Raw genomic sequence first — 72,089 nt, 5'->3', positions numbered from 1 at the left:
TTTCAAATGGTGCGTTGAATTCTTCTTCTATAGAACCACTTGATTGCAGTGGCTACCCACCGGTCTTGGTTCAAAGTTCTTATGACAATGCGCCAACCATAGTCGACATGCAAAATCTTTGGGACCAATCCGCTAGAGGTGATGTCGCTGCTCCTGTTGATGTTGAATTGAGCTCGGAAAGTGTGGACAAATTTATAGAACAATCCATAGGGGTGCCTCATGATGATGCTGCTACTAAAGATTTTCATTTTTGTCAGAGTTGCAAGACAACAATATCTTCTCCTTTTGAGGTTGAATGGAGCTCGGAGAGTATGGACAGATTTATAAACAATATTGTATGGGGGTGTCTCAAGATGATGATGCAGAAGATCCGAGAACCCAACTCAACGTCCAAACTGGTTCGAATCATTACATGGTGGACGTATGTCACGACGATACTACTGATCAGCCAATCCCCCAGCCTCTTGATGATGCTGATAAATGGATCTTGAATACCGTTTCATTTGATTTTTGAAGAATCCATTTAATGTAGTCCCTCCCACTAAACTTGATATCAGCTAGTCAATTTCATACATTATAAGATGTAAGTATTGTTTAATATTCGATATCTCATAGTAGATGTAAATAAAAGTATCAAAATAGTAACATGTTAATTCCTCAATTGTTTAACTAAAGTGAAGTAGTTTTCTGGTTAATTAGGATTCCTTCTATTATTCAACAAGTTATAAGAGACTAACAGTAATTTCTTGTTGGTGTTGCTATGAGAATGATAATTAAATATAGCATCTAATATGGTGATCAACCTTCAATAAGAGAAAACCAAAAACGTTCTTGTCATTGTTGAGATTTGGGTGTAATATTTACAATTCCGTATGGAATGGTTATGGGCGAATTTTCATTAAACTCGGTCTAGTGGTTCATCTAATGTCCAAAACCTGCTATACATTATGTTTTAAAAGTTTGTGATACTACCAGATACTTGTACTAGGCTAGCAATTCTTGAAAGCTATATATTTACAAATAAAGTAACTAATCATTAAAAAGAATGAACTGATCCCTAATTACAAAATAAAATAATTAACCATAACACGAAAAAAAATATAGATTAATAATTACAAACATAAAAAAGCATTGCACATATAAAAAAGGTTAACCAGTATCAGGGTCGGCTAGGCCATAGGCGAGCTTGGCCATCACCCAGGGCACAACATGCAAAGACATAAATTTTAGCACAACTTTATGCCAAATATCACTAAAGATCCGGATGAGAATGGTGATGTCAAAGGTGTTTGGCGACAACCTAAATTCAAGGTGGTGATACTACAAGCAAAAAGGTCATTACCGACAACAAAAGTCGTCGGTAATACTAATAGCGGCGAAGCGTCGCCGGTATTGAGTCGCAGCTACTATTTCGTCGTTATTGATCACTTTTCGCCGCTAATGAGAAAAGTCGCCGCTATTGACCCTGTCGCCGTTAATGAGTTGTGTCGCCACTAATAACTATGTCGTCGGTAATGAGTCTTGTCGCCGGTAATAGCGTCGCCGGTAATAACAGTTTTCATTTTTTTAATTTTTTTTAATTAATGATTTTGGTTGCCGGTAATAATGTCGTCGGTAATTACATAACAATATTCGATTAAATATCAAAAATAATAGTGTCTACTTTAATTACAAAACAAACATCCGATTAAATATCAAAAATAATAGTGTCAACGCTAATTACAAAACAAACATCCGATTACAATTAAATATCAAAAGTCATAATATCCGATTAAATATAAAAAGTAATAATGTCGCCCGGTAATTACAAAAAAACAACCAAAGTTTTACAATCTACCAAGATAGCAATTAAAGCGTGACAACATATGCAAATAAAACGCATCCTTGCATACCAACATCTTCGTTCCCATCGTTTCCTTGATTATTTTGGGATTGAAAAAACAAATAAAGCTCATTCCTACATTCTGGGTCGCTGAGCATGGCACATAGATTTTCCAACTACATAATTAATAATAACATATATAAACTTATAAGTTAGATTCTCAAACATAAACAACAACTATCAAAATACATTGCTATTTTTAAACAAAGGTAGAAAACCAAAGTACATTGCTATTTCTTGCATTTAAAGCAAAAACCCAATTACCAAACTTTTTAACAAATAATCACCACAAAACCCAAATAACCAAATCAACCTGCATTTTATGATTCTAAAGTAGATTGCTATTTTTAAACAAAGATAGAAAACCAAAGTACATTGCTATTTCTTGCACTTGGGACAAAAACCAAAGTAGAAATTTTTACCTGTGATGGTTGTGATGGCTGCGAAGGCTATGGAATCGGCGGGAGAGCAGAAGGTTTATGGCCAACACCTCTAATATGGCCACGTCGCTCTCCTAATACTTTCTCGAATGCAGCTCTTTCTTGAGCGGGTGTTAACTCACTTTCACCTTGAGTTTGGCTAACAGCTTTTCAACTAACCGATTCTATAACTCCCAAAAGTGAGTAACAATTAAGTATAAATACATTTAATTATATGATAAAATTATAATTAAATACTTACATATTGTTGTTCCGCCTCAGCAGTAACAAATACACCATTCTTATCGGTATGAGCTTTGCGAAACGTTTCCATTCTCTTAAGGTTCAATTTAACTTTAAAAATTAGATTATATTTTAAATAGATAACTACATGTATCGTACGATAGCTTCTTATATCAAGTACTGCTATACGAGCTCGAACCTCCACGATTCACGTTTGTTTGCATTGCATGGACTTTTTTGTTCCTTTCTAAAGCAATTCTATGTTCGTCCATTTGGAAATACTCAACTTCCTTCGCCCAGTTATCAACTAGCATACCCTCCGGAAGATTGGCTAATGCACTCGGGATATCATCATACCCTCCAACTAACATAAAATATTCTTTTGCGTCAGCTTTACGTTCTCGATAACCTTTTAACAAAGCTGCTTGAAAACCCCCTGTCAACATATTAGCTTGTGCATCCTGGTACATCTGATCCAAATCAAACTTTGTCTGCACAAAAAAATTTAACCAAGTAAAAAAAAATTAAATTTAACCATATAAAATATATTTAAATTAATAATTACCGCTAAATGTTGTAGTACGGTGTCCTGTATTGAAGGGGAAAATCTTTTCCAAGTCCATTTGTCAAAAGGGACCATCTGCCACATTGTTTTTCTGTTTTCAAATGGTGCGTTGAATTCTTCTTCTATAGAACCACTTGATTGCAGTGGCTACCCACCGGTCTTGGTTCAAAGTTCTTATGACAATGCGCCAACCATAGTCGACATGCAAAATCTTTGGGACCAATCCGCTAGAGGTGATGTCGCTGCTCCTGTTGATGTTGAATTGAGCTCGGAAAGTGTGGACAAATTTATAGAACAATCCATAGGGGTGCCTCATGATGATGCTGCTACTAAAGATTTTCATTTTTGTCAGAGTTGCAAGACAACAATATCTTCTCCTTTTGAGGTTGAATGGAGCTCGGAGAGTATGGACAGATTTATAAACAATATTGTATGGGGGTGTCTCAAGATGATGATGCAGAAGATCCGAGAACCCAACTCAACGTCCAAACTGGTTCGAATCATTACATGGTGGACGTATGTCACGACGATACTACTGATCAGCCAATCCCCCAGCCTCTTGATGATGCTGATAAATGGATCTTGAATACCGTTTCATTTGATTTTTGAAGAATCCATTTAATGTAGTCCCTCCCACTAAACTTGATATCAGGTAGTCAATTTCATACATTATAAGATGTAAGTATTGTTTAATATTCGATATCTCATAGTAGATGTAAATAAAAGTATCAAAATAGTAACATGTTAATTCCTCAATTGTTTAACTAAAGTGAAGTAGTTTTCTGGTTAATTAGGATTCCTTCTATTATTCAACAAGTTATAAGAGACTAACAGTAATTTCTTGTTGGTGTTGCTATGAGAATGATAATTAAATATAGCATCTAATATGGTGATCAACCTTCAATAAGAGAAAACCAAAAACGTTCTTGTCATTGTTGAGATTTGGGTGTAATATTTACAATTCCGTATGGAATGGTTATGGGCGAATTTTCATTAAACTCGGTCTAGTGGTTCATCTAATGTCCAAAACCTGCTATACATTATGTTTTAAAAGTTTGTGATACTACCAGATACTTGTACTAGGCTAGCAATTCTTGAAAGCTATATATTTACAAATAAAGTAACTAATCATTAAAAAGAATGAACTGATCCCTAATTACAAAATAAAATAATTAACCATAACACGAAAAAAAATATAGATTAATAATTACAAACATAAAAAAGCATTGCACATATAAAAAAGGTTAACCAGTATCAGGGTCGGCTAGGCCATAGGCGAGCTTGGCCATCACCCAGGGCACAACATGCAAAGACATAAATTTTAGCACAACTTTATGCCAAATATCACTAAAGATCCGGATGAGAATGGTGATGTCAAAGGTGTTTGGCGACAACCTAAATTCAAGGTGGTGATACTACAAGCAAAAAGGTCATTACCGACAACAAAAGTCGTCGGTAATACTAATAGCGGCGAAGCGTCGCCGGTATTGAGTCGCAGCTACTATTTCGTCGTTATTGATCACTTTTCGCCGCTAATGAGAAAAGTCGCCGCTATTGACCCTGTCGCCGTTAATGAGTTGTGTCGCCACTAATAACTATGTCGTCGGTAATGAGTCTTGTCGCCGGTAATAGCGTCGCCGGTAATAACAGTTTTCATTTTTTTAATTTTTTTTAATTAATGATTTTGGTTGCCGGTAATAATGTCGTCGGTAATTACATAACAATATTCGATTAAATATCAAAAATAATAGTGTCTACTTTAATTACAAAACAAACATCCGATTAAATATCAAAAATAATAGTGTCAACGCTAATTACAAAACAAACATCCGATTACAATTAAATATCAAAAGTCATAATATCCGATTAAATATAAAAAGTAATAATGTCGCCCGGTAATTACAAAAAAACAACCAAAGTTTTACAATCTACCAAGATAGCAATTAAAGCGTGACAACATATGCAAATAAAACGCATCCTTGCATACCAACATCTTCGTTCCCATCGTTTCCTTGATTATTTTGGGATTGAAAAAACAAATAAAGCTCATTCCTACATTCTGGGTCGCTGAGCATGGCACATAGATTTTCCAACTACATAATTAATAATAACATATATAAACTTATAAGTTAGATTCTCAAACATAAACAACAACTATCAAAATACATTGCTATTTTTAAACAAAGGTAGAAAACCAAAGTACATTGCTATTTCTTGCATTTAAAGCAAAAACCCAATTACCAAACTTTTTAACAAATAATCACCACAAAACCCAAATAACCAAATCAACCTGCATTTTATGATTCTAAAGTAGATTGCTATTTTTAAACAAAGATAGAAAACCAAAGTACATTGCTATTTCTTGCACTTGGGACAAAAACCAAAGTAGAAATTTTTACCTGTGATGGTTGTGATGGCTGCGAAGGCTATGGAATCGGCGGGAGAGCAGAAGGTTTATGGCCAACACCTCTAATATGGCCACGTCGCTCTCCTAATACTTTCTCGAATGCAGCTCTTTCTTGAGCGGGTGTTAACTCACTTTCACCTTGAGTTTGGCTAACAGCTCTTCAACTAACCGATTCTATAACTCCCAAAAGTGAGTAACAATTAAGTATAAATACATTTAATTATATGATAAAATTATAATTAAATACTTACATATTGTTGTTCCGCCTCAGCAGTAACAAATACACCATTCTTATCAGTATGAGCTTTGTGAAACGTTTCCACTCTCTTAAGGTTCAGTTTAACTTTAAAAATTAGATTATATTTTAAATAGATAACTACATGTATCGTACGATAGCTTCTTATATCAAGTACTGCTATACGAGCTCGAACCTCCACGATTCACGTTTGTTTGCATTGCATGGACTTTTTTGTTCCTTTCTAAAGCAATTCTATGTTCGTCCATTTGGAAATACTCAACTTCCTTCGCCCAGTTATCAACTAGCATACCCTCCGGAAGATTGGCTAATGCACTCGGGATATCATCATACCCTCCAACTAACATAAAATATTCTTTTGCGTCAGCTTTACGTTCTCGATAACCTTTTAACAAAGCTGCTTGAAAACCCTCTGTCAACATATTAGCTTGTGCATCCTGGTACATCTGATCCAAATCAAACTTTGTCTGCACAAAAAAATTTAACCAAGTAAAAAAAAATTAAATTTAACCATATAAAATATATTTAAATTAATAATTACCGCTAAATGTTGTAGTACGGTGTCCTGTATTGAAGGGGAAAATCTTTTCCAAGTCCATTTGTCAAAAGGGACCATCTGCCACATTGTTTTTCTGTTTTCAAATGGTGCGTTGAATTCTTCTTCTATAGAACCACTTGATTGCAGTGGCTACCCACCGGTCTTGGTTCAAAGTTCTTATGACAATGCGCCAACCATAGTCGACATGCAAAATCTTTGGGACCAATCCGCTAGAGGTGATGTCGCTGCTCCTGTTGATGTTGAATTGAGCTCGGAAAGTGTGGACAAATTTATAGAACAATCCATAGGGGTGCCTCATGATGATGCTGCTACTAAAGATTTTCATTTTTGTCAGAGTTGCAAGACAACAATATCTTCTCCTTTTGAGGTTGAATGGAGCTCGGAGAGTATGGACAGATTTATAAACAATATTGTATGGGGGTGTCTCAAGATGATGATGCAGAAGATCCGAGAACCCAACTCAACGTCCAAACTGGTTCGAATCATTACATGGTGGACGTATGTCACGACGATACTACTGATCAGCCAATCCCCCAGCCTCTTGATGATGCTGATAAATGGATCTTGAATACCGTTTCATTTGATTTTTGAAGAATCCATTTAATGTAGTCCCTCCCACTAAACTTGATATCAGCTAGTCAATTTCATACATTATAAGATGTAAGTATTGTTTAATATTCGATATCTCATAGTAGATGTAAATAAAAGTATCAAAATAGTAACATGTTAATTCCTCAATTGTTTAACTAAAGTGAAGTAGTTTTCTGGTTAATTAGGATTCCTTCTATTATTCAACAAGTTATAAGAGACTAACAGTAATTTCTTGTTGGTGTTGCTATGAGAATGATAATTAAATATAGCATCTAATATGGTGATCAACCTTCAATAAGAGAAAACCAAAAACGTTCTTGTCATTGTTGAGATTTGGGTGTAATATTTACAATTCCGTATGGAATGGTTATGGGCGAATTTTCATTAAACTCGGTCTAGTGGTTCATCTAATGTCCAAAACCTGCTATACATTATGTTTTAAAAGTTTGTGATACTACCAGATACTTGTACTAGGCTAGCAATTCTTGAAAGCTATATATTTACAAATAAAGTAACTAATCATTAAAAAGAATGAACTGATCCCTAATTACAAAATAAAATAATTAACCATAACACGAACAAAAATATAGATTAATAATTACAAACATAAAAAAGCATTGCACATATAAAAAAGGTTAACCAGTATCAGGGTCGGCTAGGCCATAGGCGAGCTTGGCCATCACCCAGGGCACAACATGCAAAGACATAAATTTTAGCACAACTTTATGCCAAATATCACTAAAGATCCGGATGAGAATGGTGATGTCAAAGGTGTTTGGCGACAACCTAAATTCAAGGTGGTGATACTACAAGCAAAAAGGTCATTACCGACAACAAAAGTCGTCGGTAATACTAATAGCGGCGAAGCGTCGCCGGTATTGAGTCGCAGCTACTATTTCGTCGTTATTGATCACTTTTCGCCGCTAATGAGAAAAGTCGCCGCTATTGACCCTGTCGCCGTTAATGAGTTGTGTCGCCACTAATAACTATGTCGTCGGTAATGAGTCTTGTCGCCGGTAATAGCGTCGCCGGTAATAACAGTTTTCATTTTTTTAATTTTTTTTAATTAATGATTTTGGTTGCCGGTAATAATGTCGTCGGTAATTACATAACAATATTCGATTAAATATCAAAAATAATAGTGTCTACTTTAATTACAAAACAAACATCCGATTAAATATCAAAAATAATAGTGTCAACGCTAATTACAAAACAAACATCCGATTACAATTAAATATCAAAAGTCATAATATCCGATTAAATATAAAAAGTAATAATGTCGCCCGGTAATTACAAAAAAACAACCAAAGTTTTACAATCTACCAAGATAGCAATTAAAGCGTGACAACATATGCAAATAAAACGCATCCTTGCATACCAACATCTTCGTTCCCATCGTTTCCTTGATTATTTTGGGATTGAAAAAACAAATAAAGCTCATTCCTACATTCTGGGTCGCTGAGCATGGCACATAGATTTTCCAACTACATAATTAATAATAACATATATAAACTTATAAGTTAGATTCTCAAACATAAACAACAACTATCAAAATACATTGCTATTTTTAAACAAAGGTAGAAAACCAAAGTACATTGCTATTTCTTGCATTTAAAGCAAAAACCCAATTACCAAACTTTTTAACAAATAATCACCACAAAACCCAAATAACCAAATCAACCTGCATTTTATGATTCTAAAGTAGATTGCTATTTTTAAACAAAGATAGAAAACCAAAGTACATTGCTATTTCTTGCACTTGGGACAAAAACCAAAGTAGAAATTTTTACCTGTGATGGTTGTGATGGCTGCGAAGGCTATGGAATCGGCGGGAGAGCAGAAGGTTTATGGCCAACACCTCTAATATGGCCACGTCGCTCTCCTAATACTTTCTCGAATGCAGCTCTTTCTTGAGCGGGTGTTAACTCACTTTCACCTTGAGTTTGGCTAACAGCTCTTCAACTAACCGATTCTATAACTCCCAAAAGTGAGTAACAATTAAGTATAAATACATTTAATTATATGATAAAATTATAATTAAATACTTACATATTGTTGTTCCGCCTCAGCAGTAACAAATACACCATTCTTATCAGTATGAGCTTTGTGAAACGTTTCCACTCTCTTAAGGTTCAGTTTAACTTTAAAAATTAGATTATATTTTAAATAGATAACTACATGTATCGTACGATAGCTTCTTATATCAAGTACTGCTATACGAGCTCGAACCTCCACGATTCACGTTTGTTTGCATTGCATGGACTTTTTTGTTCCTTTCTAAAGCAATTCTATGTTCGTCCATTTGGAAATACTCAACTTCCTTCGCCCAGTTATCAACTAGCATACCCTCCGGAAGATTGGCTAATGCACTCGGGATATCATCATACCCTCCAACTAACATAAAATATTCTTTTGCGTCAGCTTTACGTTCTCGATAACCTTTTAACAAAGCTGCTTGAAAACCCTCTGTCAACATATTAGCTTGTGCATCCTGGTACATCTGATCCAAATCAAACTTTGTCTGCACAAAAAAATTTAACCAAGTAAAAAAAAATTAAATTTAACCATATAAAATATATTTAAATTAATAATTACCGCTAAATGTTGTAGTACGGTGTCCTGTATTGAAGGGGAAAATCTTTTCCAAGTCCATTTGTCAAAAGGGACCATCTGCCACATTGTTTTTCTGTTTTCAAATGGTGCGTTGAATTCTTCTTCTATAGAACCACTTGATTGCAGTGGCTACCCACCGGTCTTGGTTCAAAGTTCTTATGACAATGCGCCAACCATAGTCGACATGCAAAATCTTTGGGACCAATCCGCTAGAGGTGATGTCGCTGCTCCTGTTGATGTTGAATTGAGCTCGGAAAGTGTGGACAAATTTATAGAACAATCCATAGGGGTGCCTCATGATGATGCTGCTACTAAAGATTTTCATTTTTGTCAGAGTTGCAAGACAACAATATCTTCTCCTTTTGAGGTTGAATGGAGCTCGGAGAGTATGGACAAATTTATAAACAATATTGTATGGGGGTGTCTCAAGATGATGATGCAGAAGATCCGAGAACCCAACTCAACGTCCAAACTGGTTCGAATCATTACATGGTGGACGTATGTCACGACGATACTACTGATCAGCCAATCCCCCAGCCTCTTGATGATGCTGATAAATGGATCTTGAATACCGTTTCATTTGATTTTTGAAGAATCCATTTAATGTAGTCCCTCCCACTAAACTTGATATCAGCTAGTCAATTTCATACATTATAAGATGTAAGTATTGTTTAATATTCGATATCTCATAGTAGATGTAAATAAAAGTATCAAAATAGTAACATGTTAATTCCTCAATTGTTTAACTAAAGTGAAGTAGTTTTCTGGTTAATTAGGATTCCTTCTATTATTCAACAAGTTATAAGAGACTAACAGTAATTTCTTGTTGGTGTTGCTATGAGAATGATAATTAAATATAGCATCTAATATGGTGATCAACCTTCAATAAGAGAAAACCAAAAACGTTCTTGTCATTGTTGAGATTTGGGTGTAATATTTACAATTCCGTATGGAATGGTTATGGGCGAATTTTCATTAAACTCGGTCTAGTGGTTCATCTAATGTCCAAAACCTGCTATACATTATGTTTTAAAAGTTTGTGATACTACCAGATACTTGTACTAGGCTAGCAATTCTTGAAAGCTATATATTTACAAATAAAGTAACTAATCATTAAAAAGAATGAACTGATCCCTAATTACAAAATAAAATAATTAACCATAACACGAACAAAAATATAGATTAATAATTACAAACATAAAAAAGCATTGCACATATAAAAAAGGTTAACCAGTATCAGGGTCGGCTAGGCCATAGGCGAGCTTGGCCATCACCCAGGGCACAACATGCAAAGACATAAATTTTAGCACAACTTTATGCCAAATATCACTAAAGATCCGGATGAGAATGGTGATGTCAAAGGTGTTTGGCGACAACCTAAATTCAAGGTGGTGATACTACAAGCAAAAAGGTCATTACCGACAACAAAAGTCGTCGGTAATACTAATAGCGGCGAAGCGTCGCCGGTATTGAGTCGCAGCTACTATTTCGTCGTTATTGATCACTTTTCGCCGCTAATGAGAAAAGTCGCCGCTATTGACCCTGTCGCCGTTAATGAGTTGTGTCGCCACTAATAACTATGTCGTCGGTAATGAGTCTTGTCGCCGGTAATAGCGTCGCCGGTAATAACAGTTTTCATTTTTTTAATTTTTTTTAATTAATGATTTTGGTTGCCGGTAATAATGTCGTCGGTAATTACATAACAATATTCGATTAAATATCAAAAATAATAGTGTCTACTTTAATTACAAAACAAACATCCGATTAAATATCAAAAATAATAGTGTCAACGCTAATTACAAAACAAACATCCGATTACAATTAAATATCAAAAGTCATAATATCCGATTAAATATAAAAAGTAATAATGTCGCCCGGTAATTACAAAAAAACAACCAAAGTTTTACAATCTACCAAGATAGCAATTAAAGCGTGACAACATATGCAAATAAAACGCATCCTTGCATACCAACATCTTCGTTCCCATCGTTTCCTTGATTATTTTGGGATTGAAAAAACAAATAAAGCTCATTCCTACATTCTGGGTCGCTGAGCATGGCACATAGATTTTCCAACTACATAATTAATAATAACATATATAAACTTATAAGTTAGATTCTCAAACATAAACAACAACTATCAAAATACATTGCTATTTTTAAACAAAGGTAGAAAACCAAAGTACATTGCTATTTCTTGCATTTAAAGCAAAAACCCAATTACCAAACTTTTTAACAAATAATCACCACAAAACCCAAATAACCAAATCAACCTGCATTTTATGATTCTAAAGTAGATTGCTATTTTTAAACAAAGATAGAAAACCAAAGTACATTGCTATTTCTTGCACTTGGGACAAAAACCAAAGTAGAAATTTTTACCTGTGATGGTTGTGATGGCTGCGAAGGCTATGGAATCGGCGGGAGAGCAGAAGGTTTATGGCCAACACCTCTAATATGGCCACGTCGCTCTCCTAATACTTTCTCGAATGCAGCTCTTTCTTGAGCGGGTGTTAACTCACTTTCACCTTGAGTTTGGCTAACAGCTCTTCAACTAACCGATTCTATAACTCCCAAAAGTGAGTAACAATTAAGTATAAATACATTTAATTATATGATAAAATTATAATTAAATACTTACATATTGTTGTTCCGCCTCAGCAGTAACAAATACACCATTCTTATCAGTATGAGCTTTGTGAAACGTTTCCACTCTCTTAAGGTTCAGTTTAACTTTAAAAATTAGATTATATTTTAAATAGATAACTACATGTATCGTACGATAGCTTCTTATATCAAGTACTGCTATACGAGCTCGAACCTCCACGATTCACGTTTGTTTGCATTGCATGGACTATTTTGTTCCTTTCTAAAGCAATTCTATGTTCGTCCATTTGGAAATACTCAACTTCCTTCGCCCAGTTATCAACTAGCATACCCTCCGGAAGATTGGCTAATGCACTCGGGATATCATCATACCCTCCAACTAACATAAAATATTCTTTTGCGTCAGCTTTACGTTCTCGATAACCTTTTAACAAAGCTGCTTGAAAACCCTCTGTCAACATATTAGCTTGTGCATCCTGGTACATCTGATCCAAATCAAACTTTGTCTGCACAAAAAAATTTAACCAAGTAAAAAAAAATTAAATTTAACCATATAAAATATATTTAAATTAATAATTACCGCTAAATGTTGTAGTACGGTGTCCTGTATTGAAGGGGAAAATCTTTTCCAAGTCCATTTGTCAAAAGGGACCATCTGCCACATTGTTTTTCTGTTTTCAAATGGTGCATTGAATTCTTCTTCTATAGAACCACTTGATTGCAGTGGCTACCCACCGGTCTTGGTTCAAAGTTCTTATGACAATGCGCCAACCATAGTCGACATGCAAAATCTTTGGGACCAATCCGCTAGAGGTGATGTCGCTGCTCCTGTTGAAGTTGAATTGAGCTCGGAAGGTGGGGACAAATTTATAGAACAATCCATGGGGGTGCCTCACGATGATGCTGCTACTAAAGATTTTCATTTTTGTATGAGTTGCAAGACAACAATATCTTCTCCTTTTGAGGTTGAATGGAGCTTAGAGAGTATGGACAGATTTATAAAACAATATTGTAGGGGGGTGTCTCACGATGATGATGCAGAAGATCCGAGAACCCAACTCAACGTCCAAACTGGTTCGAATCATTACATGGTGGACGTATGTCACGACGATACTGCTGATCAGCCTATCCCCCAGCCTCTTGATGATGCAGATAAATGGATCTTGAATACCGTTTCATTTGATTTTTGAAGAATCCATTTAATGTAGTCCCTCCCACTAAACTTGATATCAGCTAGTCAATTTCATACATTATAAGATGTAACTATTGTTTAATATTCAATATCTCATAGTAGATGTAAATAAAAGTATCAGAATAGTAACATGTTAATTCCTCAATTGTTTAACTAAAGTGAAGTAGTTTTTTGGTTAATTAGGATTCCTTCTATTATTCAAGAAGTTATAAGAGACTAACAATAATTTCTTGTTGGTGTTGCTATGAGAATGATAATTAAATATAGCATCTCATATGGTGATCAACCTTTAGTAAGAGAAAACCAAAAACGTTCTTGTCATTGTTGAGATTTGGGTGTAATATTTACAATTCCGTATGGAATGGTTATGGGCAAATTTTCATTAAACTCGGTCTAGTGGTTCATCTAATGTCCAAAACCGGCTATACATTATCTTTTAAAAGTTTGTGATACTACCAGATACTTGTACCAGGCTAGCAATTCTTGAAAGCTATATATTTACAAATAAAGTAACTAATCATTAAAAAGAATGAACTGATCCCTAATTACAAAATAAAATAATTAACCATAACACGAACAAAAATATAGATTAATAATTACAAACATAAAAAAGCATTGCACATATAAAAAAGGTTAACCAGTATCAGGGTCGGCTAGGCCATAGGCGAGCTTGGCCATCACCCAGGGCACAACATGCAAAGACATAAACTTTAGCACAACTTTATGCCAAATATCACTAAAGATCCGGATGAGAATGGTGATGTCAAAGGTGTTTGGCGACAACCTAAATTCAAGGTGGTGACACTACAAGGAAAAATGTCATTACCGACAACAAAAGTCGCCGGTAAAAGTCCAAAATATCGCCGGTAATACTAATAGCGGCGACGCATCGCCGGTACTGAGTCGCCGCTATTGATCACTTTGTCGCCGCTAATGAGAAAAGTCTCCGCTATTGACCCTGTCGCCGCTAATGAGTCGTGTTGCCGCTAATAACTATGTTGCCGGTAATGAGTCTTGTCGCCGGTAATAGCGTCGCCGGTAATAACAGTTTTCATTTTTTTAATTTTTTTTAATTAATGATTTTGGTTGCCGGTAATAATGTCGCCGGTAATTACATAACAATATTCGATTAAATATCAAAATTAATAGTGTCGACGTCAATTACAAAACAAACATCTGATTAAATATCAAAAATAATAGTGTCAACGCTAATTACAAAACAAACATCCGATTACAATTAAATATCAAAAGTCATAATATCCGATTAAATATAAAAAGTAATAATGTCGCCCAGTAATTACAAAAAGCAACCAAAGTTTTACAATCTACCAAGATAGCAATTAAAGCGTGACAACATATGCAAATAAAACGCATCCTTGCATACCACCATCTTCGTTCCCATCGTTTCCTTGATTATTTTGGGATTGAAAAAACAAATAAAGCTCATTCCTACATTCTGGGTCGCTGAGCATGGCACATAGATTTTCCAACTACATAATTAATAACAACATATATAAACTTATAAGTTAGATTCTCAAACATAAACAAAAACTATCAAAATACATTGCTATTGTTAAACAAAGATAGAAAACCAAAGTACATTGCTATTTCTTGCATTTAGAACAAAAACCCAATTTCCAAACTTTTTAACAAATAATCACCACAAAACCCAAATAACCAAATCAACATGCATTTTATGATGCTAAAGTAGATTGCTATTTTTAAACAAAGATAGAAAACCAAAGTACATTGCTATTTCTTGCACTTGGGACAAAAACCAAAGTAGATTGTTTTACCTATGATGGTTGTGATGGCTGCGAAGGCTATGGAATCGGCGGGAGAGCAAAAGGTTTATGGCCGACACCTCTAATATGGCCACGTCGCTCTCCTAATACTTTCTCGAATGCAGCTCTTTCTTGAGCGGGTGTTAACTCACTTTCACCTTGAGTTTGGCTAACAACTCTTCAATTAACCGATTCTATAACTGCCAAAAGTGAGTAACAATTAAGTATATATACATTTAATTATATGATAAAATTATAATTAAATACTTACATATTGTTGTTCCGCCTCAGCAGTAACAAATATACCATTCCTATCGGTATGAGCTTTGTGAAACGTTTCCACTCTCTTAAGGTTCAGTTTAACTTTAAAAATTAGATTATATTTTAAATAGATAATTACATGTATCGTACGATAGCTTCTTATATCAAGTACTGCTATACGAGCTCGAACCTCCATGATTCACGTTTGTTTGCAATGCATGGACTTTTTTGTTCCTTTCTAAAGCAATTCTATGTTCGTCCATTTGGAAATACTCAACTTCCTTCGCCCAGTTATCAACTAGCATACCCTCCGGAAGATTGGCTAATGCACTAGGGATATCATCATACCCTCCAACTAACATAAAATATTCTTTTGCGTCAGCTTTACGTTCTCGATAACCTTTTAACAAAGCTGCTTGAAAGCCCTCTGTCAACATATTAGCTTGTGCATCCTGGTACATCTGATCCAAATCAAACTTTGTCTGCACAAAAAAAGTTAACCAAGTAAAAAAATTAAAGTTAACCATATAAAATATATTTAAATAAATAATTACCGCTAAATGTTGTAGTACGGTGTCCTGTATTGAAGGGGAAACTCTTTTCCAAGTCCATTTGTCAAAAGGGACCATCTGCCACATTGTTTTTCTGTTTTCAAATGGTGCTTTGAATTCTTCTTCTATGGAACCACTTGATTGCAGTGGCTACCCACCGGTCTTGGTTCAAAGTTCTTATGACAATGCGCCAACCATAGTCGACATGCAAAATGTTTGGGACCAATCCGCTCAAGGTGATGTCGCTGCTCCAGTTGAAGTTGAATTGAGTTCGGAAAGTGTGGACAAATTTATAGAACAATCCATGGGGGTGCCTCACGATGATGCCGATACTAAAGATTTTCATTTTTGTCTGAGTTGCAAGAATCCATTTAATATAATCCCTCCCACTAAACTTGATATCAGCTAGTCAATTTCATACATTACAAGATGTATCTATTGTTTAATATTTGATATCTCACAGTAGATGTAAATAAAAGTATCAGAATAGTAACATGTTAATTCCTCAATTGTTTAACTAAAGTGAAGTAGTTTTCTAGTTAATTAGGATTCCTTCTATTATTCAAGAAGTTATAAGAGACTAACAGTAATTTCTTGTTGGTGTTTCTATGAGAATGATAATTAAATATAGCATCTAATATGGTGATCAACCTTTAGTAAGAGAAAACGAAAAACGTTCTTGTCATTGTTGAGATTTGGGTGTAATATTTACAATTCCGTATGGAAGGGTTATGGGTGAATTTTCATTAAACTCGGTCTAGTGGTTCATCTAATGTCCAAAACCAGCTATATATTATGTTTCAAAAGTTTGTGATACTACCAGATACTTGTACCAGGCTAGCAATTCTTGAAAGCTATATATTTACAAATAAAGTAACTAATCATTACAAAGAATGAACTGATCCTTAATTACAAAATAAAATATTTAACCATAACATGAACAAAAATATAGATTAGTAATTACAAACATAAAAAAGCATTGCACATATAAAAAAAGTTAACCAATATCAGGGTTGGCTAGGCCATAGGCGAGCTTGGCCATCACCCAGGGAACAACATGCAAAGACATAAATTTTAGCACAACTCTATGCCAAATATCACTAAAGATCCGGATGAGAATGGTGATGTCAAAGGTGTTTGGCGACAACCTAAATTCAAGCTGGTGACACTACAAGGAAAAAGGTCATTACCGACAACAAAAGTCGCCGGTAATACTAATAGCGGCGACGTGTCGCCGGTATTGAGTCGCGGCTACTGCTTCGTCGCTATTGATCACTTTTCGCCGCTAATGAGAAAAGTCGCCGCTATTGAACCTATCGCCGTTAATGAGTTGTGTCGCCACTAATAACTATGTCGCCGGTAATGAGTCTTGCCGCCGGTAATAGCGTCGCCGGTAATAACAGTTTTCATTTTTTTAATTCTTTTTAATTAATGATTTTGGTTGCCGGTAATAATGCCGTCGGTAATTACATAACAATATTCGATTAAATATAAAAAATAATAGTGTCGACGTTAATTACAAAACAAACATCCGGTTAAATATAAAAAGTAATAGTGTCAACGCTAATTACAAAACAAACATCCGATTACAATTAAATATCAAAAGTCATAATATCCGATTAAATATAAAAAGTAATAATGTCGCCCGGTAATTACAAAAAACAACCAAAGTTTTACAATCTACCAAGATAGCAATTAAAGCGTGACAACATATGCAAATAAAACGCATCCTTGCATACCACCATCTTCGTTCCCATCGTTTCCTTGATTATTTTGGGATTGAAAAAACAAATAAAGCTCATTTCTACATGCTGGGTCGCTGAGCATGGCACATAGATTTTCCAACTACATAATTAATAACAACATATATAAACTTATAAGTTAGATTCTCAAACATAAACAAAAACTATCAAAATACTTTGGTATTTTTAAAGAAAGATAGAAAACCAAAGTACATTGCTATTTCTTGCATTTAGATCAAAAATCCAATTGCCAAACTTTTTAACAAATAATCACCACAAAACCAAAATTATCAAATCAACATGCATTTTACGATGCTAAAGTAGATTGCTATTTTTAAACAAAGATAGAAAACCAAAGTACATTGTTATTTCTTGCACTTGGGACAAAAACCAAAGTAGATTGTTTTACCTGTGATGGTTGTGATGATTGTTGTGATGGCTGCGAAGGCTGTGGAATCGGCGGGAGAGCAGAAGGTTTATGGACAACGCCTCTAATATGGCCACGTCGCTCTCCTAATACTTTCTCGAATGCAGCTCTTTCTTGAACGGGTGTTAACTCACTTTCACCTTGTGTTTTTCTAACAACTCTTCAACTAACCGATTCTGTAACTCCCAAAAGTGAGTAACAATTAAGTATAAATACATTTAATTATATGATAAAATTATAATTAAATACTTACATATTGTTTTTCCGCCTCAGCAGTAACAAATACACCATTCTTATTAGTATGAGCTTTGCGAAACATTTCCACTCCCTTAAGGTTCTGTTTAACTATAAAAATTAGATTATTGTAGCACCTGGTTCCTGGTACGTAAAATTTATCCTAGTAATTGTCATTTTAGCCTTGGACTCGGTGAGTTGTAGGTCTGACTCGCCGAGTAGGGACGCGGTCCGGGGGCACGTTTAATTTGGCGACTCGGCGAGTCCATATTCTGGACTCGGCGAGTCCGTATTCTGGACTCGGCGAGTCACCGTTTACTGTTGAAACCCTAAATTTCAAGGGTTTGCACCCTATTTAAACACTCATTTCCGCCCCAACCTCTGCCCCATTCAGCCTCATAGCTCCCAACATCGTCTTTGCCCTTTTCCTTGTGAGATTGAAGTGTTTTGGGTGTGTTCTTGAAGTTTTTTTTGAGGAGAAAGAGGCGTAGATCAAGAAGAGGAGAAGGAGGCCAAGCATTTTTGTGACATCTCAACGTTTTCCTTGAGTCGGAGGATTTCCGAAGCAGTAGCAGACAGACCTTTCCCACACAGATCAGTAGCTACTTCGAGGTGAGTTACCTTCCAGTAGCGGTGGGTCTATGGCCACAATGTCGGCCCACCAGTAGGAAATGTGTGATATATAATTGTCTTTGTGATATCATCTAGGTTTGCTACTACCTGATATGTTATATGCTAGCATGATATGTTACATGTGATAGTAATAGAGTTCAGTTGTTAGGACCGAAGGTTAGTCAGACACCCCAGATACGCTTGACAATATATGATGATATGTTTGCATGCTGACTTTTTACGTTATATGCGATAGAGGTAGTAGGAGGGGACTAGTCCCCGAGTTCGGTCGTTAGGACCGAAGGGTAGTTCAGGCACCCCAGATATGTCTGATAATATGTTTTGTTATGATATATGTGATAGTAGCAGTAGGGGTGAAATAGTCCCCGAGGTTCGGTCGTCAGGACCGAAGGGTAGTCAGCACCCCAGAATGGCTTGACACGGGTAGGTCGGCACCCCAGAATGGCCGTACCGGGTAGGTCGGGCACCCTAGAAATGCCTGGAAATATGTATGATATGTGATTGTATGATATGCGGTACGATGGGGGAACTCACTAAGCTTCGTGCTTACAGTTTTCAGTTTTGGTTTCAAGTACCTCTTCTTCGATGGGGAAGGAGCTGGCGCGGTAGCAGCCCATCACACACATGTTTCGTATTCCGCATCATGAGACTTTCCTGGGGATTTGTACTCTGACATTTTTATGTTATTGAAATGTTTTTCCAGACATGCGATATCTTTATAAAATGTTATGACTAGTAAACATTTTATTCGAATGTTTTGCTAAATATATGTTTTCAAACATGAAATTTTTTGCTCGTATTTTGGGGTGTTACAAGTTGGTATCAGAGCCCTGGTTTGAGGGATTCGGACACATCTTCAGGGGTGTTTGAACTCAAATCGAGGGATTACAAGATTTTGGAAAGAGAAATGTTTTCTAAAAGGGCTAAGTGAAAGTGTTTTAAGAAAGAACAAAGTGTGTGATGTGCGTAACCGGCCGAGCTCAAGTAAGTATTCCCCAATGTACCCATACAAGTTTATATATGTTTATCAGTTTCTGTAGAACAACATGCTAGAACAGGACTAAGGATCTAGGAGTGATGCCTTATGTGCCTGCTTTATGTGCTTCAGTATATGAAAAGTTGCATGCTAGAATTGAGTAGACAGCAGTAGGGTAGCCTGTTTAGGTTATTCTTGATAGTACGAGTTTATCATTGTATGCTAGTCCAGTTTTTCTCTACGAGGATAGAGCTGCTTGAAATTGTTTCCTTTATGTCCAAATGTTGTTGCTTTGTGCTATGTGGGCTTTGAAGTGATGGGAGTTCGCTGTTAGGTGAATACGTTAAAGTCACATGTGACCAGGGTTGAATAATCTCAGAGTGTTGGATTTGACCCTATTGCGTAGCTCTTGTTTGAGTCCTAACCGTGGTAGGGATGAGTCCCTCACTCGAAGGATTATCCGAGCCTCGTCACATGTGATTGTATTTAGGTGGTAGTTAATTGGCATCACCAAGAGGCCTTCAGCAACTGAGGACTGGTTTGGGTGGAGTCAAAGGTTTCCTAAGGTAAGCCTAGGATTAGAGTAGCAGAGATCAGCGGTAGTGAAAGGGACCTGGTGGAGTCATGACATTCCTTGGAGAAGGTACGGATAGATGTGGAAGGTAGTATGGGCTCGTACTACTGAAAGCAGAGGATCCGTACCCGAATCGAGGAATGCCAAGATAAGACCAGGGAACTTGTAGTAGGTGTGATCCCTCCAGAAGTATCAGTATCACTAACATTTGTCATTTCTTTTGTATTTCAGAATGGCGGTACTACGCTCGAGGCTAGCAGTTGGCAGTACAGGAGAGGGATCGGGTTCAGGATCAGGTTCCGAGGCAGTAGAGGAGGGGCTACGCGAGTTCATCGCGTCAGAGATCACCAGAGGCATCCTTGAGTCGACCCCCATTATCTTCGGGTCAATCAAGGAAGGGATATTAGAGATGATGGAGGATCGACTTCGGGCATTCAGGAGTGACATGGCATCTGGCCAGTCAGGATCCCGCAAACTATCCTTCAAGGACTTTCGGGGCAGTGGCGCGCCGGATTTTCATGGGGCAAAGGACCCCAAAGCTGCCAGACGATGGATTGCAGACATTGAGTCTGCACAAACGATTAGCTTCTGCCCTGAGAGGTCGAAGGTGAGATTTGCAGCAGGATGTTTGAGAGATCGAGCTAGGGATTGGTGGGAGTCCGTCGGTACTCGTTGGGAGCCTCAGTTGTCGAGGCTATGACCTAGTCGGACATCGTGACCAGGTTCAGAGCAGAGTTTGCGCCGGATGTCGAGCTTCAGCAGCTGGCCAGGGAGTTCCTAGATATGAGACAGATGACGGAGACTGTGGCGGAGATCACCGCCAAGTTTCGGGAGAGGGCATTATTAGTGCCCCAGTATGCGGGTGATGAGGACATGAGGAAGACCCGCTACCATGACATGCTCTGAGCTGATATTCGAGAGCATGTCAGTTTTTCAGCTTGCCCTACCTTGGACTCTATGATTTCCAGGGCGAGGGAGAGAGAGATAGATCTGGAGCACGTCCGGAAGAGGAAGACTGAGGAGGGACAGACAGGAGGGGCTTCGGGGAAGAAGCCCAAGGGATCAGATGGTAGGCTGAAAGGCCAGTCAGGACCAAGCCGCTGCAGGAAATGCGGCAGGCCTCATGAGGGGGCATGTAGATTGGGATCGTCGGGCTGCTATAAGTGTAGCAAGACGGGGTATTTTAGCAGGGATTGTACCGCCCCTGCACCTGTGATTCAGACATCAGAGTTGCTGTGTTTTCACTGCAACTAGAGGGGCCACAAGAAGGCCAATTGCCCCCAGTTGACATCATCAGCGCCGGTTAAGGCGCCAGCTCCAGCTACCCTGCAGATTACGGATGGCCGGTAGGGCAAGGCAAAGGCTCCAGTGGTGAGGAGTCGGGTGTTTCAGCTTACAGCAGAAGTGGCACGCACCGCACCCGATGTGGTGACAGGTATGATTCTTTCTGTCTATTTTATTTTATGATGTTATGTTATTGATTTGTGCTCTGTGTATATGCATTAGGATCGTTCCATGTGAACGGTATTCCGGTTCAGGTGTTGTTCGACTCGGGAGCCACCTGATCATTTGTTTCCCTTGCGCTTAGCAAGAGGTTTACTGAGTCCTCGGGCATGTTGGATTGCCCTTTAGAGGTAGAGATTGCCGATGATTGATCGGTGCGAGTATCAGCAGTGTTCAAGGATTGTGTTTTGAGGTTATTTGAGGAGCGTTATTTGGTGGATTTGGTTCCCATACCGTTGCGGTGGAACAAGGTGATTATAGGCATGGATTGGTTGAGCCCTAATGGGGAAGTGATAGATTGCACACAGCAACTAGTACGGGTCAGGACCCCAAGCGGGGGAGAGTTGGTGATCCACGGCGAGAGGCCAGGGCGTGGACCTATAGTATGCTCAGCAGCGAGAGCTAGGCGCTACCTTCACCAGGGATGTGCGGGGTATGTCGCGTATGTTATGGATACCCGGGAGACGGGTAAGGCGACGGTGAGCAAGGTTCCAGTGGTACGAGACTACGCTGATGTGTTCCCGGAGGAGCTTCCTGGAATACCTCCGGAGTGCTAGGTAGAGTTCAGGATCGACCTAGTTCCTGGTGTGGCTCTGATAGCCAAGGCACCCTATCGGTTGGCTCCTCCCGAGATGCAGGAGTTGTCTACGCAGCTGCAGGAGGTGCTGGACAAGGGATTTATTCGTCCGAGCAGTTCGCCCTTGGGAGCCTCGATCCTGTTTGTGAAGAAGAAGGATGGGTTGCATTGGATGTGTACAGATTATGCGGAGCTGAATAAGGTAACGGTGAAGAACCGTTACCCACTCCCGAGGATTGATGATCTCTTTGATCAGTTGCAGGGAGCATCTTGGTTCTCCAAGATCGATATGCGTTTAGGCTATCATCAGATGAGGGTTAGAGAGGACGATATACAAAAGACCGCGTTTCGGACGCGTTATGGCCATTATGAGTTCGTGGTCATGCCGTTTGGGCTCACAATGCTCCTGCCGCGTTCATGGACCTCATGAACCGCGTGTGCAGACCGATGTTGGATCCGTCTATGATAGTTTTCATTGATGACATCTTGGTTTATTCCAAGACTCAGGAGGAGCATGAGGAGCATCTGAGAGAGGTATTGGAGACCCTGAGGAGGGAGAGCTTGTACGCCAAGTTCTCCAAATGTGAGTTTTTGTTGCGCGAGGTGCAATTTCTTGCGCACCTCGTCAATCAGAACGGAATTTCAGTAGATCCGACCAAGGTGGAGGCCGTGATGAGGTGGGAGGTTCCGAAGTCTCCATCCGAGATTCGTAGTTTCCTAGGATTGGCAGGCTACTATCGGAGGTTCATTCAGGATTTCTCCAAGATAGTCGTACCCCTGACACGGTTGACTAGGAAAGCCGTGGTCTTTCGGTGGGGGCCTGAGCAGCAGGCAGCGTTTGAGACTCTGAGGCAGAGATTGTGCGAGGCGCCGATCTTAGCCCTGCCCGAGGGCGTGGAGGATTTTGTGGTATATTGCGATGCGTCGATCTTAGGTTTAGGCGCAGTGTTGATGTAGAGGGGGCATGTCATTGCTTATACCTCGAGGCAGCTGAAGCCTCACGAGGCGAACTACCCGACGCACGATTTAGAGTTGGGGCGGTGGTCTTCGCCCTTAAGATTTGGCGGCATTACCTTTACAGGGTTCGTTGTACCATTTACACGGACCACAAGAGTTTGAGGTACCTCATGGATCAGCCGAATCTGAACATGAGGCAGCGTCGGTGGTTGGACGTGGTGAAGGATTATGATTGCGAGATCCTTTACCACCCGGGGAAGGCCAATGTGGTGGCCGATGCACTTAGCCGCAAGGCGGCGCCGACCAGGGATGTTTGCATGCGGATGACTGTGGTGACTCCCCTGTTGGAGCATATTCGGGAGGCTCAACAGGAGGCTATGAAGGAGGAGCATCGGAAGAGTGAGCGAATAATGGGTCAAGTCACCTTCTTCGATTATGATAGCCGGGGGTTGTTGACACTACACCGTAGGGTGTGGGTGCCGTATCATGGAGGCGTGCGCCAGATCTTGATGGAGGAGGCACAAAAATCCCGATTCTCTATTCATCCAGGGGCAACGAAGATGTATCGGGATCTTCGTCTGGACTATTGGTGGCCCTGCATGAAGCGGGATGTGGCGTAGTATCTCAGCCGAAAAGTTGGCCGATATCTATATCAGGGAGATAGTGGCGCGACACGGGGTGCCAGTGTCAGTGATATCAGATCGAGATGTGCGGTTCACTTCCCGGTTTTGGAAGAGGTTTCATGATGAGTTGGGCACTCGTCTGCATTTTAGCACCGATTTTCACCCGCAGATGGATGGTCAGAGTGAGCGGACCATCTAGACTTTGGAGGATATGTTGCAGGCGTGCGTGTTAGAATTCGGTGGTAGTTGGGATACCTATCTTCCTTTGGCTGAGTTCTCGTACAACAATAGCTATCACGCGAGTATTGATCGTCCCCCATTCGAGATGTTGTACGGTCGGAGGTGCAGGACCCCGATATGCTGGGGTGAAGTTGGCCAAAGGGTCATGGGGAGCACCGAGGTGGTGCTCAAGACGACCGAGAGAATCCAGCAGGTTTGGAGCAGGCTTCAGACTGTGCAGAGTCGGCAGAAAAGTTATGCCGACAAGCGTCGATCAGACCTAGAGTTCCAGGTCGGGGATATGGTTCTCCTGAAGGTGTCGCCTTGTAAAGGTGTCATTCGATTCAGGAAGCGGGGAAAGTTGGGCCCGAGATTCATTGGACTGTTCAGGGTTGTAGCCCGGGTGGGCAAGGTGGCATATAGGCTGGATCTGCCAGCCGAGCTCAGCCAGATCCACAACACCTTCCATGTCTCCCCGCTGCGGAAGTGTCTCGTGGATGATTCAGCGGTGGTGCCATTAGAGGATATATAGGTTGATGACAGCCTGAATTACATTGAGTGCCCAGTCGCAATTCTCGACCGGAAGTCGAAGGATCTAAGGAACAAGAGGGTGGAGCTAGTGAAAGTGCAATGGCAGCACCGCAAGGGTTCGGAATGGACTTGGGAGCCGGTGGAAGAAATGATGGAGCATTACCCCGAGCTGTTTCAGGATCGAGCGGCAGACTTCGAGGATGAAGTCTAAAATAAGTGGGGGAGATTTGTAGCACCTGGTTCCTGGTACATAAAATTTATCCTAGTAATTGTCATTTTAGCCTTGGACTCAGCGAGTTGTAGGTCCGACTCGCCGAGTAGGGACGCGGTCCGAGGGCACGTTTAAGTTGGCGACTGGACGAGTCACCGCTACCTGTTGAAACCCTAAATTTCGAGGGTTTGCACTCTATTTAAACACTCATTTCCGCCCCCAACCTCGCCCCCATTTACCCCCAGAGCTCCCAACATCGTCTTTGCCCTTTTCCTTGCGAGATTGAAGTGTTTTGGGTGTGCTCTTGAAGTTTTTTTTTTAGGAGAAAGAGGAGTAGATCAAGAAGAGGAGAAGGAGGCCAAGCATTTTTGTGACATCTCAACGTTTTCCTTGAGTCGGAGGATTTCCGAAGCAACAACAACAGCAACAGACAGACCTTTCCCACACAGATCAACAGCTACTTCGAGGTGAGTTACCTTCCAGTAGCGGTGGGTCTAAGGCTATAATGCCGACCCACCAGTAGGAAATGTATGATAGATGATTGTCTTTGTGATATCATCTAGGTTTGCTACTACCTAATATGTTATATGCTAGCATGATATGTTACATGTGATAGTAATAAAGTTCGGTTGTTAGGACCGAAGGGTAGTCAGACACCCCAAATACATCTGACAGTATATGATGACATGTTTGCATGCTGGCTTTTTATGTTATATGCGATAGAGGTAGTAGGAGGGGACTAGTCCCCGAGTTCGGTCGTTAGGACCGAAGGGTAGTTCAGGCACCCCAGATATGTCTGATAATATGTTATGTTATGATATATGTGATAGTAGCAGTAGGGGGTGAAATAGTCCCCGAGGTTCGGTCGTCAGGACCGAAGGGTAGTCAGCACCCCAGAACGGCGTGACATGGGTAGTCAGCACCCCAAAATGGCTTGACACGGGTAGGTCGGCACCCCAAAATGGCCGTACCGGGTAGGTCGGGCACCCCAGAAATGCCCGACAATATGTATGATATGTGATTGTATGATATACGGTACGATGGGGGAACTCACTAAGCTTCGTGCTTATAGTTTTCAGTTTTGGTTTCAGGTACCTCTTCTTCGATGGGGAAGGCGCGATAGCAGCCCATCACACACATGTTTCGAATTCCGCATCATGAGACTTTCCTAGGGATTTGTACTCTGACATTTTTATGTTATTGAAATGTTTTTCCAGACATGCGATATCTTTATAAAATGTTATGACAAGTAAATGTTTCATACGAATGTTTTGCTAAATATATGTTTTCAAAAATGAAATTTTTGGCTCGTATTTTAGTGTGTTACGATTATATTTTAAATAAATAATTACATGTATCGTACGATACCTTCTTATAGCAAGTACTGCTATACGAGCTCGAACCCCCACGATTCACATTTGTTTGCATTACATGGACTTTTTTAATCCTTTCTGAAGCAATTTTGTGTTCGTCCATTTGGAAATACTCAACTTCCTTTGCCCAGTTATCAACTAGCATACCCTCCGGAGGATTGGCTAATGCTCTCGGGATATCATCATACCCTCTAACTAACATAAAATATTCTTTTGCGTCAGCTTTATGTTCTCGATAACCTTTTAACAAAGTTGCTTGAAAACCCTCTGTCAACATATTAGCTTGTGCATCCTGGTACATCTGATCCAAATCAAACTTTGTCTACAAAAAAAAGTTAACCAAGTAAAAAACAATTTTAGTTAACCATATAAAATATATTTAAATAAATAATTGCCACTAAATGTTGTAGTACAGTGTCCTGTGTTGAAGGGGAAACTCTTTTCCAAGTCCATTTGTCAAAAGGGACCATCTGCCACATTGTTTTTCCAACTTCTCGGGAAAACATGTCTTTCGGCTCTCCTACGGGATCAAATGTGATATCTCTATCATATTGCATGCTAATTGGTTTCCCCTGGTTCCGTAAGATTGCTTTTTCAAGTTTTATATTTTTCTCTTTGCCTCGAACTTTCCTTCGGGCACGTCCCTCAACTACAAATATAATTAAAAATTATTAGAAACGATATCTAATTTATAATAATTGAACAAAAGTATTAAATAAAAATTCATAATAAGACTTACCGTCCTACTCGTGATGACCATCACCTCTACCACCTGGGATGGTGGGTCCTCAGCTCCATCTCCCCCGTGTCTACGACCCATGACAGCAGCAATGGTATACATAAATCAAAGCCATATTCTCATCATTTCCTGAAAAATTATAAGATATACAAATACAATTTTTATTACAGATACACATTACATGGAAATAAACATTTCTATTTAAACTAGAAATCCAAATAAAGTTCATATTATAAACACATATTACAAATACATATTACATAAGAACTATTCTAATCGGAATCTTCCTCATATCCTTCAGTGTCTTCTTCGGTATCATAATCAGAATCGGTCTCATCATAATCAGTCTCGCAATCAGAAACATCATTGAGTCTACCAGTTGGCGGAGGAACTTCAGTTGCACTTTCTACATCAACAATGACTCTAGGAATGTTTTGAAATTACATGCTGAAATCGATAAAAAGTGGAGCATCGGATGAAGAGATATTTTGAAGTACATCAACATTATCTACATTTTCGTGTGAGACATTGTCAACATTTTAAACAAGGTCATCGTTCGATGGTTGATCCCAAATACTTCAATGATTAACATGCTCGACAACACACCGGTGGTTATTGGTTGGCTCTCTGATGTAGAACGCTTGTTTGGCTTGTGAAGCATATATGAGTTCATCTTTTTATGCTTCGCGTCGTGTGTCGATACTGGTGAAATTATCACTAGAAATAACTCTTGTTCGAGTATCAAACCACTTGCAACGAAATAGTAGAGTTGAATAATCATGTGTATACCTCAACTCTATGATCTCTTCTAACTGGCCATAATATTTCTCGCCTTTCTCACCCACCGCTAAAACCCCAGAGTTTTGTGTTGTACGTTGTGTGTCACGACTAAGTACCATAAACCTAACACCATCGACTATGCATGCGGTGTAAGAATAAGAATTCATTTGCGGACCCATTGCAAGAGCCGACAACTCTTTGTGGAATTATGGAGAGTTTTTTACTTTCATTTGATGAACCTAGCAGTTTTAAATTAATATGTATTATGTATTCGTTATATCAATGAAACAAATTTGTTTATTAATTTATATTACCTTTTCACGAAACCAATTACGAAATTCTCTCTTTTCATCACTTTGGGGATGTTCAGATTTGAATTTCCTATGTTGATGACCAAAAGATATAGATTTAAAAAGATAAAAAAAAAAAATTACGGATGAAAGTTAGATATAAGATTAATTAATTGATATATTGTCCGACTTCTTTACATCTATTCAATACAAACCATTCCATGTTATGCATTTCCGTAAAATTAAGAGTTTTGATTTGAGTTGTGCTGGTCGGTCGACATTTAGACTCAAACATCCGAAACTTTGTTTTTTCAATGACAACATCTTCATTTCTTTCCGGATGATTCTTTACATCTCGAAGGTACATGGAACAAAATGATAAAGCTTCTTCAGCAACATAACCCTCAACTGTAGAACCTTCCGACTTCGCCTTGTTTCTAACATAGTTTTTTAGTCTTTTCATATACCTTTCGAAGGGATACATCCATCTCATACATACCGGGCCTCCGGAAATTGCTTCATCAGGTAAATGCAAAAGTAAATGAACCATAATGTCAAAAAACGCTGGAGGATAAATCAATTCTAACTTGCACAAGATTGCAATAATGTCTACTTTTGCTTTCCTCATATCCTCCACCTTCAATGTTCTGGAACAAAGTTGCTAGAAAAACGTACAAAGGTCTACAATAGGTGTATACGTATCATTGTCTAACAACCCTCTTACTCCAATCAGTATCAAATGTTGAATTAGAATGCGGTGGTCATGCGATTTCAACCTGATAATGTTAGTATTGGTATCATTCACTTTCTTACTGATGTTAGAACCAAACCCATCCGGTAGTTTAACCTCTTTTATAAATTGACAAAAGAGTTGTCGACTAGATTTCGTGAAAGAGTATCTTGCTTGGGGTCTATGAAACTTGTCACCATTTTTTTTGCAACCATTCATTTTTCCGAATGTTTAGAATTCTCAAGTCCTCTCGTGCATTTGATGTGTCTTTTCTTTTATCGTTCATTAGAAGAGTACCTAACAAACTCTCGTCCACATTTTTCTGGACATGCATGTGATCTATGTTGTGTATCAACTGTAGAGAAGACCAATACTCGAGTTCGTAGAAAATGCTTCGTTTCGACCAATTCAACTCGTAATCTTGTCGCTTTGGCTCATCGCCTCCATGCTCAGGGTGTTTACCTGGTTTACGCGTTAGTAGGCGACCTAGTTGCTCTTGTATGTCATCATTACTAAAGTGTCTCGGAGCGGGTCTTGTCTCTTCCATCCCGTCAAAGTCCAACCACATTCTTAGCAGATCATTAGCATCTAGGAAACGACGATGACCGATATATATGACTTTGTTTGTTGCATGGTACGAAGGAGTGTCTTCATTGCAAGTAGCACATGCTCTATACCCATGTCCACTCCAACCGGATAGACTACTACGAGCTGGCCAATTGTTTATTTTCCACAACAACATAACTCTCATCGTGAAGAATGTGTTTGTCGCCGCATCTTTAATACGTACGCCTGAGTTCCACAAATGTTTAAGCTCTTCCACCAACGGTCTAAGGAAAACATCCATATCCTTGCCATGAGCTTTCGGGTCTGGAATCAACAAAGTCAACATGAATGATGACTCTTTCATACAAATCCAGGGTGGCAGATTGTATGTGGTGAGTATGATCGGCCATGTGCTATGTGGATTACACATGTTTCCAAATGGATTGAAACTGTCAGCTGAAAGACCTAGGCGTACATTACGGGGTTCACTCGAGAAGTCGGGGTATTTTTTATCAAAATCTTGCCAATGTTCCCCATCAATAGGATGAAGCATCACACCATCTTCTGAACGTCTGGTACTATGCGAGATCATTTTTTTGGCAATGTGCCTCGAACAATATAAACGTCGTATTCTATGGGTCACAGGAAAGTACCGTAACACCTTATGAGCTACTTTCTTACCCTTGGTGTTTTTATCGATCCATCGACTCTCTTTACAAATGGGACAAACTTGAAATGAATCGTGTTCTTTCCAAAAGAGACAACAATCGTTTTTGCACACATGTATCGACTCATACCCTAGGCCAATAGACTTTAGTTTCTTTTTGGCTAGATAATGTGAAAGGGGAACCTTGTTGCCTTTGGGAAATGCTAATTGCAACAACTCAAGGAGTTGATCAAATGAACTATCAGTCCATTTGTTGTTCACCTTGATATGCATTAACTTTGCTAGAAACTCAAAGGGAGAAAAGATGCAACCAAGATACAATTTAGTTTCCATTTCTTCCACCAACTGTGCAAAATCATCATCCACATCGCTACCCCTTGTATTCGAGGTTCCTTCATCATGTTTGGTATCATTTTCTCTCGACTTCCACGTCACATCATCGATTAAATCGGCTATTTCGTTACTTGGCAAGATGACAAGAGGAATAAAAGATTCACCATGATAGATCCAAATTTTGTACGAATTACTGAAACCATTTATAAATATATGGCGTTCAACTGCAGTCGGGTACTTGAAGTAACGGTTATCACATTTTTCACACGCACATCTGATTTTACCATTACTATCAAGGTGTGACTTGGACTTCTCGATAAAAGCTTTGATTCCTGCTTGGAACTCGGGATGGTTTCGATATGGATTAGTAGTCCAACTTTTATCAATAGACATGATGTTGCTGAAACATAATTTTGGGTTTAGAGTTTAGTATACAAAATTAGCATTGTTTTTTTTCCAATCCACATTTTTTTACAACTAAAAGAATAAAAAAATTAAAAATTAAAAAATTAAAAAATTAAAAAAAAAACTAAATTAAAAAAAATAAATTAAAATTAAAAAGTTAAAAAATCCACATTACTTGTAAATAAAAGGGTCAAAGATCCAGAAAAAAACATTTCTTACTATTGTAAGTTAACTATATAACTTATTGGTTAATTTGGGTTTAGCTTGTGTAGAAACTAGAAATTTTCTAGTATTTGTATATAAGTTTTTAAACAAATTTATAACAATTTTTTGTGTTTTTTTCCAATTATAACAATATTTTTTTTTCAATTATAACATCCTACTTATAAGAAAACCACATAATTTACATAATACATAAGAGCATGAAATTAACATACTTTTACATACATATTATGTTGTTGTGTGGTTTTTTTTACGGTCGAGATTAATATACATATATATATATATATATATATATATATATATATATATATAAATATATATATGTATATATAATTTATAACATTATATAAATATGATGCATATAAAAAATTTAAAAACTAAAAAAGACATGAAAATATAAATATGAAACTATAGAAATATAACATTATAAGTTAATTTGAAGATTATAAGTTAACTTTATAACTTATTGGTTAATTTGGGGTTAGTTTGGGTAGAAACTAGAAACTTTTCAGTATTGTATATAAGGTTTTAAACAATTTTATAATATTTTTTATGTGTTTTTTTTCCAATTATAACAACAATTTACTTATTATTTTTTTAATTATAACATCTTACTTATACCAATACCACATACTTTTACATAATACATAAGAGCATTAAATTCACATACTTTTACATACATATTATGTTGTAGTGTTGTTCTTTTTTACGGTCGCGATTAAAAAAAATATATTTTTTATTTATAACATTATATAAATATGTTGCAAATAAAAAATTTTAAAAACTAAAAAAGACATGAAAATATAAATATGAAACTATAGAAATATGACCTTATCAATAATTTGAAGATTATAAGTTAACTATATAACTTATTGGTTAATTTGGAGTTAGCTTGGGTAGAAACTAGAAACTTTCTAGTATTTGTATATAAGTTTTTAAACACTTTTATAAAACAAATTTCTGTTTTTTTTCCAATTATGACAATATTTTTTTTCAATTATAGCATCCTACTTATACCAAAAACACAATCTTTTACATAATACATAAGAGCATGAAATTCACATATGTTTACATACATATACCACATATACACCAAATACAAATAGATACACATACACACAAAATAACATCCTACTTAAACCAAATACACATAATTTCACATAAATAGATAATAACATCCTATTTATACCAAATACAAAAGTTTCACAATCATATACCACATTTACAACAAACACACATACATTCACATACACACAATAACATCCTACTTATAGCAAATACATATAATTTCTACCAAATACTCATATACCACATATACATCAAACACACATACATTGGCATATATACACCAAATTCACATATATTAATACAAATACCAAATGTACAATCTAATTTTCACATATGGATATTTTCACATAATTTCACAAACAAATACAAAATTCACAAAAAAATGAAATAATATAACCTGTAGTGGTGGAAATCAACAGATATGTAGTCGAAAAAATTGGTCTTAACCTGAATGTCCCTAAAGGCTAAACTACAAGTGGAAATAAAACAACAATCAAATTCATTTTTTTTTCTAATCCAAAGATAACACCACCAAAAACAAGAAATTCAACAATTTATTGCCATTGAATCATCAAATGCATGTAACATTAAAATGACAGTTCGTTTTGACGACCAAGAATATCTCCTCGACAAACCACTTCAAGAAATCGATGAAACGAAGGCCACAATGACTCCAGAATTGTAGAGACACTGTGAGGATTACTGACCGTACGAGCTGAACAAGAACCTTATTGAAAAATACCATAAGCGAGCTCGTCAAGAAAAGTACGAGGTGGTAAAGTCCCTCAATTCAAGAAAGATGAAGGAGGGTGAGTTTGTTAGTAACCACATTTCGAGATTGCAACGATACGTGGATAGGCTATCAAGTTCAATGTGAGTTTTGATGAAGAGTTGGCAATTGGCATAGTGTTGAACTCCTTGCCTAGTTGTTATAATCAGTTCATATTGACCTATCATTTGAACAACTGTAACACCCCGACTCCCAGGTATGGATTTAAAGCTTAAAATATAATCATTTTCAGGGCAAATGAACGAGTTGAGAGGCTCCAACTCGTCGTGTAGAATTTTAAATGGCCACATATCTTTAAGGTCCACCCGACAAGTTGGAAGGCCCCAACTCGACGAGTTGACGACTGAACATGAAACCCTAATTTTCATGGTTTTGAACCTTATTTAAACACCTTATAACCCATTGTTAGTCTCCCTCACCGTCCCCTCAGTCCAGAGAAAACTCTAATCGTGCCTCTTTCCCCATTTTGAGTATGTGTGAGCTTAAATAGTGTTCTTTGGTGCTCTTTTGGAAGGAACTTGAAGCTTGAAATGGAGTCATTCAGAGGAAGACATTAGATATAGGATTTTCATTTTTGTTGCAGTCATTCTAAGGTATAAAGACGATACCTTGACCATCCCTTTTCTAGGTCTCTTCATTTGAAAGTTTATGGCCATTATGAGCCCATTTTGGGATATAAGCATGTTATGAAGCTATGACTTCAGATCTGGACATATCATGGCCTCCAGGGACTTAAAGTCGCCAAATTTATCAAGTCTTGGCCCTCCTTCATGCTCTAAGTCTCTTAATAAGATTGATTTTAGTGTTTTAGCCCCTTGATGCCATGCATAGACGTAAAGCTTGCTGCTTTACATGGTATCTCAACCCTACAGGACCAGATCTATAGTTTGGAGGCATTAGACTCGCTTGGAAAGCGACTGAAGGTATTAAGACTCAGACAACTCGACGAGTTGATTAGCTAACTCGATGAGTTGAATCGTGTTTTCCCGCTTTCTGGATGCCGAAGAACTCGACGAGTTGCTCTAGTAACTGGATGAGTTGTCTCGACCTTTTCACGATTTTCTAAGATATGAAGGAACTCGACGAGTCAGTAGATGCGTTGGTCAACATGGTTTGTTGACCTTGACTATTGATTGTGATTGTTGACTCTGAATTTAACCATGCTTGACCAAGTTTGAGTTAAAGGGTATTTTTAGTATTCAGGATTTTAATGAAGTTAGTTACATGGTGGTTGTGGGGAGTTGAGTTCGGAGCTGTGTTTTGGGAGTTTGACCTTATCATTCAGTGCTGCTTACGAGGTGAGTTTTCCTCACTATGCTAGTAGGGTCTAAGGCACCAAGGCCGTCCCTTCATATTGTTATCCTGATTTTTAGTATTGTTGAGTACTGTTATGGTTTGTTAGATCGGTATCCTAGTAGATAGGATGTTGTTATGCTGTCATGATATGCATCGTGGTAAAAAGGATGTCGTTATGCTTAGTGATCTGTTAGATTTTTTTGACTGGTTGTATATCATTATATGATTATTTGTTATGTCTGCACATGTTTGAATTGTGGCTAAGGCTTTACTGCTTTTTGCGTAAGCCAACAGGCCAGAGTATTCCAACCCAATGGTTGAGGGCCCATAGTATTCCATCCCGGAGACGATTGGACTAGCAGTATGTTGGCATTCCAACCCGATGGTTAAGGGGCCTAGGGTATTCCAACCCAATGGTTTATTTGACCCATAGTATGTTGGTATTCCAACCCGATGGTTGAGGGGTCTGGGGTACTCCAACCTGATGGTTGATTGGACCCGTAGTATGTTGTTTGATGTTCCAGTCGTTAGAGATTTCATTGATGTGTTTCCGGAGCAATTACTCAGAGTACCTCTTAAGAGGGAGGTCAAGTTCAGGATCCACCTTGTGCCAGGTGCTACCCTTATTGCTAAGGCGCCGTACCGATTGGCACCGCCTGAAATGCAAGAGTTGTCCTCTCACCTACAAGAGCTGCTAGGCAAGCAATTCATTTGTCCGATGAGTTCTCCGTGGAAAGTGCCGATTCTCTTCGTCAAGAAGAAGGATGGTTCACACCGTATGTTCATTAATTACCGGGAGTTGAACAAGTTAACGGTGAAGAACTGTTACCCACTTCCATGGATTGATGATCTTTTCGATAAGTTTCAGGGAGCATCTTGGTTCTCCAAGATAGATCTCAGGCTCGGGTACCATCAGGTCAGGGTGAGGGAGGAAGAAATGGAGAAGACCACATTATGGACATTACGAGTTCATGGTGATGTCGTTTGGGCTTACCAACGCGCCAATAGTATTCATGGACATGATGAATCGAGTATGCAGACCAATGCTCGATCGCTGAGTTATTGTGTTCATTAGTGACATATTGGTGTATTCCAAGACCAGGGAGAAAAATGAGGAGCGTCCCCACGAGTTAGTGGATGTTTTGAGGCGATAACGGCTTTAAGCCAAGTTCTTGAAATACGAGTTTTGATTGCGAGAGGTTCAGTTCCTTGGACATCTCGTAAACAAGGATGGGATTTTGGTCGATAATGCCAAAATCTCCCTCAAATATTAGGAGTTTTCTGGGATTTTGATGCAGTGGTACATTCCGAAATCTCCCTCAAATATTAGGAGTTTTCTGGGATTAGCAGGGTACTAGCGGAGATTCATTCAGGACTTCTACAAAAGTATGGTACCCCTCACTCGTCTGACGAGGAAGGAAGTAGACTTGTGGTGGGGCCCTGAGCAGCAAACAATATTCGGGACTCTGGGACAGAGACTTTGTGAGCCCCAGTGTTCTCCCTCCCATAGGGAGTGGAGGATTTTTTGGTTTTCTGTGATGCGTCCATCACCGTGTTAGGGGCAGTCCTCATGTAGAGAGTATGGGTAATAGCATATGCTTCGCGGCAGCTAAAGGTGCATGAGATGAGATATCCCACACATCATCTTGAGCTGGGAGCCATAGTTTTCGCATTCAAGATCTGGAGACATTATCTATATGGGGTCCGTTGTACCATCTACTTGGACCACAAGTGCTTGAGGCATATCATGCATTAGCCAAACCTGAACATTAGACATCGCAGGTGGCTAGGCGTACTCAAGGATTATGACTGCGAGATCCTTTATCATTCGGGTAAAGTGAATGATGTGGCAGACATCCTAAGATGTAAGTCGGCTGGTTCTTTTGTTCCGTCGTTATGTATGAGGATGTATATGGATTCTCCACTTGTGGGATTGATTAGAGAGGCCCAGGCCGAGGGGGTACGGGAAGAAAATTGGAAGATTGAGAGGATCAGGAGCGATATTACCAGATTTGTTCAGTATAGTCATGGTTTGTTGAACTGTTGTGGTCGGGTATGGGTTCATGTGTCCGGTGGGTGCTAGGCATGTTGTATTGGAGGAGGCTCATAAGTCTCGTTTTTCTATTCACCCATGGGCCACCAAGATGTACCAGGATCTGAGTTTGAGTTACTGGTTACTCGTGCATGAAGAGAGAGATAGTCTTGTACGTCTAGAGGTGCTTGACTTGCAGGATGATCAATGTTGAGCATCAGAGGCCGCATGGAAAATTGCAGCTTCTGGAGGTTCCCATGTGGAAATGGGAGCAGATCATAATGGACTTTATCACCAAGTTACTGAGGACGGAGAAGGGATAGGATGCTATATGGGTCATCGTGGATCGATTGACCAAGAGTGCCCATTTTCTGGCAATTCGGGAGAGTTCGTTGGTCAAGAAGTTGGTTGATGTGTATATCTTCAAGATCGTTGCTCGCCACGAGCTGACGATCTCTATTGTCTCAGACCCTGATGTTCAATTCACCTCCCGTTTTTGGGAGAAGTTCCATGAGGAATTTGATGGGTTTTATGCATAAGAACAATCCTATGTGCTGATACAAACCCTAATGCTTGGATCTTGGTTTCTCTATTGTAAATGCAATGAATCCAAGACTTTCAAATCCTAATCTAGCATACATAATTTCGAAATTAGCTAATTACATCAGATCTAGATGTTTACCTCTTCAAATAGTGGCTTGAATCTTCTTCTCTTGAGCTTAGAGTCACAATTACAAGAAGGAAACTTTTGGAGAGGAAGGAGGACACTAATTTTTGGCCCTAGGGTTTCTGTTGGAAGCACGTGGCCAAAAATTGGAGCCTTGGGGTCTTATTTATAGTGCAGGCTGCTAGGGTTTCAGTCTAAACCCTAATGGACAACTTAGCCACCAACCAACCCAAGGAACCTTCTGGAATAAGGCCCTTGAATGAAAATATGATGATCCGTCATCATAATTTCGTTCCCCCTTAGTCCATTAGGTTTCCCAGCCCAAAACTCAACTATCACACATTTGACAGATTATGCCCCTTTATTTAATGAATCTCTTTTAGTCACCAAATTAATTCGTAATTAATTTATGACTAATACTAATTAAATAAATATGAGTTCTCCTTTAATATATTATTCTTATAATATATTAATAAACCATAATATCCTTTCTCTCTCCTCAAATTACCTTGTCAAGTTGCTTTGGTGAAGGCAACCCAAAAGGACCATACACAACCAGGTCAAGTACATACCAAATATAGTTACGAGCTTAGACACTAATCCAATAGAATTGAGCATGAGATTCCATTTTAGCACCTCCAACCATCCGCAGATAGACGGCAGAGCGAGCGGACCATTCAGACCCTCGATGATATGTTGAGGGCCTGCTTCATTGATTTTGGTTGAAGTTGGGACTCCTACCTACCCCTTGCAGAGTTCTCATACAACAACAACTTTCATTCCAGCATTGGTGCTCCACCTTTTGAGCTATTGTATGGGCGGAGATGTCATACCCCAATCTGTTGGGGCGAGCTTGGTTATGGGGTGATGGGTCGGACGGTGGTGATTCGGCAGACTACCGAGATGATTCAATGGATCAAGTAGCGGTTGCAGACTGCTCAGAGTCGGTAGAACAGTTACGTCGACCGATGCCAATATGAGTTGGAGTTTAAGGTCGGTGACATGGTGTTGCTGAAGGTCTCACCTTGAAAAGGTGTGATCCGCATCAGGAAGAGGGGAAAGTTGGGTCCCCGATACATTGGGCCATTTCAGATTATTTCCATGGTTGGCAAGGTGGCATGTAGACTGAATATCCCGGAGGATCTCAGTCAGATCCATAGCACATTTCACATTTCGCAGTTGCGAAAGTGCATATTGGATGAAGACGCAGTTGTGTCATTGGATGATATTCAGGTTGACGAGCGCATGAACTACATTGAGATGCCGGTGGCTGTTTTGGAAATAAAGGTAAAGGTCCTACACAACAAGGAGATACCTTTGGCAAAGTACAATGGTAGCATCGGGAGGGATCCGAGTGGACTTGGGAGCTAGTGGCTAATATGCAGGAGCACTATCCAGATTTGTTCACTACAACTGGCTTCGAGGATGTAGCCTAGTTCAAGTGGGGGAGAGTTGTAACACCCAGATTCCCAGGTATGAAACTAAAGCTTAATGTAGACTCATTTTCAGGGCAACTCGACGAGTTGGGAGGCTCCAACTCACCATGTAGAATTTTAAATGGCCGCGTATCTTTAACGTCTACATGATGAGTTGGAAGGCCCCACCTTGACGAGTTGAGGGCTGAACACGAAACCCTAATTTTCAGGTTTTTGCACGCTATTTAAAGTCCTTATGACCCATTGTTATCCGTACTCACCATCCCCTTAGTCTAGAGAAAACCCTAATCGTGCCTCTTTCCCCATTTTGTGTGTGTGTGGGCTTAAAGAGTGTTCTTTGGTGCTCTTTTGGAAGGAAATTGAAGCTTGAAGTGCATTGATTCATAAGAAGGCTTTAGATCCGAGATTTTCATTAATGTTGCAGTCATTCTAAGGTATAAAGTTGATACCTTGACCATCCCTTTGCTAGATCTCTTCATTTGAAAGTTTATGGCCATTATTCGCCCATTTTAGGATTTGAGCATGTTATGAAGCTATGACTTCAGATCTGGACATATCATGGCCTCCATGGACTTAAAGTCACCAACTTTATCAGGTATTGGCCCTCCTTCATGCTCTAAGTCCCTTAATAAGTTTGATTTTAGTGTTTTACCCCCTTGATTCCATGCATGGACGAAAAGCTTGTAACTTTACGTGGTATCTCAACCCTAGGGGAACAGATCTATAGTTTGGAGGCATTAGACTCGCTTGGAAAGCGACTGAAGGTATTAAGACTAGGACAACTCGACGAGTTATTTGCCAACTTGATGAGTTAAATCGAGTTTTCCCGCTTTCTGGATGCTGAAGAAATCGACGAGTTGCTCTAGTAACTCGACGAGTTGTCTCAAGCTTTTCATGATTTTTTGAAATATGAAGGAACTCAACGAGTCAGTAGATGCACTCGGCGAATTGGGTCAACATGGGCTGATGACCTTGACTATTGATTGTGACTGTTGACTCTGACTTTAACTATGCTTGACCAAGTTTGACTTAAAGGGTATTTTTGTTATTCGGGATTTTAATGAAGTTAGTTACATGCTGGTTTTAGGGAGTTGAGTTCGGAGCTGTGCTAACAGGGTCTAAGGCACCAAGGCCGACCCTTTGGATTGTTATCCTTATTTGTCGTATAATTGAGTACTGTTATGATTTGTTAGAGCAGTATCCTTGTAGATAGGATGTTGCTATGTTGTCCTGATCTGTATCCTAGTAGATATGATGTTGCTATTCTTAGTGATCTCTTAGCTTTGTTTGACTGTTTGTAGACCATTATATGATTATCTGTTATATGTGAACATGTTTGATTGGTGGTTGAGGCTTCCCTACTTTGTGTGTAAGCCAACTGGCTGGGGTATTCCAACCCGATGACTGATGGCCCAGAATATATACCATCGCGAGGATGATTGAACTCGTAGTTTATTGGCGTTCCAACCCGATGGTTGATTGGCCCCATAGTATGTTGGCATTCCAACCCAATAGTTGAGGGGCTTGGGTTATTCCAACCCGATGGTTGATTGGACCTGTAGTATGTTGTTTATGATATGTGTTATTTTGTGTGTGTTGGTACTTTGGAGGGAACTCATTAAACTTTGTGCTTACAGTTTTGGATTTTGTTTCAGGTACTTCAGATGACCGTAGGAAGGAGAAGGCTTGATCATGCACCTCCTCATATTTTATATTATGATTCATGGGATTACTCTGATGACATTTTTTTCGAAAACAACTTCTAATAAATGGTGGTTTTTAGTGTAACAACGGATATTTTTAAAACAAAATTTTCATTTCTTAAAAATATATTTCCATCCAAAATAAGTCATAAAGATCCAATGTATCATGTCATAATACAAATCATATAAATCCCAAGATCATAAATCCTCCATCAGTGTGTACAGATCACGCCGGCGCCTTCCCACGGTCCTCGCTGGTACCTGAAACACATATCATAACAACTGTAAGCATAAATGCTTAGTCAGTTCCCCAAAATACAACCTACGCACATACGCCTTTCCAGGCCCTGACCTTCCGGTCCATGTGTCTCAGGGGACTTCCGTCCCGACTAGGTAAACCTTCCGGTCCTACCCACGCCAACCTTATGGTCCACATTACAACGCCTTCCGGCCCATAACATATTCGCCTTCCGGCCCATAACATTATGCCTTCCGGTCCATATCAAGCATATCATACATGGCACATATAACGATTAACTTATCACAAACAACACATATATCTCATACCATATCCGACCCTCCGGTCACACAGTCAAACCCTTCCGGGTATAGTATAGTGAGAAGACTCACCTCGTGGAAAGTCTAAGATCTCGTGTCCTCGCTAACACCGACCCCGAACGACGACTCAACCTCGCCTAAACATAAAAATATCATTTATTACACAAGGACTTCCACCACTTAGAACTTTACTCCTTATCATCATTCCTCGGAGGGTAAAAGACCATTTTACCCTTCCTTGACCTAAAGTCCTCAAGTTGACCAAAACCCTAAAAGTCAACAAAAGTCAAACCCTGAGAGTACGCGGGGCGTACGTCGCCAACCCCTCCCTGATCGGGGTCTCCACCCAGTACGCTGCGCGTACTGGAAGTTATGCCCAGCGTAACCCCCAGAATCAGCCACTCTCCATTTCTGGTCTTAATCGGTTAAGCCATTACTTCCACTTCTAGATCCGACTCTTCTAGTGTGACTAAACCCATAAAGTCGAGACCTTTAAGCCTTGGCACGGCTGTAAAGGCTCCAACATCACATAACAATCATTTATTCAAACTCAAGGACCTAGATCTCATGCATGGTGCAAACCTCACGTCCAAGATGCCATTTTTATGAGTCTACAACCCCAATAGATCAGAAATATGAAGTATCTAAGCTTATGGAGGCCATTTGCACAAAAGTCTCCACCTTTGGGGCTTAAACCCTAGAAAATGAACTTTTAAGCATACAACATGAACTAAGTGACAAGATCTGAACTTTATACTTGGAAATGAAGCTTTAGCGCTTGCAAAGTTCAGATCTACACTTGAGCACCACTTCTAGCCTCTCCAACAAGCTCTTCTTCTCCTTTGCAACCTTGAAATGACACCACCAAGCTTAGAATACACACACAAAGGCCTAAGAACGAGGGTACACTCTTTTAGGGTTTCACTCTGAGGGATGGTGGCTGAGAAGACCAGCCACATGTTCCTTTTATAGCCCCATCAAAGGAATTTAGGGTTTGGGTCTGAATAAGTTACGTCGGGCGTAACATAGGGTACGCCCCGCGTACCTGAGGGGAAACGCGTCCAAATGAGGCCCGCGAGTACGCGCAGCGTACTCGCCTACCATGAAAACCCTAAATCATCAACTTAACCAAGATGTAAGGCCAAAAGAAGAATACCTAGATTTCGGGCTGTTACAATTCTCCCCCACTAGAATCAGACTTCGCCCCCAAAGTCTCATAGTGAAAACAACTCTGGATACTGATCCCGCATCTCAGACTCGGTCTCCCATGTCAGCTCGGACCCCTTCCGATGTTGCCACTACACTTGTACCAGGGGTATTTCCTTGTTCCTTAAAACCTTAACTTTCCGATCCCTGATCGCTACTGGTCTCTCCACATAGTTCAGGCCTGCATCCACCTGAATATCATCCAATGGCACCACTGCCGACTCGTCAGCAATACATTTCCTCAACTGCGAGACATGAAAGGTATCATGAATCTGCCCCAACTTAGTAGGTAGCTCCAACCGATAGGCTACTTGGCCCACCCTAGCAATTACCCTGAAGGGTCCAATATACCGGGGTCCCAACTTGCCCCTTTTCCTGAATCGTATCACCCCTTTCCAAGGAGAGACCTTTAGGAGCACAAGGTCGCCAACCTGAAACTCGAGCTCGGACCGCCGCCTGTCCGCATAACTCCTCTGGCGACTCTGCGCAGTCAACAACCTCTGCTTGACCTACTAAATCTGCTCGGTCTTCTGGAGTACAATCTCCGTGCTACCCATCACCCTCTGCCCCACTTCTCCCTAACAGATGGGGGTGCGACACCTCCGACCATACAACAACTCAAAGGGTGGCAAACCAATGCTCGAATGATGGCTGTTGTTGTACGAAAACTCTGCTAAAGGCAGATAGGTGTCCCAGCTCCCTCCAAAATCCAAAACACATGCATGGAGCATATCCTCAAACATCTGAATCGTCTGCTCGCTCTGTCCGTCTGTCTGCGGGTGGTATGCGGTACTGAAATCCAGTCTTGTGCCCAACTCCTCATGAAACTTCTTCCAAAACCTGGAAGTAAAACGCACATCATGATCTGAAACAATCGACATCGGAACCCGATGCCGCGATACCACCTCCCTCACGTATAATTCCGCCAACTTTTCCGCAGAAGAGCTCTCGTTGATGGCTAGAAAATGAGCGCTCTTCGTCAATCTATCCACGATCACCCAAATCGCGTCGACTCCCCTCGCAGTCTGCGGCAATTTGGTGATAAAATCCATGGTAATCTGTTCCCACTTCCATTCGGGAATCTCTAGCGGTTGCAACTTACCGTGCGGACGCTGGTGCTCGGCCTTAACCTGCCGACAAGTCAGGCATCACTCAACAAACCATGCAACATCCCTTTTCATACAGGGCCACCAATACTCCTTCCTTAGGTCCAAATACATTTTCGTAGCCCCGGGATGAATCGAGAATTTCGATCGATGCGCTTCCTCCATCAAAATAGTACGCGTACCGCCCACAAACGGTACCCAAATCCGACCCTGAAAAGTCATAAGCCCTCGACCATCCGTAATGAATCCTGATACCTGACCCACAACCCGCTCCCTCTTCTGGTTTTCTGGTTTCATAGCCTCAGCCTGAGCTCCTCGAATGGTATCTAAAATTGGGGTCATCACCGTCAACCTCATACAAATATCTCGGATCGGGGCGCTTTCCGCCCTACGGCTCAACGCGTCGGCTACCATGTTAGCCTTACCCGGGTGGTACAGGATCTCACAATTGTAATCTTTCACCACATCCAACCATCTCCTCTGTCGCATATTCAGGTTTGGCTGATCCATCAAGTACTTCAGACTCTTGTGGTCCGTGTAGATGGTACACCGAACCCCATAAAGATAATGCCGCCAGATCTTGAGGGCAAACACCACAGCCCCTAACTCCAGGTCGTGGGTGGGATATCTCGAATCATGAGGCTTCAACTGCCTCAAAGCATACGTTATCACATGCCCACTCTGCATAAGCACCGCCCCTAAACCCGATATATATGCATCACAGTACACCACAAAATCCTCCATCCCTTCCGGGAGTGCAAGCACCGGGGCCTCGCACAATTTCTGACGAAGGGTCTCGAATGAGGACTGCTGCTCCGGTCCCCACGAAAATGCAACACCCTTTCGGGTCATCCTAGTAAGTGGCACGACAATCTTGGAGAAATCCTTGATAAACCTGCGATAATATCCAGCCAAACCCAGAAAGCTCCTGATCTCTGTGGGCGATCTCGGCACTTCCCATCTCATCACCGCCTCTATCTTGGCCGGATTGACCAAAATCCCTTTCTGGTTAACGAGGTGCCCTAAGAACTGGACCTCTCGTAACCAGATATCACACTTGGAAAATTTGGCATACAGCCTCTCCGACCTCACAACTCCAAGAAGCTCCCTCAAATGCTCCTCGTGCTGCTCCCAAGACCTCGAATATACCAAAATATCATCAATGAATACGATCACCGACCGATCCAGCATCGGCCTGCACACCCTGTTCATGAGATCCATAAACGCAGCTGGGGCATTGGTGAGCCCAAAAGGCATCACCACAAACTCATAATGCCCATAACGAGTTCTGAAAGCAGTCTTCTGAATATCTTCATCCCGAACCCTCATCTGATGATAACTCGACCTCAAGTCTATCTTGGAGAACCAAGATGCCCCCTGCAACTGATCAAACAGATCGTCGATCCTAGGTAACGGATACCGGTTCTTAACCGTCAACTTGTTCAACTCCCGGTAATCGATACACATCCGGTGTGAACCATCCTTTTTCTTGACGAACAAAATCGGCACTCCCCAAGGTGAACTACTCGGTCGAATAAACCCCTTCCCCAACAGCTCCTGAAGCTGTGAGGATAACTCCTGCATTTCCAGTGGAGCGAGACGATAAGGCGCCTTGGCGATGGGCGCCGCTCCCTGAACCAGATCAATACGGAACTCCACTTGCCTTTTCGGAGGCAGACCTGGTAAGTTTTCGGGGAACACATCCGAAAACTCGCATACAACAGGAACGTCATCCACCGATTTCGGCCTTCCCGCGGCCACTCGAGTATCCGTCATGTAGGCTATGAATCCATTGCAGCCCTGCTGCAAACTCTGCCTCGCCCTGGCAGCCGAACAAAACGCCGACCCACACCGGGTCCCCTCGCCATACACCGCAAGCACTCCCCCACTAGGGTCTCGAATCGTCACAAACTGTCTCTCACAATCAATGACTGCCCCAAACTTACTCAACTACTCCATGCCCACGATAATGCAGACATCCCTCATCGCTATAGGAACCAAGTCTATAGGGAATTTGACACCTAAAATCTCGAGCACACATCCTCAAATCACGTCTGCGGCATATATCACTTTCTCATCAGCTATGGAAATCCCCAGAGGTCGACTCATCGCTTCTCGATCAATACCGAGGTGCTGACTAAAAGCCAGAGATACGAAAGACCGACTCGCACCCGAGTCAAATAATACTAAAGCAAGTACAGAGTTCACAAGAAAAGTACCTACGCATATCATGAAATAAGCACAACATCTCATAAAAGAACAATAAATACATGAAAGAATACATACCAGCCACAACATCAGGCGCCGCGCGGACCTCCTCCGCAGTCAACTGGAAAGCTCTCCCACGAGCCCTCGGGGCCTCGGCCTTCACTGGTCGAGTCTCAGTAGCCCTGGAAGCAGGTGCAGATCCCTGGAGAAGCTGAGGGCACTTGGCCTTCCGATGGCCGGTCTGATTGCAATGAAAGCAAACCATAAACCCCTTGGTGCAATCCCTAGCAATGTGCCCCTCCTTGCCACACTTGTAGCAAGCACCTGATTAACATGTCCCCTCGTGACCCTTGCCGCACTTTCCGCAAGTGCGGCCCTTCTGACCTCCCGTCCTCGAATCGGCGGACTTGGTCCGCTTGGCTGCCGGCTGGGACTGAGTCGGCCGCCGATCCACCCGTTGAGACTCGGCCTCCTCCCTGGCCTGGGTCTCCAACTCGATCTCGCGCTTCCTGGCATTCGCCTGAAGCTCAACAAAAGTCCGGTATAATGAGTTCGATACAAACTCCCGGATATCCCTCCTCAGCACACCCAAATACCGGCTCATCTGAGCCTGCTCCGTGGACACCTGCTCGGGGCAGAACATCGCCCTCTCATGAAACTTCCGCGTGATCACCGTGACAGAATCATTACCCTGCTTGAGGGATAAGAACTCCTGAACCAACCGTTCCCTCTCTACCGGGGGAACGTACTCGTCTCTGAACATAGTGGTAAACCTCTCCCATGTCACAGCTGAAACCTCTGCCAGAGTGAAGTTCGCCGTCACGAACTTCCGCCAATCCTTTGCTCCCAGGCGGAGCTGGTTCAAGGCAAACCGTACCCTCAGATGCTCCGGACATGAACAAGTGTAGAAGCATCCCTCGATATCAGCAATCCATCTCATTGCAGCGATCGGATCCTGCGTCCCGTCAAACTCAGGTGGCTTCGTGTTGCTGAACTCCTGGAACAACAACGAGTCACCTCCCTGTGCTCTGGCAGCGGCCACAACTGCGGTAGCTGCAGCGGCTGCAACCTCAGTCAACACGGCATACCGCTCATCAAATGTCTCCATCAAAGTGGTCTTAATAGACCCAAACATCTCCGGAATCTCAGCCCGGATCGCTACAGCCACCTCCTCATGAATCATCTGACAAATCTCCCCGTCACTCACACTGCTCGTACTGGGTCTGTGGCATGGTCCAACCATGATGCCTCTGAAATACAACATAGAAATATCAGAGACTCTATCAAGCATAATCTCACTCGATAACGCAACTCTACTCAGTCTCCGATACCCAGGGATTCTGACTTGGGTTGCCCACTGACCCGGTGTCTTCGGTAGTACGGGCCCAATACTACCGACTACACCGCATCAGCATTCACCCCAAGGCCTCCTCCCCAAACCCCGGATCCTGAGTACTCTATTCTTTCCATGCACTAGCTACCCACTCGCTCTCAAAGCACCTCATAGCAATAGATTTCCCTAGACTAAGGCATCACAAATCATGCCACTCTAGTCCTAATATGAATACCTAGTCTTCTAGCATGCGTATCATATCATATCATATTTCATAACACATATTGTAAGGGTATTTTGGGGATTTTTTTTACCGTTCTGGCGCTGGCTGATCGTACACACTGCTTCATCCTTGGTTATCACAGAATCCTTTATAAAAATTTTATGCTTTTGTTTTTGAGAGATTTCCTCAAATCCTCGGTTTGACTTCAGTTACGCCCGAAGGTGCACCCGAATCCCTCAAACCAAGGATCTACCATAAGGGATGCAAATCGATTCTATGTGACCTTTACTGATGATTATAGCATATATGGATATATCTACTTAATCAAGCATAAGTCAGAAATATTTCAAAAGTTCAAAGAATTTAAACATGTAGTCGAGAAACAATTTGGCAGGAAGATAAAGATGCTTAGATCAAGTAGAGGCAGTTTGTATCTTACTATCGATTTCCACGACTAACTCAACGAATGTGGACTAGTTTCACAACTGACACCTCCTACGACACCACAACTTAATGGTGTGGCTGAGAGGTGTAATCGGATCTTGTTGGACATGGTTCGTTCCTTTATTAGTCGGGCTTCTCTTCCAATCTCATTCTGTGGGTATGCCTTAGAGACTTCCGCCCACATTCTTAATCTTGTCCCCACAAAAAAGGTTTCCAAAACACCTCACAAGATATGGACAGGGAAGGTTCCCGCAGTAGCACATATTAAGGTTTGGAGTTTTGAAGCTTCCGTTAGACGAGAGACTCACGACAAGCTTGAACCTCAAAGTGAGAGATGTATTTTCATTGGCTACCCACATAAGTCCTTTGTGCATTTGTTCTACAGACCTAGTGAGAATGTGGTCTTCGTAGCACAAAAGGGATTCTTTCGCGAGAGAGAGATCATATGAAAAGAGGACAATGGGAGTAAAATTCATCTTAAATAAATTCAAGAGTCAAACAATGAAGGAACCTCTGAATATGCTAGGGCTCAACCCGAGGAATAAATTGCAATTGAACCAATTGACGATTCATTACCTGAGTTATAAGGTTACCATGTCACTACAGAATGAAACCTGAGTTATATGGTTTCTATATCACTATAGATGGTGATACGTTTATCAGTGATAATACACTGGTAAATTTGGATGAACCAGCTAACTATAAGGAAGCAATGGCAGGCCCTGAGTCAGCCAAGCGGAAAGAGGCAATGGACAGCGAGATCAAGTCCATGTATGACAATCACCAGGTCTTAAGACAGCTGGATGCAAATGGATCTTCAAGAAAAATACTAACATGGATGGAAAGGTACACACCTTCAATGCTCGACTGGTTGTGAAGCGATTTACTCAAACCCCAGGGGTTGACTATGGTGAGACCTTCTCACTGATAGATAAGATTAAATCTTTAGGGTAATGTTATCCATAACTTCATTTCATGACTATGAAATTTGGTAGATGGATGTCAAAACCTCTTTCCTTAATGGGAAGTTGGTTGAGGATGTTTACATGAGTAAGCCTGAGGGTTTTATCGATGCAAAGTATCCAAATAGAGTGTGTAAGCTTGAGAAATTAAACTATGGATTGAAACAAGCTTCTCACAATGGAATCTTTGCTTTGACGAGAAGGTTAAATAGTTTGGCTTCTCTAGAAGTGAGAATGAGTCATGTGTATATATCAAAGCTTGTGGAAGTATAGTAACCTTCCTGTTATTATATGTTGATGACATACTTCTTATAGGAAACAAAATTCCAGCTTTACAAGAGGTTAAGTCTTGGTTTGGAAAGAGTTTTGCTATGAAGGATCTGGGAGAGGCTGCTTATATTCTATGGATATGGATTTTAACAGACAGGAGTAAAAGGCTAATTAGACTTAGTCAAAGTACATACTTGGAAAATGTACTAAAACATTTTAGTATGGAGAATTCCAAGAACGGAGAACAACCTATCCAAAGTAATACCAAACTGAGTAAGACTTAGAGTACGAGTACCGATGCAGAGATAGCAGAAATGAGTATATTTCTATATGATTCAACTATTGGATCTATCATGCATGTTATGACATGTACTCGCCCTGAAAAGGATTTTTATTTGAGCATGGTTGGTCGTTATCAGGTAAATACGGGTAGTGCTCATTAGATAGCAGTTAAGAATACTCTTAAGTATCTGTGAAGAGCTAACGATTGGGTCCTTGTGCTTGGTGGCAGTGATAAATTGAGAGTAACCTGGTATAGTGATGCCAGTTTTCAAATAGACAGAGACAACTTTCGTTCTCAATCTGGTTGGGTGTTTACCTTATATGGAGGAGCGGTGACATGGAAAAGTTCCAAACAGGAGACGGTGGCTAATTCTATTCGTGAATCAGAGTATATAGCAGCAAGCGCAGCACCGAAGGAGGCTATATGGTTGAAGAACTTCATCGGAGACTTTGGAGTTGTGCCAAGCATGATGGTGTTGGATTAATGTATAATTCTATAACTATATTTGGTATGTACTTGACCCGATTTTGCATGGTCCTTTTGGGTTGCCTTCACTAAAGAAACTTGACTAGAGGATTAATAATAGAAAGAGGTAATTATGGTTTATTAATATACTATAATACAAATATATTAAAATAGAAATCATATTTGTTTAATTAACACTGGTCAATAATTAATTATGAATTAGTTTCGTGATCAAAAGAAGTTAATTGAACTTAAGGGGCTGAACTGTAATTATGTGATAGTTACAAAGTTGGGCAAGGAAACCCTAATAGATAGGGTGGACGAGTTCTAGGGATAAAGCTTTAGGGATTCATCCATGATAGGGATTCTAGAATTATCCTTGGGCTGCTTGGTGGCTAACTAACCAGATAAGGATAAACACTGAAACCTTAATTCCTACACCTATAAAAAGGACCCCTTGGCATAGGAATTTCACCCACTTGAACCCTAGAAGTCCTAGAGCCGAAATTCTCCTCTCCCCTCTCTCTCTCTCTCTCTTGCTTCCTCTAATTTCTATTGGTGTTTCTGATTCATTAGAGGCACAACACTTAAGGTGCTAAAGTTCTTAAGGCTTCAAGATCTTCAATCAATAAGAAGGTAAACATCTAGATATAATTTGTTATGTTACTTTTGATTATATACACTAGATCTAGGGTTAGAAAGTCTTGGATGTATTTCATGTACAATAGAGAAACCTAGATCCAAGCATTAGGGTTTGCATGGGCACATAGATGTTCTTTTGGCCAAAATCCATCAGTGGTATTAGAGCCTTGATTGGTTTCTATTATATTGATGCTTTGTGTTTCATTCTTGATTGCAAAGTGAAGTTTTTGGCCATCTTCCTGACAAACTCGTCGAGTCTCAATGTAGACTCGTCAAGTAGGATAACTCGGTGAGTCCATATGTTGACTCGGCGAGTCTGGCTGTCAAACAGACGGGTTTTTGGATTTTTTTGCCTATTTTGGCTTAAGATAATTGCCATAATTGTTTCAACTTAATAAAATACGAATTTTATTGATTCCTTATGATTATCTTTGTCAACATAAAAGTTTTTTTCATCTAATTAGATAGTTGTTACCTTATTTGATAAATGTTAAATTATTTGAACTATTTGGTCAATTATTTTGCATAAAATTGGATTAGGTCAAAACTAGATAATCACCAATTAATAGTTTTAATTGCCTTATTTTTATTTTGATCTAATTGTTTTGAATAGTTTCAAACTTTCCTGGAATTTAAATTTTGATTAAAATTTTAATTTTTGAAATTTTAAATTCTAAAACCCTAATTTTGAAAAGTTCAAATTACATCCTTATGGTTTTATTAAATTAATTAAAAGAGAATTAATAAATCCATAATGATATGGTTTATATTTAAAAGTGTAATTTATAAAGTTAAACCACCTAGTATTTTAAGAGTGTAAAATACACCATTATAATATATATATATATATATATATATATATATATATATATATATATATATATATATATATATATATATATATATATATATATATATATATATATAACATCAAAGTCTAATATTCTAAATGCATAACTTAAACTGCTAGTCTTACCGTTACTAGGCCTCATTCACGAAGCCGATCAATAAGGGGGTATAAGGTTATGGCCTATAAAATGGTCGTTTAATGGGTGTCCACTCTCACCCATCACTTCCTTGATTGGTGGAGGGTCGTTAGCCGAAGAGGTAGGATTGCGCAAACCTTCTCCTCATTAAAAGTATAATGAATTATTAAGTAACTGAATGTTTTACAAAATTCCCAAACTTAGTCGCTTTTGGAAAAAGTGAATGGATGCAATTCCATGAAATTACACTTTGTACCCTTGCTAAGACTTTAGTGGAGCGTGTGTGGTTAACTGACACACTAGTTGGATTCAAAGCAAAGGAGGCAAAGGGTGACTCGATGTTTGTCATAGTTCGGTGGAGCGTGTGTGTGGTTAACCTGCACATCGAATAGGTGACTGTAACATTGGGGGCACCATGTATATTTGCATGGTTATTCACACCCTGTTTTGTGATCCTCGGCATCCCAATCACAAATCGATGGGTATATCGATATTTAAACATGCCATTGAAGAAGTTCAATGAATCTCAAAGGATCTAGGAGTTTCCAATACATTTAACACTTAACCTTCTTTTCGTTTTTCATGATGGAAATTGGTAAATCGTCATTTACCTACCTTCGAATATTCTGCGAGTTGGATTACAACATCCCTCTTCCAATTTGTAGAATATTGTGTTGGATCCTAGCCTTAATATCTCATTTGGGTGTGTTATTAAGGATTCAATTAACTAACTTGATTTTTCTCCCGTTTTGTAGATGCCTGATTCTAACAATGGTCTTCCAGAATCCCATGGAAAAAGTTTTCCTACTCAAAGTGAATGTATGTTCCATAATGTAGGTGAAAGATCAATCCCTTCCTCGTGAACTAGCTTGATTTCACTTCCTCCACCTCCTCCCGTTGTTTTCCCAAACCCACATGATCGAAGACTTGAAAGGGTCAAGATCACTAAAGCCCTGTTGGCAATGAAATATGACAATGGGAAACCCGTGTGTACTCATGTCCTAGGGATGAAATCACACATCGACAGGTTAAAAATGTTGGGTGCAACTTTCCTAAAGAATTTGGTTGTAGACAGGGTTCTTCAGTCACTCCTTGAATCATATAATAATTTCGTAAGAGAGTATTATATGATGGATCTTGACGCGAACCTCATTGACCTGACTTACATGCTCATTGTTGCTAAATCAGAAATGATTTGGCAAAGCAAAAGGGCATATTTTTCAAGTAAATCAACCAACCATGCTTCCGTGGACACTACAGACGAATCCACTTGTTTCTGCTGCCAAAGGAAGGGGTGTTGGCTACGAAGCTTCCCAGAGGACCTGAAGAATCCAAGATATGGGAGAGTCAAGGAGTATGGTTCTGCTTCAGGTAAAATACACTATCTAACTCTGTTACATTCCCATTCATTGATTCTTGATACATGATGTGATAAGATTACATTTGGATGTTTTTGAAGGATCGGAGAAAAGAGAGGAAGCTTGATGGAAGAAGCAAGATGAGTCTAATCACGAAGAAATGGATTACGATCGCATGGATTCGAAGATCAGATTTTCAGCTTAGAAAGTTATGATAGATTTGTTAGGAATATTTAGTTACATAGTTTTTCAATTGATTTTTGTGACAACCCGATATTTCGACTCTATGTAATGACCTAAAAAGTCAAGTATTGTAACTACTTTTGCAATAATGAAATTAACTTCGAAAATAAAATGTGCAAAAGTCTCTATAGGGATATCTATTATGCTAAATAATGTGTCAAGGTTTATAGAAATACTAAGAGCACTAAAATCCGAGTTATAACGAAGAAGTTATGACCATTCTAAGATTTCCGACAAAACCGGCAACACCGACTAAATGAAAAACGCGAAGTTTAAATACAATAGTTTTTAGCCTTAAGTATCTAAATGAAAGTTTTAGATAACATTAAACCATGAGCGTACATAAAAAGAACGTCCAAATCTGACTTCGTATGAGGAAGTTATGATTTTTCCAAGATCCGGATATAGCAGTAGACAACTAAAAACTCGAAATAGAACTCGAGAGACTTTGGACCGAAACAACCTAAATGAGAATCGAAGGTCTCAACAATAGTAGTGCAACGGCGAAAAGTCTGACGAAAACGGACATCGGATGAAGAAGATATGGATTTTTAACGGACTTTTCGTGTCCCGGCCCGTTAAAAATAAATAATTAAAAATAACGTCAAACTTAGCCGACAAAGTCTAAACGATAGTTGTAGAGCATATTTTCAGCTACGCGTGCATATAAAGAACGTCGAAAACAGAGCTCGTACGCGAAAGTTACGGATTTTACAAGTTCGGGGTCCAAAATCCGAGGGTGTCAGGTCTGCCACGACGTGGCACACTTTGTCGTGACCCGGCAAGTGACTGAGGGCGTCCAATCAACGGAAGGAGATAAGACTTGACCACCACGATGTGGTCAACCCTTTCCCATGACGTGGCACCCAAAAATGAGCCCTATAAATAGAACTCTTGGGGAGTCGGGTTTAGGTGCTCCATTCTTCTATCTCTCGTGCCGAAACTCTGCGGTTAAGCCCCCAAAGCCCTCCCGAAGCCCCGTTTTCACACTCAAGTTCCGAAGGAAGATTCTACGCTCCCGAGACTCCCGAGAATCCTGAGAAAATCAACTCTTCCAAGTCGAAGTTCTGCTCGATTATCATCTCCAATCAATCAAGTGAGTTCATACCCCTATAAACTACACTTTCAAATGTTTATCAATGCTTTTTATACACTTTTAGGGGGGGGGGGGGGGGAATACAAGTAAACACACGGTTATTATTGTGTGTAACATAAAGTTCCCCTATATACCCTTTTTTATCAAGTGAATCATATGTGATTCATAACTACTACATGGGAACTTTTGTATGCAATATATATTCACGATAACATCTTGTCTTTTGGAAATAAAACATGTTATATATATATATATATATATATATATATATATATATATATATATATATATATATATATATATGCGAATCAAACACTTTATTTATACTTTAAGTATATGTGATCATTTATGCCACTTTAAATGTTATACTTTACATAACAAGTGAGCATTACACTAGGATTTACTATACGAACGAAACACACACTTTGAATAACTATAATAGGTATAGTTTACGAGGAAATCATGAACATTTACATACTAGAAACACTATATCAAAGAGATACTTTCATATACAAGAACAAATGGACATTTTCATACGTAAATCTATTTTATACTAAGTTTTGTGAGACATTTCACGTACTTTCGAGTATGCATTTGAAGTCCTGTATTATATACCATAATCCCTTGTAGGGGGAGCGTGATACTTGTGTATAGATCTATACATGATTGACAATCCCGCACCTAAGCTGTTAGCTACAGCTAGGCTGCCAGGCCTGGGGTGACAAATGTCATAACATTCCAACGCCTGAAGAACGTTGTTACAGGCAGTTTGGGTTATTGGTATGGTTATAAAACTCACATGGGGTATTAAGAACTCATTGATTTACAGGTTATCAAATGCCTTAGTGATTTTATACTTACACAAATCTACTACTCTAGGCATGAAAAACACGATTGCATTTCAGTTTTGGAACTTTTAAACTACCACATTTATGAACGGATATTGGATTTATAAAAGCAAACATTCAAAACAGTCGAGTCTTTGTAGAAGACTACTTTTATACTAGTAGGAAATATTGGATTTTCTAGGAGTTTTTCGAACATCTACAAACAAATTTCATTTGATTTTATTCAAACAGTGACATTAAATACTTATGAACTCACCAACTTAAATGTTGATCTACTCTTTCAAATCTACTTGTAATTCTCAGGGATTCAGTAATACAGGTAAACTACTGCTTTTGAAGAAGGGACGTTGCGGCGTTAGTTTAATTTCATTTTGTCATCATATTGTAATTTATTTTGAAACAAGTACTTGCTATAATGTAAACTTTCAAATTATATATATATATATATATATATATATATATATATATATATATATATATGATGGTTGTCTTACTTTCTTTACTATGTATTCAACTGTTTCGATACTACATGAAGTCATCCGCCCTCGAACGATTCCGCCGTTCTGGTTTGGGGGTGTGACAGATTGGTATCAGAGCATTGTTTATACTGAACTATGTATATTGAACCACATAACATATACAAACTATAAATGCAAAGGGACTCAAAGTCTCTGACAAAATGTTTTTACACCTAAAACCTTGTTTCATTTAATTTAGATTGTTTTGGGTCGTAAAAGTACAATTACATGCATACAACAATATATTTTCATGGTTAGAACTATACAAGAAGTATTAAGACAAGTTGGACACTACTATTAGGCCTCGACATATGTAATCGGATTTGGGAGGAATATAGCATGATCAACTATATTTATCCGAGATTCGACTAACGTGTGTCGAGGAATGGTCGCAGTGAGCAACAAGTCAAAACTTACCAAAATAAACACTAGTATCAAACATACAAATTTAAATACTATAGGAGTATTTGGTACATGCAATAGTTTAATCGACATGCTTAGTTTTACATGTTTCAAGTTTTGTCCAATTCCTATAACCCTATTCTCGTATAGTCAAATGGATGGATTCATTCCACACGGAGACCCCTACTATCTCAACCAAGGTAATGGAGGATGGGTCGAAGAAGATCCCGAAGAGGATGAAGAACCTATCGAGTTGGATGAAAGGGATGACTCTGGGATAGACTCATAACCAGAGGTAATCAACCCACCAGCCGCTCAACCTCCTGCTGTTAAGAGAAACTTTCAGGGACCAACTCCCGTTTGGGGAAGTCACCTCCACCATTGGAGCCAGCAACAATGGATACGTCCTCCCTACGGCATGTGTCGAGACTTCTACGATGTCCGCGGCGGAGGTTCAGCCGATCGAGCACTCCCAGTCATGGTAGGCAAGCTAGCCAACCATTCCTATCAATCTGGGGTTCAAGCGAGCCGGATTCGTGAAGTCAACGTGGAAGTACAGGTTCACACTTCCGACATCCGCCGACTAGATAGGTTGCAGGATGACACCCAACTCCGTGCCGACGCATTCCAAGCACAAATGATTGCATCCCTCTCTGAGATGAGGGAACATCAAGCCGCCTTCGATAGGCGTCTTATGGAAGTAAAGCAATCGGATGCGGAGTCAAGCACCAAGCACAACCTACGTCGCAAGTGGTGCTTGCCGAATCCCAAAATTTTGATATAGAATAGGACCATCGGCTAAAAGTCTTACCTTCTTTAACTTCCTATAATTGGAGACCTTTAGAAAGGTCAAAATGTTCTAACTTTGGATGTAACACAACCATATGTTTAATATATAGTGGGCATACCTCTTTCGTGTGTTAAATCTATGCATTTCATTCGAGTTCATGAGTTTGTTTAGTTATTTTTCAAACTCCATTGGTAAATCAAACTCAATGCCCTGCATTGGTCAAACCAAATTCTCGAACTATTAAAGATAGTTAACTCATTGTCATTCAACTCTCAACCACCAAAACTTATGATCTTTTTTTTTATTTCTTGGCAGCGCGATGCCTCCTCCTCTAAACCTAAGACCCAGGCCGGGAACGATGCCTCCACCACCACCCCTCCATCAATGGAAAATGTTGCATTTGTAATAGCTGCAATAACAGCGGCAATGGCCCAAATGAGTAACAATGGTTTTGGTGGGGGAGTGAATAGTTCTACGAATGGCCAACGCCCAGGTCGTTCAGGGGATTGTACATACAAGGATTTCATGAATAGCAAACCCATTACTCACTACTAGAAAAAATCCCTTTAATGAAGCGCAAACAATGACACGCGGTGATTTACGATACTCAAAAGTGTGTGCCCCAAAAATAATGTCATCTCTTCTAAAATTTGAAGGATAGAGGACGCGCTTTTTTTGCGCGGCCTAAAATTAGTGTCAGAAAAGAAAAAAAAAAGAAATACAGAGGATGCCTTTCATAAGATGTGCGTCATGTAAGTGTATCGCTTTAAATTTTTTTTAATGAAACACGCGTTTCAAGCGGGAAATGAAATCTCAAAAATTAAAACCCCGCCTCCTCTTCCAATTAGCAAGAAAGAAGCCTAGGGTCTTCGTCTTCCTCTCTCTCTCTCTCTCTCTAACCTAAAACCCAACCTGCGATTTCGTAGAGATCTCCCATGGCTGTAACAAATGTTGTCTCATCTCACTGATCTTCACAGCGATGGTGGCTTGAGGGAAAGAAAATGGCAGCGACGATGGCTCCAAAGAAAAAAGACACCACGCCGGTGACTTTAGGGATGGAAGATAACAATGATGAGTGGGTCAACCCTCATGAAATCGATCCACACTTGCTAATTTTCTCCTACCTTTCTCTCCACCCATCTCTTTCACCATAATCATCTTCTTATTCATTCACAAAATATTCAACATGAAAATCAAATCGTTGTTTCATATTTCATTCATTCATATAAAGCCCCGATATTTCAATTCGATTTTGAACCCTACCAAAATCATCATCCTAGAAAAACCCTAGCACATCATCCCTAAAACCCCCAATAGAAAAAAAAAACCCAGATTTAAATCCCTAATTGATTCAGACGATGAAAACTTGGATGAAGTCGCACCTTCTTCACCCTCCGGTTCGACTTCATGGCATTGTTGATTCAAAGTTTTAGGTAATATTTCTTGATATTGTTATATTCTTATCTCTTCAACTATCTTCAATCGTTCTCTTCAATGTCTCCAGTAGATTTCATTATCTTCAATCGATCAAAGTGAAAGATGCCTATATTTTCGGAGTTGATTTGTTAGGTTTCATTCACATCTATGTGGAGGAGACCGCGATCTCCTCTTCATTCCACGATCCCCACTTCTACTCTCAATGCATCTCAGGTATTCTTCGTTCCTTCTCCCTTATTCTCATTCTTGTTTGATTTCTTAGGTGTGAGATCCTCCCCCCGTACTTTTCTGCTTCTCGATCCCATTCTGATAATTTGTTAACAGTCGCACACACTCTATGCATCTACTCTCTATGCATCTCAGGTTTCGTTCTTCCAGCAATGAACCAAGATTTATCAACACTTTCACCTTCGACAGCAAGGAGGATTCACCAACTCTTGTTATGGTTCATGGATATGCAGCTGCTTAGGGATTCTTCTTCAGAAATTTTGATGCTCTCACAAAATTTTTCAGGGTGATTGCAATGGATCAACTTGGGTGAATTCAATATGTTGTGTTTCTCATCTTTTATTTAGGTACAACCACACAAGGGCTTTTTCGGAATTATGCAAAAAAGCATCGTCCCTAAATACTTAATCCTCGACACCATTTCTCACGTTTCAATCCAATCAAAAAGTGGCCCACATAATCGTGAAGCAGTTGCTTTAAGCACAGGAACATTTTTGTAAAGATCATAGAAACCAATGACAACTGTAACAATGGAGATGATGACATATAGAGCTCTTGCTAAAGGGCACATCCATGGTCGATAACTATGGCAAAAAACAGGGTAAGATTGGGAGAAAATTACCCAAGATGGAAGTCCAGCTTCTAGAAGAGTCAATAATCTTAAATCTGATACGATTATTTCCTTTAATTCAAAAGGGAGATCATGGTTGTTAAACTTGAATAAAAGCAACACGTCTCTTGACTCACTGGGTTCAGCTGTTTCATCACAATCAGTTAATGAGGGCATTTTGGTAATTACGGTTCTTCCGTTACTTATGTCTCTGTAAATATTCACCTCAACATCAATTCCTGCTGAATTTGTTAGTTTTCTTCTCTTATAAGGTGGAGGCGTATGAATTTCTTCACTTGTTTCATTTTCTAAAGTGTCTACCTTTTTATCAAGATTTTCCCTTTGTAAGGTTTTTTCATCATCTTTTGTACAAGGGTAGTCTTGGAATTCTTTTGGGGCCTCATAAAACTCATCTCCTATATATATAAATCATATCAATTAACCTGATTTTCTTGATCTAACAAGAAAATATGAGACCACAAAAGGAAAAGTGGGACAAGGCCAAACAGGTAATTCCTCTTATTACAACATTGTACCTAAATAAAAGACCCTAATTGTAAATGTGAAGATTTGAGGGTGAATAAGATTTTATTATCAAAATATTTAACTATTATCAATCTGTAGTTTGAGACAAGTACAAAGACCGTATATCAGAAGAAAAATTCTCTATAAATGATGAAATCATATAAAGTAATCATAAAGTTATATCGTGCAAATTATAATAAGACAAATGAAGTATGTAATAAGTTAAAGTTGGTCATCATATGTTGCATTTATAGGCATTTAGTATGAAGTGTAATTTGATTTTTTTTTTAATTTTTATTTCTGTTTATTTTCTTTAAAAGTAGATTCTTTGTTTGAATTGCAGGCTATTCAGGTCAAGATGAATATCTTGCAGTTTTCTGGCTTCGTCTGGCAAGAGAGTGATGTAAGATACATTTCATTTATAAAATATCATATCATCTTAAATAGCATACGATTAAAATATCATAAAGCATCATAAATAATAATCAAATATATTTATTGTTACAGGAAAAGCAGAAAGTGAAAGTGAAAGAAAAGCTTGACAAGCATAATAAAGAGAAGCTTTTGGAATTTTGTGATCTGTTTGACATGCCAATTGTCAAGACTTCTGCAAAGAAGGTTTGGTTAGTTTTTATATCTTTCTTTCACAATTTTTTTTTAATTACTTTAATTAAATATTATGTCTGTACTGCAAACAGTAAGATGTTGTCATAAAGCTGATAGATTTTATGTTGAAGCCTCATGTCACAAACAATGAGTTGCTTTCAGAGAAAGAACAGGTATGTATTTATTTCAGTTGAAATTTTTACTTTTTTAATATATCTTTTTTACTGTTACAACTTTCCTCATGTTATTCAGTCGACCAAGGGTAAAAAGCGACCAACAAGCAGCAAGAAAAGCACATCGCCTTGTATCTCTGAATGATAATGCAAAAACTTAGGATTGGTTCATTGATTCCCATGAGGAATATAGAAAAGCCAAAAAGCGTGATAAGTTTATTTTGCTTGGGCATTCTTTTGGAGGATATGTTGTATCTAAATATGCCTTGAAGGTAACTCTCCTGATGATAAATATTACAAAAACAACTTTCATGTCTCAAATCTAAATTACATTAATCTAATGATTTCACACTTTTACCAAAATGAAGCATCCTGAGCATATACAACATCTTGTTTTTATGGGACCTACTGGATTTACCTCAGAAGTTTACCATAAATCAGAATGTCTTACAAAATTCAGGGCAACATGGAAAGGAGCTGTTATGAGCCATTTATGGGAATCTAATTTTACTCCTATGAAAGTAATCAGGTAATATAATGATTATAATCTTTAATTGCTTATTGTTATAGGGAAATTGAATTATAATATTATATATAGCCTTGATGTGTGGAATTTTATGATGGAGCTCATGATACACAAAGTTACTGCCTTGCCCATACATAGTGAGTGAGTTACTGTCCATTGAGACTAATGATACCCTTTTCCTTTTCCTTTTCCTTTTCCTTTTCTACAAAGGCTACGAGTGCCATGATGCATCATGCTGGACATAGATTTCATGAAGCGTTTCAGATGAAACATGTTGGCTATTCTGATCTTCCTGCAGCAAAAATCTCAGAGTTGATGAAATCTAACAGTTTGGATGTGATTTTCTTAATGCTTTTTGTCCCTTGTGAATTCATCAATTTTTACATTTTACACTTGTATAATTTCAGAATCTTTTATTTTCCAGATTGCCCCTACACAGTCGCTTCTAAGCATAGTAAATGGGATTCTAGATGAAAGCATCAGCAGGATGAGTAGTGAAATACCTCATGTATGCATGCTGTTACAGAAAAGTTTCTTCTTTCTATAAAATTAAGAACGTGAAATATGTTTTTTTAATATAAAATTAATATTCTCTTTTAAAATATATATTTTTATGTATTTATTGCAGCGTGTTTCTTGCCTCATGAGGAAAGCCGTTGATGACCCAGAGGTTAGAATTGTCATTTCTCAGCTTAATTCATTTAACCAAAATGTTCTCAAGTTCTTTATGGCTTGTTCTTTTAGAAATGGACAGTTGTAGAAAAACTAACAGAAGCTAATTTAAGTGATCGCAACCATTTAAAGGAACTCATCTATGTGTCAGAAGGTAAATACTAAATATCATTCATGTTCTTTACTGATTACACAAAAATATGTCTGATAATATAATGGAAGATGTAAAATATACCTGAGAGTCAAATTGGGGAGACTGCATTGAATGAAATGAGTTCAAGATCTCATCAAATTTTATGACTGGTACATTTTTTTTCTTCAACTAACTTTTAAAAACATGAATAAGAATACAATTTAGATTAATCTTAATCATTCACACGATATTAAAATGCGTAAGAATACTTTTAAAAACATGAATAAGAATACTTTTAAAAACATCAATAAGAATACAATTTCCTGTTGGAATTCCTAAAATGACAACAGTGCCCCTAAGCCATAACAAAGTTGGTCCTACTCATCTTATGCAGTGGTCTGTATGGGCCATCTAGGGTTTGTTTGAAAAGTAATCTTTTTGTAGAAATGACACAGTTACCCCCAAAGGGTGTAGCATAGTAACTTCGAGCTTGAGAAATCAATTTGTATGTTTGTTTGACAAGTTTTATGATTTGGATGCAGTAAAGGAGGAATTGGGCATGTTCCTTAACAATTAACTCGAAGCTAACACGCATACTACAAAGCTCTCTTGGAGGCAATGTAAGAACTGCAATACTATGCACTGTCCTGTACATAGTAATGCTGAACAATCAAGAAACACCCTTCTTTTTGGTTCTTGTGCTAAAGATGTTAACACAAATGCACAAGTTAATGTAAACTAGATTCTGGAACTCTCAGTCTACCAACATTAGAGTTTAATTGGCTGATTGATGGTGATTTTGGTTCTTGAAACGAGACTCAAGATATCATATTTTGGCATGGCTAGAAGCTTTGGAGGAAACGAGACTCAAGCATAAGTAAACACACAGAGAGTTGTTGGCACATAGTAAGCTAGATAATGCAACTGTATATAAATGAGTTCATTTTTTATAACATTTACTCACTTTTGGAATAATTATTTTTATTTGACATATTGGTGAAATGAATTATCTTTGTTATTTATGGTATTTTATTTTGTATTATGAGATTTTTAATGTATTATTTAATTTGAAAATTAGTAAATCTATAAATAATATTTTTTTTAAACATTTAAAATTATGATATGCAAAAATGTGTGTCATCTTCATTTATGACATGGCCTTTCTTGACAGGGGCTTTCTTGATACGCATTGCGTGTCCTTAACACGCGCGTCGTAAGGTTATGACACGCGGAAGTGTGTCTTCTTCCTTTATGATAGGGTCTTCCTTCATACGCATTGTGTGTCGTAAACGTGCGTCGTAATTGCGCGTCGTAAATGAGCGTCGTAAATGCGCGTCGTCTCTCTTTATGATAGGGACTTCCTTGACACGCATTTGTGCGTCGTCTGAGACTTTTACGACGCGCAATGAGCATCGTAAAAGGCTGTTTTTCTAGTACTGACTTTTAATGTGACTGGAGGAATAATGGCTCTATCACGGTGGATAGAGAAACTGAAGTAGTTTTTGAGATTTGTTCTTGTCCGGAAGGGAACAAAGTGAAGTTCGTTGCCTGTACTTTCTCTGAGAGAGCTCTGACATGGTGGAATGGCCATGTCAAGTCACTAACGCTACTAGTAGCTAACTCTATGGGCTGGGAGAATCTAAAACAAGTACTACTGCAAGAGTACTGTCCACGGGGTGAATTACAAAAGCTCGAACAGGAAATTTGGGGCCTTAGCATGGTAGGCTCAGATATCACGACCTATACCAACAGGTTCAGTGGTTTGGCAATCCTTTGCCCAGGAATAGTTGCTCCAGAGAGCAAGAAGATCGAAAGGTACATCTGGGGACTGTCACCCCAGATTCGAGGAAGTGTTCTAGCTTCCAAACCAATCACCTTCGATAGCGCCAAAGAGTTGGCACAAGCTCTCGTAGACCATGGGTTCTGCCAAAACTTCGCAACCACCGCACCAGAGAAACCCAGAGGAGGCAAAAACAACAACGACAATACCAACAACAACAACAAGAAGAGGTTCTGGAACAAAAGGAAGAGTCAACCTTCACAGGAACCTTCCAAGAAACAACAGATTGTGGCAGTCCATTCTGCTACTGCCCCCACTTCTGCTCCAATTACCACTACACCAGCAAACCCATATGCTGGGAACTTACCAAAGTGCATCAAATGCAATTTCCATCACAACGGAAATTTTCGGGAGATGCACTGCAACAACTGCAACAAGAAGGGGCACACTACCCGTTTCTGTAAGGCACCGACACGACCAATCACCCATGTCCCTAGGGTCGGTGTGGACCATACGTGTTATGGTTGTGGTGAGGTTGGACACTACAAGAGGGACTGTCCTAAGGCAAGGATTGCTGGCGGCATGGGACGAGTGTCGGCAATAGGGCAAAACGAAGCGATAGCTGATCCCACGATGGTTACGGGTACGTTTCTCCTCAATAATGTTTATGCATGCATACTCTTTGATTATGGTGCGGAGAGGAGTTTCGTGAGTCATAAATTCAAGCACGTACTAAAACAGAAGCCTAAAACACTCAATAAGATATTTACAGTAGAAATGGCAAACGGTAGACCAGAAAGCATGAACAATATGTACATAGGCTGCACACTAACTCTAAACGAACACTCATTTCAAATCGATCTAATGCCGATCACTATAAAGAGCTTTGATTTCATCATCGGTATGGATTGGTTAAGCCTACACCATGCCGATATACTTTGTCACGAAAGGGCCATTCGCCTAAATCTGCCAAACGGCGAAACTCTTGTCATTTATGATGACAAACCCGGTACCAATTTACAAATCATCTCTTGCGTCAAAGCCCATAAATACCTACGTAAAGAGTACCATGCCTTCTTATCCCACGTGGTAGATAAGGAAAAAGAAACGAAAGGCATCAGAGACATTCCAGAAGTCTGCGATTTTCCCGATGTCTTCCCTGAAGATCTTCCCGGAGTTCCACCAGAACATCATGTCGAGTTCAGAATCAACTTAATTCCCGGAGCTACACCAGTAGCTAAGTCGCCATACCATCTAGCACCGGCAGAGATGCAAGAGTTATCCAGCCAACTAAACGAACTACTCAGCAAAGGGTTCATCAGGCCGAGCTTCTCACCTTGGGGAGCACCAGTCTTGTTCATAAAGAAGAAGGATGGATCTTTCCGCATGTGCATCGATTATCGGGAACTCAACAAGCTCACTATCAAGAACCGATATCCCTTACCACGCATTGAAGACTTGTTCGACCAACTCCAAGGAGCGAGTTATTTCTCAAAGATCGACTTAAGATCCGGGTACCACCAACTACGAGTCTTGGGAGGAGATGTTCCCAAAACAACTTTTCGAACTCGTTATAGTCCCTACGAGTTTGTAGTAATGGCCTTTGGATTAACCAACGCACCAGCGGTGTTCATGGACCTAATGAACCGGGTGTGTCGTTCGTTCCTAGACAAGTTTGTGATCGTATTCATAGATGACATACTCATTTATTAGAAGACTAAAGAGGATCACGGTCAACACCTCCAACAAGTCTTGGAAACGCTAAGAAAAGAGAAGTTATACGCAAAATTCTCCAAGTGTGAATTTTGGATTCGGAAGGTAGATTTTCAAGGTTACGTGGTTAGCAAAGACGGAATACACGTGGACCCTTCCAAAATCAATGCAATCAATAACTGGTCAGCTCCAAGAACCCCAACAGAAATTCGACAATTCTTGGGCCTTTCTGGCTACTACCGAAGGTTCATACAGAACTTCTCGAAGATTGCAAAACCACGTACCATCCTGACCCAAAAGGGTGTTACTTTCAATTGGAAAGAAAGACAAGACGATGCACTCCAAACACTGAAGCAAGCTCTATACAGCGCATCTATATTGTCCTTGCCAGAAGGAACAGAAGACTTCGTGGTCTACTATGATGCATCTAATCAAGGTCTTCGATGCGTACTAATGCAACGAGGTAAGGTCATCGCTTATGCCTCAAGACAACTCAAGACGCACAAAGTCAACTACACTACCCATGATCTTGAACTAGGAGCAGTCGTTTTCGCGCTAAAGATCTGGAGACACTATCTTTATGGCACAAAATGCATGATCTTCACCGATCATAAGAGCCTCCAACACATTCTCAACCAAAAAGAACTCAACATGAGGCAGAGACGATGGGTTGAACTACTTAATGACTACGAATGCGGGATTCGCTATCACCCGGGAAAAGTGAATGTAGTAGCTGATGCTGTTAGTCGAAAAGAATACTCAGGTCGTCAAGTGAAATCCTTAACCACGACGATCCATTCACATATGTCCACACAAATCAAGGAAGCTCAGAGGGAAACCTTGAAAACAGAGAATGTGGCAGGTGAAGCCCTAAGAGGAATGGACAAGAATCTTGAAGTCAAGGGTGACGGGGTTCGTTACTTCATGGATCGAATCTGGACACCGAAGTTTGGTGGATTCAAAGACGTGATCATGAACGAGGCGCATAAGACTCGATAATCCGTGCATCCAGGTTCGGACAAGATGTATCTGGACCTCAAGAAACGGTATTGGTGGTCGAACATGAAAGCAGAGATAGCTACCTATGTGGGTAAGTGTCTGACTTGCGCCAAAGTCAAGGTAGAGTACCAAAAGCCATCAGGATTACTACAACAACCCAAAATACCCGAGTGGAAGTGGGAACGAATAACCATGGATTTCATAACCAAATTACCCAAAACAGCAGGTGGGCTAGACACCATCTGGGTAATTGTCGATAGGTTAACAAAATCCGCACACTTCCTACCCATAAAGGAAACCGACAAGATGGAGAAGCTAGCTCGAACCTATATCCGAGAGATTGTACGGCTACACGGTGTACCAATATCCATTATCTCTGACAGAGATAGTAGATTCACCCCGTGATTCTGGCAATCGTTACAAAAATCCCTAGGAAGGAGACTCGACATGAGTACTGCTTACCATCCACAAATCGATGGTCAAAGTGAGAGGACCATAAAAACCCTGGAAGATATGCTAAGAGCTTGTGTAATCGATTTTCGTAAAGCATGGGATACCCATTTACCACTACTTGAATTTTCTTACAAAAATAGCTATCTCTCTAGCATTAAAGTTGCTCCATTCGAAGCCGTCTACGGCCGGAAGTGCAGATCACCACTGTGCTGGACTGAAGTAGGTGACACACAACTAGCCAAGGGACTAGTACCCGACAGCACTCTCACTGGCCCGGAAATCATAAGAGATACAACCGAGAAGATTGTACAAATTCGGGAATGACTAAAGGCTTCAAGAGACAGACAAAAGAGTTATGCGGACAAAAGATGGAAGCCCTTGGAATTTCAGGTCGGGGACCGAGTACTATTAAAGGTCTTGCCCTGGAAAGGGTTAATACGTTTCGAAAAACGTGGGAAATTAAACCCAAGGTATATCGGACCATTCGAGATCGTCGCAAGGAACGGCCCGATAGCCTAAAAACTTCGTCTACCGCAGGAACTCAATAACGTACACCCTACCTTTCATGTGTCAACCTTGAAGAAATGTTTGTCCGATGAGACCCTCGTCGTCCCTTTAGACGAGATTGAAATCAACGAGAGACTCCACTTTATAGAAGAACCAATTGAAATCATGGATAGCGAAACTAAAAGAACAAAACAAAGTCGCATCCCCATCGTCAAGGTCCGCTGGAATGCAAAGCGAGGAACTAAATACACTTGGGAACGCGAAGATCAAATGAAACACAAGTACCCACATCTTTTTCCCTAATCCACACGTGTTTTTTTTTTGTTATATTAAATTTCGGGACGAAATTCCCTCTAACGAGGGGATGATGTGACAACCCGATATTTCGACTCTATGTAATGACCTAAAAAGTTAAGTATTTTAACTACTTTTGAAATAATGAAATTAACTTCGAAAATAAAATGTGCAAAAGTCTCGATAGGTATATCTATTATGCTAGATAATGTGTCAAGGTTTATAGAAATACTAAGAACACTAAAATCCGAGTTATAACGAAGAAGTTATGACCATTATAAGATTTCCGACAAAACTGGCAACACCGATTAAACGAAAAACGTGAAGTTTCAATACAATAGTTTTTAGCCTTAAGTATCTAAATGAAAGTTGTAGATAACATTAAACCGTGAGCATACAAAAAAAGAATGTCTAAATCTGACTTCGTATGAGGAAATTATGATTTTTCCAAGAACCAGATATAGCAGTAGACAGCTAAAAACTCAAAATAGAGCTCGAGAGACTTTTGACCGAAACAACCTAAATGAGAATCGAAGGTCTCAACAGTAGTAGCGCAACGGCGAAAAGTCTGACGAAACGGACATCGGATAAAGAAGTTATGGATTTTTAACGAACTTTTCGTGTCCCGACCCGTTAAATATAAATAATTAAAAATAAATTCAAATGTAGCTGACGGAGTCTAAACCAGAGCTGTAGGGCATATTTTCAGCTACGCGTGCATATAAAGAACGTCGAAAACAAATCTCGTACACGAAAGTTATGGATTTTACAAGTTCGGGGTCCAAAATCCGAGGCTGTCAAGTCTGCCACGACATGGCATAGTTTGTCGCGACCCGGCGAGTGACTGAGGGTGTCCAATCAACGGAAGTAGATAAGACTTGACCACCATGACATGGCCGACCCTTTGCCATGACGTGGCACCCAAAAATGAGCCCTATAAATAGAACCCTTGGGGTGTCGGGTTTAGGTGCTCTATTCTTCTATCTCTCGTGTCGAAACTCTGCGATTAAGGCCCCAAAGCCCCAGTTTTCACACTCAAGTTTCGAAGGAAGATTCTACACACCCGAGATTCCCAAGATTCCTGATAATCCCGAGAAAATCAACTCTTCCAAGTCGAAGTTCTACTCGATTATCATCTCGTTTTCTCCAATCAATCAAGTGAGTTCATACCCCTATAAACTACACTTTCAAATGTTTATCAATGCTTTTTATACACTTTTAGGGGGGGGGGGGGGAATACAAGTAAACACACAGTTATTATCGTGTGTAACATAAAGTTCCACTATATACCCTTTTCTATCAAGTGAATCATATGTGATTCATAACTACTACATGAGAACTTTTGTATACAATATATATTCACGATAACATCTTGTCTTTTGGAAATAAAACATGTTTATATATATATATATATATATATATATATATATATATATATATATATATATATATATATATATATATATATATATGCAAATAAAACCCTTTATTTATACTTTAAGTATATGTATCATTTATGCCACTTTAAATGTTATACTTTATATAACAAGTGAGCATTACACTAGGATTTACTATACAAACAAAACACACTTTGAATAACTATAATAGGTATAGTTTACGAGGAAATCATGAACATTTACATACTAGAAACACTATATCAAAGAGATACTTTCATATACAAGAACAAATGGACATTTTCATACGTAAATCTATTTTATACTAAGTTTTGTGAGACATTTCACGTACTTTCGAGTATGCATTTGAAGTCCTGTATTATATACCATAATCCCTTGTAGGGGGAGCGTGATACTTGGGTATAGATCTATACAGGATTGACAATCCCGCACCTAAGCTGTTAGCTACAGCTAGGCCGCCAGGCCTGGGGTGACAAATGTCATAACATTCCAACGCCTGAAGAACGTTGTTACAGGCAGTTTGGGTTATTGGTATGGTTATAAAACTCACATGGGGTATTAAGAACTCATTGATTTACAGGTTATCAAATGCCTTAGTGATTTTATACTTACACAAATCTACTACTCTAGGCATGAAAAACACGATTGCATTTCAGTTTTGGAACTTTTAAACTACCACATTTATGAACGGATATTGGATTTATAAAAGCAAACATTCAAAACAGTCAAGTCTTTGTAGAAGACTACTTTTATACTAGTAGGAAATATTGGATTTTCTAGGAGTTTTTCGAACATCTACAAACAAATTTCATTTGATTTTATTCAAACAGTGACATTAAATACTTATGAACTCACCAGCTTAAATGTTGATTTACTCTTTCAAATCTACTTGTATTTCTCAGGGATTCAGCAATACAGGTAAACTACTGTTTTTGAAGAAGGGACGCTACGACGTTAGTTTAATTTCATTTTGTCATCATATTGTAATTTCTTTTGAAACAAGTACTTCCTATAATGTAAACTTTCAAATTATATATATATGATGGTTGTCTTACTTTCTTTACTATGTATTCAACTGTTTCGATACTACATGAAGTCATCCGCCCTCGAACGATTCCGCCGTTCTGGTTTGGGGGTGTGACAATTTTGCATTGTAAGGACATGTTTTCTGCTGTTTTTTATGAATAAAATAAATTTTGGTTTGTCTCATATATATATATATATATATATATATATATATATATATATATATATATATATATATATATATATATATCACTAGCACACGAATCGAGGTTTACACCCTATCGTGTTGACATAATTTTGTTTTTGTACCATTCCAGTTTGGTCAACTATGCATGTGAGTTCTATGAGTTTTCAATGGGTTCCATAGGGGCAAGGCACCTTGATCAATGGAAGGTATATTGAAAGGTAGGGGGTGAGTTGATCAATAACTTCGAAGCAATGGTGGGACCCTTGATGGCAAGAAATTAAGAATGGACAAGTTCGTTCCATAAGAGTTTGGATTTGTCACAATTATTGTCTTATGATTATGGTTATGAAAAATTAACATGGATAGGAAAGCATAAACCACAAAATCTCAGTGTCATAAGGTTTCTTTCCTTCATGAAAATGATTGTGAAGAAATGCTTTCACAAAGAAAGATTTTGAAGATAGCATTGTGTAATTTGCATTTGTCGAATTCAATTATGATTACGGCATCTCTCTTCATAGTACGAATTGTGATATTTGGCGATTAGTCTGAACATTTGGGAGTTAGAAATATAAGTTATGAATTAGTTTAGACATACATGTGAGTTGTCTAAGGAAAGTTGTATGAGTTTAAGAAGCTTAGATAAAGGCTTGTCGAAGCACATCATATTGGAAATATGAACTTTGGAAGTCAATAAGTATTGTCTTCTAGAAGTCCAACTGTTTTCTGATATGTGTCAAAGCTAGTGGGAGCATAAATGTTATGTTGGAATGGATATAATCATCATGTTGGTGGGAGCATGATTATTATTGTAAGTATTGAAAGTTAGCAATATTAATTATAGAAAAAAAGTTTCATTTTGCAAAGTTGCAGGGGTTGAAAAGTTGTTTTGCTATAATTAAGGGAGAGAATGTTATAATTCATTTCCAATCTAAAAGCTTAGATCGAGAAATTTTAATTGAAATTAGTCAAGGATTTTTTTATTAATTGCACTCTAAAAGTTCGATTATGATTACGACATCCCCCTTCATAGTTCGAATTTTGAGAACACGACAAATAGAAATATTATGGCAATATTATAGCAAGAAACTAGTAAAGTATCATGTTTCTCATCATGAATCGAATCTTATACGCTCCAGGTATAGGATCGATTGCATATGTTGTAATATTCGATCGTTCTAAAATTTTCCAAACGCCTAGGGCATTTAAAGGGAAAAAGGGAATAGAACCGGACTTGACTAAAATAATTAAACAACTGTCAAGGACAATCTAAAGTTCGCCAAGGATTGGTCGCTTGCGGACAATTGGAAGTACATTCATGGATGGACCATATTGGCATTATTATGAATAGATAAGATACCAGTTAGAATAAGTTGGATTATGGAAAATATGGAAATGTTTCCTTACTGGGAGTTGGACGTTAATAATCTATGTCTAGATTAGAAATTTCTATGCAAGAAGGATGTTTAAAGGAATGTACTTCGAATGTGAGACTTCATGACTATGGAATTTTCTTGTAACAATCTCCAATAGAGCACTTTGTAATTTCATTAGCAAAGTCTTGGTGACTTGGTGACTTTGGCACTGTGATATTATGAAAGGACTGTTGCATAAAATGCTAGAATCTAACATATTCTAGTAGTGGCGAGAACTTTGTATTCTTACACTGATTGATTAGGATTTGTTAAATGAGCATTCATTTGATCTATTTCACAAAGTAAAGACAATAGATAACCATGTGCATGTTTGGTGCATGGGACAACTGTTGTTATAATTCAAGTAAGAAGTTTATTACCTGAAACAAGAAATAATGAGTCAATATGGTGATTAAATAAAAGGTGTTTTATTTATACTCAAAAGTTGGGGCCATATAGGATTAGTATTATTCTTGTGTTTCACTTTGCATGCTTTGACTTCCTGATTAATAAGATTATTCAAACCCTCCACATTCGTTCATACTTTGGGAGTAGGTATGAAAGAAGATTGTCATGAATCCGCCTGTAGATTGACTAAAACGTTTATACATAGCACAAGTTTGTTGCAGAGTTCATAAGTGCTTATGAATATAATTTGAGCATTGGATTAAACCCACGCTCACTTGGATGACTTCATGGATTTTATCACGAGTGATTGGTGAGACAATAATATCTTATATTCATAAAACCGAGACGTGTGAGTTGTATCTTGTGAGTCATTTGCACATTGATAATATGTAAACGCACCAGTAACTTGGTGTTATAAAACGTATTGTTGTGTGTGATTTGGTGAGTAAGTATAAGCGAGCACTGAGTCGAAGTTTATCCGTCCCTTTTACCCAAAATAGGATAAAAGCGATATATGTGGGACCTTTGACGGTTTAGTGATGATACCTAAAGTGCTTGGCTAAGCCGGGACTAAGTTGATGTGTTCAATTATAGGTTGTTGTCAGTCGTTGTAAATCGGAAATCGGGAAACAACACATAGACTGAGAGAATGATTTCAATCCATGTCTCAAGTCTATACGATATCTAGAATTGAGGAAAATATGATCCCTTATCTTAAGGACATGTTATTGATACGATCAATAATATTGAGAACAGCGATTGCTAATCGGATCCAAAAGGTGCATTTGCATTTATAATTATTTATAACACTAGTCAAAATAGGTCAAT

At 39.2% G+C, this 72,089-nt stretch overlaps 3 protein-coding genes across 3 annotated transcripts; 1 reads left to right on the top strand and 2 right to left on the bottom strand.

Moving 5' to 3' along the window:
• Window positions 1-29,241: 29,241 nt before the first annotated feature.
• Window positions 29,242-30,987, bottom strand: LOC128133611 (uncharacterized). The gene has a single exon (XM_052771117.1). The coding sequence runs from the start codon at window positions 30,985-30,987 to the stop codon at window positions 29,242-29,244; it is 1,746 nt and encodes a 581-aa protein (XP_052627077.1).
• Window positions 30,988-58,192: 27,205 nt separating this feature from the next.
• On the bottom strand, window positions 58,193-58,756 carry LOC128133908 (uncharacterized). Its single transcript, XM_052771423.1, has one exon. It carries the CDS (start codon window positions 58,604-58,606, stop codon window positions 58,244-58,246), a length of 363 nt encoding a protein of 120 aa, XP_052627383.1. The 5' UTR covers window positions 58,607-58,756; the 3' UTR covers window positions 58,193-58,243.
• Window positions 58,757-58,899: 143 nt separating this feature from the next.
• On the top strand, window positions 58,900-60,319 carry LOC111900357 (probable 1-acylglycerol-3-phosphate O-acyltransferase). The gene is made up of 7 exons (XM_042901718.1): window positions 58,900-58,938; window positions 59,298-59,357; window positions 59,462-59,572; window positions 59,692-59,733; window positions 59,895-60,005; window positions 60,102-60,262; window positions 60,304-60,319. Exons 1-7 carry the CDS (start codon window positions 58,900-58,902, stop codon window positions 60,317-60,319), a joined length of 540 nt encoding a protein of 179 aa, XP_042757652.1.
• The last annotated feature ends 11,770 nt before the right edge of the window (window positions 60,320-72,089 follow it).

The sequence above is a fragment of the Lactuca sativa genome, chromosome 4 (assembly GCF_002870075.4).
Source record: "Lactuca sativa cultivar Salinas chromosome 4, Lsat_Salinas_v11, whole genome shotgun sequence".
NCBI classification, from domain to species: Eukaryota; Viridiplantae; Streptophyta; class Magnoliopsida; order Asterales; family Asteraceae; genus Lactuca; species Lactuca sativa.
The sequence above is the reverse complement of the archived record's forward strand: the minus strand, read 5'-3'. Positions and strand labels throughout refer to the sequence as shown.

Coding starts and splice junctions, on each gene's coding strand:
- LOC128133908 (XM_052771423.1), bottom strand. CDS start 58,606: ATGCCCTCATTAACTGATTGTGATGAAACAGCTGAACCCAGTGAGTCA.
- LOC111900357 (XM_042901718.1), top strand. CDS start 58,900: ATGAGACCACAAAAGGAAAAGTGGGACAAGGCCAAACAG. Junction 58,939..59,297: donor AGTGGGACAAGGCCAAACAG/GTAATTCCTCTT, acceptor TTTGAATTGCAG/GCTATTCAGGTCAAGATGAA. Junction 59,573..59,691: donor TCAAGACTTCTGCAAAGAAG/GTTTGGTTAGTT, acceptor TTTATGTTGAAG/CCTCATGTCACAAACAATGA.
- LOC128133611 (XM_052771117.1), bottom strand. CDS start 30,987: ATGTCTATTGATAAAAGTTGGACTACTAATCCATATCGAAACCATCCC.